Below are 70,860 nucleotides of genomic sequence, written 5' to 3'. Positions count from 1 at the left end.
CCTCACTGTCGATTGCAATGATATAGCGGCTCAATTAAGGCCAGACAATTTCGTCGATAAAAGGGAGCTTTTTTACCCTCAAAAAAGCCTGAAAATGGGTTTGCTGAGGGCATCTACAGTGTGCCAGATCAATATTGCAATGTGCAAAATGTAGGGCAGAATGTTTGTACCCCCAGGAAGAAACATGTTCTCTGCAGCATGGTGCCTGCTGACCTGGACACTGATGCCATGACCCGATCTGCCACGCATTTTATGTCTCCCTGAATCTAGTTACTGTCTCAGCCTGACTCATAGAGCTGATTCTATAACTATAGCTGTTTAAGTGGCTTTTAAGCCAGAGTTCAATTACCGAGGGGGGCACTACTGCACTTGCGAATCGCGCTTAATCCAAATTGACCCAGCAAATATCCAGCATGTAAAATTGTAAGATATGTTAGTCATTCTAGATAAGAGTGTCTGTTAAGCAAAATCATCATGTAGTGTTTCAGCTAACATGTTTCTTCCTTTGGCATGCTTTCAAGTGATGAAAACAGAAGAACAGAGAGCTTATTTGTAGGCTGACTCCAGTGGAAGGGGTCTGAAAATGTATTCTTTCAGGAAGTAAAGTAATCAAGACAAGAAGTGAGATGATTGGGTGGATGGCATAGTAATCATCAGGAGCTAAAATACTTTTGTAGATTGGTTTCCGTTTGGCTGACTTTTTCCCATTTTCTTTAACTCTCCTGAGTTCAGTTTAGTTCACTTAAAGTCAGTTCTGCCCAATTAAAATCAGTTCAATTGACAAATCAACACTGAGTTAATTTCCTTACCCTGAAGTTTAATTCACTCTGTAGCCGAGTTTTAAATGAAAGCAAATGAGAGCTCCACAGAATACATGAAGCCACTATAGTGAAATAAAAGACAGATTTATTTAGTGGCAGGATAAGATATACATGCCATTCATTTGCAGTTTTTAACACTAGTGTTACTAGAGGTCATGAGTTTACATGAAAAATGCACTAAACTGAATGAATGGAAAAATATAAAATACAAATGTAATGTTTGCTATAATGCTACTGAATGAAGGTACTCTGTCAACTATCAGAAATGAGGCATCTTGAATATTTGGTAGAGGGAATACTGTTTATCAATTAATACTCGTTTCATTTTTGGAGGGTGTACTTCTTATCTAGTGCAGTGAAACTGAGCTGATTTTGTTCAGTATTCTTTGTGAAAATTATTCAGGTTTTGCGTATGTTTGTGTTAAACTATTCTGCTTCATTTAATTTGACCTTTTGCGTTGAAGTGAGACAAGTAATGGACAGTGTCTTACCGGTTTCAGTAGAGGATCAATGAAAAGTGATGGTTCTCTCTTCTGTTGTCCTTTCACACAGCACAGCGAGCACGTCACATGCATTCTCCTACCAGCTTGAATTGCTGTTTTTCTCCCAGAGAACTATCTTAAGTGGGTTTTCTTTCTAAAATCTGAGCATCTTATCTTTAGATTTGTCTGTACAAACCTCACGGTGGGGCATCTCCTACAGAGAAATAAAGTAATTGACTGTTGTACCATTTACCTGCAGAGGTGGGGGATTACCCCCCCCAAAGAGAATGACTATTTTGGCATAGCATACGGCTTCTTGTGAGTGCCATACGAAAGAGAAGACACATATTAGCCATAGGGGGGCAGTATTGCACAGAAATGGATTTCAGAGCCTTTGCACTCTCTTGTTCAGCTTTAGCGTTACCAAAAAGGAAACGCTCTACATATGTATAGATTGTGACAAACCTGAAAAAGATTTATACTCATTTCTGTGTTTTTTTAGGTATCATTATGGCCATTCTAAGCAGTGTATAGATCCTATTAGCTCCTATTAGATCTATAACTTTGATGACAGTGAATGAATGGAATACATTAAAATGAACAGGGAGTCTACAAAGTCAGTATTGAAGTAATGTGCATGAGGAGACAGGGAGGTGGTGCAGATATTTGTTTTCTGAACATGGTGTCACCTCTGAAGAGTTCATTACTTTTCAGTTTCTTCTCACTGTATTGACACCATAGGTCGCAGAGGAAATTGGGACAGGAAATCAGAAACAACAGACCCGAGAATAAGTGAAACGTTTTTAACGATGCTGAAGGAGCCATGTCTTTTTATTAGAGATCCTTTTGAGTCGATACATGAAACACTAGTCACCGATCAAAGCATTTCACATCTTTATTAGGCTTTTTACAGAAATAATACAATTAATACAATTTTGATAATTATCAACATCACTCTGAAAAGTGATTATCAAGCGTGTTCACGGGTAATACAATGTTTTCTTTAAAATGGTTTTCATTAACAGCTATTCTGTGCTTTGCCCCATGATTTTCCATATACTGACTTAGGGTCCTGACACACACAGATAAAATATTTTATCATCTTTTGATGGTAATATTGTTAGGATTGAGCCTAAAAAAATAAATATCATCTTTCACATTTTATTAAATTAACACCTTAGTATAAAAGCATGTTGTGTTTATTTGTTCTCTCTGCCTACTGTTAATGACACACTGCAGTGGTCAAGGGCACAGCGTTTTTAATCTGTAGTTCATAAGCCTGGTTGTCATGATCATAAGACAGGATTGTCTGTGTGACGTTAGACGTGACTAGCTCACACAAACAGAGCAGGGTGAGCTCATTATTCAGGCCCTCTACACAGAGAGCTGTTGCTTCCAAGGAGAGCTACTTTCTGGAATCATCTGCATGAATCCGAGAACAATTTGCTGTTCACACGTTCATAGCCTGAAAGAGGACGTCAGATTAACATTTGTGAATCAAGTTGTTTTTTGTTTTTTAAATCGATGTATAACCAAACGTGGTAGCCTGTACCAAAAGCACATTTTTTTAAATGTCCATTTTCAGTCTTGCTGTCCAGTTTGTGCTGGATTTTCACCTTCCACCAAGAAACACACATACAGTTATTTCATCTGAATATCATCAGTCATGCTGCAAGTCTTTTTACTTCAAGCATATCTCACACATTCATACATACATATACTTACACTCTATATTTAGTGTACTTGCAAAGTATAGACAGAGAGAATGGAAAAACTGGAAAATAGTTTCCATGACTATAAGAGAAGCCTTCTCTTCCTGATACTGAGTAGACATAACTGCGTTCCCAAACAGACCCGGTTCTGAATTACTCAGAGAACCATGACTGCAGCTGGATACGAGGATGAGCAAATACTGCAGCTGAGGCGGACACTACAGCTGAACAACAAACTGCGCAGCTGAGGCATACACGACAGCTGAACAACAAACTGCGCAGCTGAGGCAGAAACTACAGCTGAACAGTATGCTGCACAGCTGAGGCAGGCACTGCAGCTGGACAGTATGCTGCGCAGCTGAGGCAGACACTACAGCTGAGGAGTAAGCTGTGCAGCTGAGGCAGGCACTGCAGCTGGACAGTATGCTGCGCAGCTGAGGCAGACACTACAACTGAGGAGTAAGCTGTGCAGCTGAGGCAGGCACTGCAGCTGGACAGTATGCTGCGTAGCTGAGGCAGACACTACAGCTGAGGAGTAAGCTGTGCAGCTCAGGCAGGTACTGCAGCTGGACAGTATGCTGCGCAGCTGAGGCAGACACTACAGCTGAAGAGTAAGCTGTGCAGCAGAGGCAGGCACTGGATAAAGGCCTTGACCAATGAGACCATTAACACCCTTCAGGTCAAACAGTGACATTCAATCATTTACAATTTTAGTAACTCCCAGCCTGAACAAATGCCAGACTCCGAAACAGTTTAAGATGAGCGGCAAGTTAGCATTTTCACGCCTACAATACAAGCAAAGCACCAGGTTTCCATTCCATTTACCCAAATTTAAAAATATCAGCTGCTTCCTTCTGACATTACATTTGTGTAATTTGCCTGTAAATGAAACAGCACATCTATACACTTCTGTTCCCTACAAAGCCAGGTGTATCCTCTCTCTACATAAAAGCGGGTCATAACTGAAGAGCAAACTTGTCCTGTGCTCAGTTTCCAGTTTTTCCACGTATGAGTGAATGCTGGGAACTGCGCCCACTCCAGTCACCTGACAGGCAACAGTCCAGAATATTCCGGCGGCCTTATCTGCTTAGGCTCAGCAGAAGCCCGGTGAAATTCGTCTGTGAGATTCGTTCGGTCCCCCTGTTTTCCTGTTCGCTGCAGGGGGGTGGTGGAGATCCTGGAGGCGGCAGCACGGGCGGGTCCGGACTTCCGCACACCGTGTGTAAGATGCGGCCCTGCTCTCCATGAGAGAATGCAGGGTTTGGAGACAATGAGGGCGGGGCCGCGGGAGTGAGGCACGTCGGTGATTCTGAAAGGGAGAAGGCAGCCTCTCCTTCAGGTGATGACGAAACACAGGGGTGTGGTCAGAATGGTGCTGTCAGCTGTCTCTGAGGGGACACATAAAACAGGTCTGCAGAAGAGACCAACACCCAAACCGGCGGTGTCAGTCTTTTTCACCGACCACCAAAAAAGCCACATACTTCTACCTCCGCACTCCAGATTCTCCAGGGTGCTGAGCAACGGGCCGAAGTTGTGTGTATTTCTAAATATCGGCGGCCAAGCTCTCATTCCGCATCCAAACGCGTAATACGGCCACGTCAGGGCCTGCGCAGTTATGCTGGTAGGATGCCCGTTTGGACCTCAGTCTGCGCAGCCAAATCAACAGTCAGGGTCTCTGCAGCCGAGCGAAAGCACTCGCAGCCAAACCGGTGTGCGCGGCGCTGAGCCAGGGTCCGTGGGGGGAGTCTGCGCGGCGCGTCACTCCAGGATGTCGGTCTCGAAGGGCACCAGGTGGTAGTAGGAGAGGTTGGTGAGGTACGCCTCCGCGTCCTCGTCGATGTTGTCGGGCTCGCCGGGCAGAAACTCCTCACTGTTCTCAAACCTGGATCAAAAGGAAGTACATGTGTGACATACGTTAAAATGTGGTCACGTTGAAACAACAGAGCAAATTATTATCTAATATTCACAACCCAATTAACAAATATCAAGTGAATAAACAATCTCAAGATCGACCTGTAATGACCTATAAATGGGATTTTTTTTTGAAAGAAGAATCCTCAACAAAAAGCTGTGCACGTCAAATATACTGCACAGGACAGCAAAATTTATAGTTGAAAAACCTGTGAAAACTCTGCAGTGCTTTTCATAATGTAATCATACACCCTCAGCTTTGAGCTCTTTACATGAATATTTTGTTTGTTGTCTTCCTATCTGACATTCTTGACATTTTTCTTGCACAACATCTGACATCAGAAATGACTATTCCAGCTCTCACTTCCCTCCCCACCTCACTCCCAGCTCATTCTCCGGGAAGGAAGTGCCGGAGCTAGCCACTTCCTGTGGGGAGGGACTCCAGAAGCTGCTCGCATTCTTGAATTCTAGTCCCAGTCTATGCTGCCTCTCCCTCTCCCTGTCTCTCTCTCTCTCTTTCTCTCTCTCTCACTTAGCACACCTCCCCCTTCCAGCTGTTTCTGTCTGTTGTGTAGGAATGAAGCTGACTCTTTTCTTACTGCGGTCATCATTAGGTCAGGTCAGTCTGCTCGACACATCCAGAGGAGGAAATATTACTTGTTGGCTTTTTTGCTCCTCTGCAATCTGTCACGTGTCAAGCTGAGAGTTTTGCGGGGCCCAGGGTTTGCGCAGTTTATCATGCGAGATCAATATTTTCACCCGGAGGAGGCAGCGGCCGTGCTTCCTGTGGTGTTCCGTCAGAATTCATCAATCCCACGCGGCCATTTGCTCTTATACCGTACCCTGAAGCACAGTCCATTACCCACACTGCATCAGTCAACACAAGGCCTGGATTCAGCCAACATTTGTCCTTTAAATTCAAGTGTTACTGGTTTTCAATAACGTTTTCGATTTAAGTCTCTCATAGCAGTATCAGACTGAGTATATTGATTAGCGCGTGAGTGACAGCTAGGAGCTAAGTGCTAAATGGGCACACCAATGACTGAATGATGAGATGACGCTAAAAGCTGCCAATGAAGGAATTAACACACGTTTGAGTGATGGGAGAGAATATGTTCACTCCTGAATAATTGAAATTGCTTTAAATGAAGTGAGTGACTGAAAGCAAACAGAGGAAACAGACACGCAGATCAATGAAATAGATCGAACAAACCAGTACAGAAAAGAGACTTCAAGGCAGGGAAACTCACGGGTGCTCGTTGGAGTCTGTGGACGGAGGTCTCTCTTTGCTGTGAGGGATGCTCTCATCATACACAATGGTCTCAGTATTCGCCAGACAGAACCCATTGGACCGCATGATTTCTGCGCAGCCAATCACAACCCCTTAGTCCACCCACAAAAATACAGCACAAATCTGCTCCCTCCTTTAACTTATCTACCACTGTGAGTTCTGACAAAGTGGAAATAAATTTTGGGTCATGGTTCGAAAAATCAAAATGTCCCTATATAAGGTATATACACAGACATACATTTGTAAGTGTATTTTGTGCAGTTAAAATTTGCTCTTCGCTCCTCAACAAAAATTTTCTCAACTCAGCTTTTTCAAGAAAACTTTATGAACTTCAAGTTGATTGAAATTTCAAGTCTCAACTACCAATACATGTGAAATTAACAATCATATTGGTTGTAGTTATGTACTGATTTTTTAACTACTGATTAACTACTGATTTTTATTTCAATAAGCAGCCAGGGTGTCCTTTTAAGTGGAAAAACCACAAAATATAGGTGGACACTTCATTTACCCCACTGGGAGTGTTGCCAAAGACTTGCCCCAGGGACTTACACCACATGAATCTGAGTTATATATGAGGGAAAACACACCTGATATCTTGACTGGACTCTGGAAACACGGCTGGATCTTGTGAACGTTGTCATTTTTTAACACCTGGTCTAAGGGCGATCTCTCGAAGAACGTCAGCACCACCTCAGACCTGGAATACTGCACACCACACATTATTCGCATTGGTCTGTAAATGGAATTGAGGTGTCTTTCCTGAACATGTCTGGGTGGGAATAACATATGGCATAAAACCCAAGTCTACTGCACACATGCCAATGTCCGTATTTGTGTGTGTATGACCATGTCTGTGCATGCGCATGTGTGTGTCTAGATGCACATGTCTGAATGTGTGAGTGTGTTTGTATGTATGTGTGTGTGCATTTGTGTGTGCGTGTGTGTGTATGTGTGTGTGTGTGAGAGAGAGAGAGAGAGAGAAAGAGAGACCTACCTTCCTTGGCATATTGATAGCATTCTTCAGTAGTCTTTCCACCTCGTTCAGTCTGGCCTCAATGTCGCGGGCCTCTTTTATCTTCACGAGTCCTGGTGAACAACACACACACACACATAGCATGAGCATCATATTCTACAGTGCTGCGTTTCACAGACCAGGAATATCCTGAGTTTGAGCTGAGCTCAACTCAAAACGCCCACCAACTGAACCCAGGCCTGTGACATTTTTACAAGTTGGAGGTCTGCTGAGTTTAAAGGGAACTAATAATATTTAACCTTTAGGTATCTACTCTTATGGGTTACGCCTTTAATTATCTACTAGGTATCTACTAGTATTAAAGTTGGCTTGTGAACTCCCTATTGATTCTTCTGTGGCCAGAACTTTTGAAGTATCCACCTGACTTTTTCCTTGAATGAGACAGCATCTTAATACAACAATCTTTTGTTATTCATTTTCAAAGTTTTAATAGCTCTGAGAAAGCCTTCACACTGTAAATCATGTCTCTGCTGTTTGTGACTGTGACCTCTTGATAAGCCAGTCCATCAGAGGGGAGCTCGAGACGGCTGACTTTTTCGTACAGGGCACTTTTTATCTGCCCCGCTCCGTGACCTTTGTCTTTGTCCAAGATAAGACGAAGGTTATCGCAGGAGTCTGAAAATGAACTCTGCAAATGGGCGAGGATTCCGGGAAAGAAATACAAGATGTAATTGCTGGAAAAGGGCGGTTCATTAGTCAACGAAGCAACCCTTCTATTGTCAGCGTGCCCTGACCTTTAGGCTGCGTTTGTTAAAATATGTAAAGGCTGCAGGTTGCACTCGGTCACCCAGAGGTGCACGCAACAGGCGTTCCCAGTTAGCACAGAGAATTTTTGCAGCTGGAGAAGTGCATGCTGGGGGGAGCTGCTTTTCTCAGGCAGAGTCAGATTTGCCTCATGTGGAGGACTCTGTGGAGAAGAACATTCAGCTGTTCCCCAAAAAACTTGATTGTTAATTAATTTGTTAAATATGTGTTTAAATATGTGTCTAGACGTGTGTCTCTCCAATTGCTACTCTGTCAATAACTGAGCTCATGTCAACCAATTGCAACCAAACAGGTTAATTGCTTCATTAATTGTCATTGCCAAAGACTAGCCATTGATTGACCAGCCTCACCTGCCCTAATGTGATTACTGGCCAGCTTCTCTGCATGCTGCCTACTCTATCTGAGAGGCCAGTGGGCTTAATGTGATGTGGCACAGAAGTCAAGATGAACTTGTAACCAGCAGATTTCACGTTCTACTCCCAGAATGTTGCTGTACACTTAAAGAAGGGCAGTGCTTCAGCAGCAAACATCCCGCTGTGTAAATGAATAAAAGTCACCACAGGGGTGCCTTGTACTCTAGTTTATGACACATGCTTGACCCAGGGTGTTATAAGTGTATAAACAGCCTTAATTGAATTGGTAAAACACAGCTGCCATATTTGCCTTGGCACACAAGGCCTCATGGTATTTCAGATGGCAGCTTTAATTCAAGGCTCAAGTTGGACCAGAACTGAGCCATAACCACAACTTATCATGCTGGCTTTGGTCCTATCAGCCAAACAAATGAACGAAAAAAGACAAAAAGACGGCCAGACGCTTGGTCCTCTCTTTCCTGTGTTCTTCCCCACAGCCACGGTGATGTTTGATTCATGCCTTCCTGGCTGCTCCTCTCTCCGTTTCCTGTGCGCTGTGAGTTCTTCCTGCATGCCGCTATCCAGACTCACTGCAGGCGACCCCCCACCAAAATACCAGGATGTAAACAGCACTCGGCCCACCAAGCATCAATGCATACAGCAGAGTCAACAGCAGACCCAGCACAGCTTGACTGTTTATCAGCCCCATGGAATCAAAGGCTATTGTACTATTCAGAACAGCAGATTATATCTGTCAGTGAGTGACATCATGCTAACATGATAAACCAGGGTCCCAACTGACAAGGCCTCTGCATTATATTATAGTGCTGACTTGCAGAGTGATATCTCCATGTTATCGTCAACTTACATTCAAATTTAAAAGTTGGACACTAAGTCACCAAAGCGTATGTCTGTGAAACTCTGGCGGGGTATTTTTGTGATGAAGCAGTGGTGATGTTTGCTCCTGCAAGACTCCACTGTGGGTGGACTGCTTCCTGTGGGTTTGGAGCCTCATTGGGAAATCCTAGACACTGAGACAGCTCTGAATGCTCTCAGCGTTACCAGGCGCTATATTCTGGGTGTGTGCAGCTCGTGAGCCTGGTTTTAAAATTGTGTGGCTCCTAAAACTTTTTGGGATGACAACTGCACTCTAAACCAATTACCAATAGCTGGACCTCTCGTTCATTTTACGTTATATCATTGCAGTCCAATCAGAACTCCCTCATGTGTAACTGCTGTAACTAGCCATTAGTTTATGGCTAATGTTATCTCCAGCTTGCTGATGCCAAATTAATGCCATAAACCAACACAGGTGCTGAAAACATTCAATATAGACACAGAACAGACCGCCAAGCACTGATTCAGAATCAGCCAACCTGATGACAATTCCCCCACTGACCATTTTATACCTGAAACTGACCCAAGGCACTATTTATCTATGTTACTGGAAACAGATGTGTGTGGCTATGAGTATAAAGGGATGATGTAACTTCTGTAGCCTTCTCATGATTCAAAAGCACTATTCCCATCTAAATATAATGCTGGATTATAAATGCTAAATGCTAAATGACAGTAATGTAATAAGTAAGCGCTGAGAATTGTATCCCTACCACTACAGATGCACAATCTCACACGTACCTACTGTATAACTCAGTAAGCTTATGCAGTTGCTCCAAACCTACTGTAAATGGCTTGAAGATGTGCCAACAAAGTCATGCCTGCCACACAATGGCTTGGACGAAGGCAGGAGTCAGGAGGAAGCGGGGGAGCACCGTGTCATTCCTGCGACGTTACTTTAACGTTTGCCAAACGTTATTCCCTGAGACTGCCCTGTGACAGCACACACAGGAAGACTGCGCCCTTGGCTAAAGAGGGGTGTACGCTGACTCCCATCTCACCTCTTACAGCCTGTTTCCTCCTGTGTGACACATCGGAAATGCGAGGGATGGAAGGAGATGTGTGTTGAGTAACACCTAAAAATTCAACCATGGATGGTGAACTCACAGGAAAGAAGGCACTTTTTGCCTTTACGTTGCTTGCCTATGATCAGCAGAGAGCTGAAAATCATTAGAGTATCACAGTTACCATACCTGGATATTGTCCCTCTAAATATGAATCACTGATAAATGTTTGGGTTGATGAGCCAGGGCAGCACTTATGCTATAAGCATAGCAATTTCCAGTTTGAATGCTTGGACTCTGCTGTGTAGCAGCCTGCTCCTGCTACTGTCTATGCCATCAGTCCCAGTCTTTTGAATGGTTGATATTAACAAGCGGTGTGTATGAAACAGCTCCTCACCCTCCTTTCCTTATGAAACATGGTAATAAGGCCTGCACATCACCACCTATCATCAGACATATACACAGCACCAGACAAGCACAGAACTCATTTATAAACTTGAAATAATGCCAAAATTATGAATTTGTGTGGCTGTTTTGGATACTTTCCCAGCAGGCCAAGAAAAAAACACTCCGTCAAACCATTAGGCATGGAGATAGGCAGCAAAAAGCCTGAGCTTGACATTTGTCGTAACACACAATGCAAATCTGGCAAGCTTTCCAACTCTGAAGCTCTCTTTGCTGAATGATATATGGTCCATCTCTGTGTCACTGTTCAAAGATTCTCTTCCTATTGCTCATACTGTTGGAACACCATTCCAAAAGATGAGGATGACAGTCAGGAAAAAAAACATTCATCTAAAGATTGTGTTACACACATCAGGAACAACTGTCATGTTGTTTTAGCCGAAAAAAAAGCCCATTCATCGGAAGAGTGTGTTACGCATGCCAGACACAACTGCAATGTTGTTTCAACAGAAAAAAAGCCCATTCATCTAAACAGTGTGTTATGCACACCAGACACAGCTGGTATGTAGGGATGGACTGAGATGCAAATGAACTTGCACATATACACGATACAGGTTGCAAAAATTCCGCTAAAAATTCAAGTAAAAACTGACACAACCTGTCCGAGTTTTTCGTTTTTTCATTATTGTTACCATTCTGCATTATTAAGCCCTTATCAAGGGTAACTGCCATAGCCTCCTTTGACACAAGACGAATCTACCCTACAGAATCTGTGTGATTTTAAAATGGGGTATGACACCACCAGGCCACCAGGTTGCAAGTCCACTCTCCCAACCATCAAGCCACATTGCAACACATTATAATCACAATCAAAGGCAACCATCACCCCTGACTGATAACCAAAGATCTCTCACACTCTGTGTCAGTCTGACAGAGTTTGAGGATATAATGCTGTCCATAGGAATGGTGGGGTCCCAGCTACACCCTGTGGACCAGATCATGCAGTTCTGGTCCAGTGAGGATCAGTATAGTGTTGACCACAGCCAGAATGCAGGACTGTTGGACCAGGCGTTCGCTCCATACACCAATCCGCAATGATACCCATCCGTCCTGGCATGCAGGGCACTGCAGAGCCCCACTCTCCTCATGTGCAGGCTGCAGGATCTGTGACCTTTGAGGAAACGACGCAATCCATTACATCACCCTGCTGCGCGGAACAATGCCGCCACTGTACATGGGAATGTTAGTGTAAACGTTGCGCTCCGTGTCCGAGACGCAGAGAGCACAGAGGGAGCCTTTACTCATCACATGGGAGTGACACCGTGGGATCGGCCGGAGGACCGTCGACGCCCAGCGGTCTCCATGGCAACCACCGCAAGCTATCACTCTGCCTAATGCCCAGGTCACACCAATTTTAATTACGCGAAGCTTCACCACCAGCGATGAAGAAATTCGTGGCTTGGCAGAACCCGAACATGTAAATCACAGATGTAGCTAGCCAGCAACGGTCGTGGTAGCAGTGGGATTTTCAGTGTTTACTGTAGTTCATCGTGTTATCCGAAGAACAGAAGAAGCTCTTGCCAGTGGCTCTGGTCATTCGGTGAAACTAAGGGGTCACACGCGCCCGTCCACTCATGTCCTACTGAACAAAGCCATGGGTACTCACACAATTTCAAAGGTCAAAGTCCACCAAAGTTGAACTCAGGGCGAATGGATGGAAATACAACTGGACGAATTCTCTTCACTAATGGAAATGAATGGGATTATTAGCCATTCGGACATTTTTGAATGGGAGTGAATAAAATGCGAATGTTTTCTTCGCACCAGTGTGACCGTCACAAGTGTGGCTCTCTCCTCTCCTTAATGTTGGTGTTATGCTATGATTTGGAGAGAAAGGACCTTTACACTGCTCTGCACACCATTCAAGCCCAGAGGTCCCAAATGGAATCCACTACTCTAACCGCTACATCCTCACAACTCCTTCTCCAACTTCCTGAAGGCAGAGTTCACTCCATTAAAGCACAGCTCTGCAGATCCAAACGCCAAAAGCAATTTATCTAATGTGCCAGACAAGGCATCCAACTTCCAGATTGCATCTTTTGTGACTATTCAGCAACTTAAAGACCACTTAAGCTGTTGTAGAAAATACATATCAGTTGTTTACCCCACCTGCTACCATTTATTAGCAAAATCAAAATGGGGCATGGTGGAAGCAGTCAATGAGTCTCCCAAAATGACCCCCAGGGAAAGTGTGAACAGAACACACTCACCACACATAATGAGCCAGCAGCCCAAACCAGGCTGACTTATTAAGCTTGCCACTTCCAGCAAAACGCTTCTCCTGGGTGTCATTTTTCATAGACTCCCGTTAGGTTCCTTTAAAGGGCAGCCTGTACCCTGTCAGTATGTTCTTGGCTTACAGGTGGCATGGATCAAGTAGCGAGGAGACAGGCAGCAGTGAAGAGCAGAGGTCACTCATTTGGCCAGCCATGTCATCCTCTGATGATGGCTTCAGCACCCCCCCCCCCCCATCCTGCATGTTGGCCCAGCCTGCCCCATTCCATAGCAAAGTACAGGAAGAGAAGCCACGCTGCCGTGACGGCAGTGAAACGAGAAAACTTTCGGCCCATTTTTTAATCTGGGCTGCAATCGGATCACGACTCAAATTAAATATCGACCCCAGGTGGGAAGGCAATAGGAGCAGGACTAATCTACTTCCCACGATTCCACCCTGACACGATCAAATCCACCGGCTCAATTGGGCTGCATATTAAATTTGTGCTTCAGCTTATCCCTGAAGGTACCATCACTTACTCTTGGCCCACTGAGGCCCACTGCTCACAAGAAATTAGAGTGGGAGGCCACCAGTGTGGTATCACTCTTATGAGATCTCATCAAATTTAGCTACCGTGGCAATATAACATAATTTAGTTTGACTTGAATTTTATGACATAAAATTGATGCAATGTGTTTCTGAATATATCATTGTATTTTAGGAAAATATTAACAGATATTTATGTCAACTGACTGCACAGGTGACAATGTGTGTGAATTTGCACAGATTATCTGGGGGCAGGCATTGATGGGCTGTGGGAAACTGAAAGGGACTGAAAGGGGTGAAGTGTGTCCCTGTTTGCAGGTCACCTCAAAGTGTTTGGTGAGTCCAAGACCTTGAGGCATGGAAGAAGTTAGGTGAAAAACATGACCAATAACAGCCTTTTTACCATTTTTGTGAAAATAAATAGACCAAACAGAAAAGGTTTGGTACCAGGGTCACCTAACATACTTTTCCACCTTCATTTCTTTCATTTCTTTCCACCTAGAGAAGTCCAAGCTCAGATTGATCCATTTTTTCCATGTTGTAAGCCCAGTGTGAGCGTGACAGAGAGTGACTCAGTGGGTAGTCCAGAATAAACAATGGTAGCACAATGTCCATACTTCCAAAAACATCCTGCTTGGGATTCCACAGAGAGGCTGTGCTACAGTGTTCCCTGTACGATTCCTGCTATAAGAGACTGTCTAAGGAAACCTTCCTAAATGCATTTCACATTCGCTGGCTGAGAAGTGCCACAATGGCAGAGAAACGCATTCACACACGTGATAGACCCAAAGATCACTGTATGCCTGCAGTCAGTTTAATTGAACTAGGTTAAAAAAAATTCTAGGTAAAAAAAATCACAAACAATTAGGCTTTCTATCGAGCTCTGGTGCTGAGGGCTGGGCCAGTCTCATTGAGGGATCAGAGACTCAATTAGCAAGTTAGTCATCTCAAGTGGAGACTAAGCACAGGCTCAACGCCAGTTTATCATCAGCCAGGAGTAGAGGTCACAGCAGTAGAAAAATTTGGCTTTACTCCACCAAAGTCGGGGAGGGAAACGTTGGCCAGGGTTTCCATGTCTGACCACTCTTAGGCACACTCAGATCCATAGGACGCCTGCAAGATACTCAGATGACATCAGTGAAGTAGCACCGATCCTCCACTTGGTGCCTACTCCACTGTGGGGCACTGTGTGACTCGTGGTGCGAAAGACAGGCATGGGATGTGAGAGTGTATCAGAGGATATTGCATCCATCTCACTTCAGGGTTGCAGTACAACTGCTGGGGTTGCCAGTTTGAGACAGCCTAATTTACAAAGGGTGAGTCCAAACAGGAGTCAATAAATATATAAAGGGAAGCATCACATTAAAAGAAGGAGCAAGGATAATCTGTACTGCCAGGAGGGGCAGGGGCGTCCATTGCTACACTCCCCACTGAAAAACATCCCACTCAAGTTGTCCATCTCAGCGTCCCATTAAACCAACAAGCAGATCACTGCACATACCCCTGTCCTGCAAAGGAACGCTGTAACTAAAAGTATCTGTGACTGTAGCCTCTTTCCGCTCTTTGCGTTGGACACAAACGATGCCTTTAGTGTTCACTGCAATGGAGAATGGTGTCACATTAACACTACTGTCAAGTGGTTTGGGCTTTTCTGTCATCCTCTTTGTGTCATTTAGTGGCAATTTCTAAAAGAGTCAGTGCGTTGATTTTATCTAAATGTAAGGGTTGTGGAGTTTGAAAATAGTGCACCTATAACTGGCTGGTGGTGGCAGTGTAGCATGACAATTAGGTACATGGAGGTAACCAATAGCTCAAAGCCCAACTGAAGCACTCCTATTGTATTTTCAACCTCTGAAATGCTTCATTAAATACATTCAAATCAGGGTGGCTCAGGGTGGCTGTGTAACGTGGTAGGCCTAATTGTAGATATAAGTATGCACATTCAGTAAGTACCAAGGACTAGCTTTTTCCTTCCTTGACAAATATCTTGTCTGTCTGATGATGATGATAATGATGATGGCACATCCCAAATTAATTTAGTTTGCACGCTTTGGGGCAATACGACGACGTTACATGGTGTGATTTCTACATTGCTGAGCACGCGTGAATGAGCATTATCGTTTAAAATTATTAAGATTGAAAAATGTCGTATTAAACGGTCCTGAAAAAGTTATTGTTTTGATTCTGAGTTCACAAGCACCACTCAGTAGTTACAGGAAAATGCGGCAGAGGGCGACATTCGATCTTGTACATTGGCACGAAAAGCAGTTATCTACAATGGAAATCCTCCGTAACTCTAGAAGTAACGCTAGAGATTGACGAGGATAGTGTCAAATGTTGTCTAGTGCCTGCAGTGAGAAAGTAGTCTAGTGGGGTATTTAATCGGTTAGCCCAAAAGGGCAGCTGGAATGTCTGGTTTCGTGTACCACTCTAAACTACATTATTAAACGACTTGCCTTTAGATTGATTACACATACAAACAGACTGGAAGGGAGTGCAATGTAGATGCAATGATGATTTCATCTGCCTCCTTTAAAACTCCTTTACAATAATACTTTAGCAAGTAACGTGGAAGTTATTTCTGGGCGTGCTGGCGTGTTGATATCCTTGTAACGATCAAAGTCTGACTTAAATAATGTATCCATTTTAACTTGGCTTAGTTTGAGTGCTCTGCTGTATTTCGCTTCAACGTGCATTAGTTATCGATGGAAGAGTAATAGTTCCGCATTTTCTGAGTTGACCATGTGCAACCCTTCAATAGCAGATCAATTTCTCTCTGAAGAAAACCTTGAACTTGAACCAAATTATGACAGAAGTAAAATTCACACAGAGATAGGTACACAACAACCAAGTTATTAATGGAAAAAATATCAAGGCATCCACTTGTACGCATGGGCCACTGATCTGCGTGAATATACTGAGTTAACATTACAAGACACAGATACCAACCGTCTATGAGTGGCGACTGCGCCAGATCACCTCTGTCCTCGGGAAAGGATTCCACGAGTCTCTTGAACAACCTTCCCAAATCAGAATAACTCCGATGTAGGTAGAGGATGTTCCTGTCCGACCACTCAGTCCGGATCTCGAAGAACTCTTCTTCCTCGCCCTTTTGGCTAATTATCAGCCGCCGGATTCCGTTCACCCAACAATCTTTGACGTACATGTTCACAAGCGACGTGCCCTCGAAAACCGCAGATGCCATGCCCCTGTATTCAATCCAGCATTGTGGATTTAGGAGCTAATGCGCCCCCAGTCCACAGCGAACCACGCGTGCCCACCCCTGGATAGAAATGCCCTTAGCGTAGTTCAGCAGATGACCTAGAAGAGGGACGGTCCCTTTTACTTGATTATGCAGCGGTCATCCTTATCTAACTTCCTCCGTGGCAGATGTTTTGAAACGCAAGGGCAGAAGTTGTCCATCGACGCGAGCGCAGACGCACATTCAAACGTGGCACTAAGAAGCATAAACCGAGAATGGGGCAGGGTCAAGGAAAATCAAAAGAAAACTTAACTGCCAACCCCGTTTAGACGAAATGTCATAGGATGGTGCTGCTTTTAACTTTTTAAGAAAAAAACTTTAAGAAGAGAAGTAGCATTCGAATGAGTTTATTTTTCACGCACCCAGATGGATTTTATATGCAGTCTGAAAGCGAAAAGGAACTGAAACGAAGATGCAGTCACCGGCCAAAATTCCCATAGCGGTTTTGCTTCATATTTTATGCAGCCTAATTTTTCTCAACTCGTCCCATGACGTTATTTAATACGCCCCCGTCTCCTCGGGAATACAGTTTCAGTTTACAATTTCAGTTTCAGAAAGTCAAATCCAAAATGTGGTTCTTCTCAGGAGCCTGTTGAAAAGTGTCCTCCTTCCTCTGGTCGAGTTGTAAGTTCGTGAGCCCTGGTGCCGTCCGAGGGAACATCCAACGGCTTATTCTGTATGCAGAAGTTGTCCGCTCTCCCTCCTTCTCTTTTCTCTGTCCCTCCCTCAACGCCGCTAGTTGCGATGCGAGGAATGCAACTCCCCCTGGGAGGGCCAGGCAAAAACTGCTGTCTGCACTTTCCCGAAGGGGCTATTCAAGCAGTCATCGAAACGCATCAGATAGGCTGTGTCCTAATAAAACTGCATAATGCTGCGACAGTACAAACATGTTAACAGCACAAATAAACAAATCAAACCAGTACTGCCGATGAAACAGTTTGCCATCTCGAGTAAGTCGATAAATCTCTATGAAGATTTTATCAGTTTAACCATGACCACTTTTAAAATATTCAACAGCTGCATAATACACGTAGAAAAAAAACTGCTATTTTATACGTATGTGTAAAAATCTATCTCCCCCCTTTTCCAGGGGAGGACGCGTAATAAGCGGGTCTTTCTTGCCGGTTGATATTTCTCACTATCCCTAGCGTGCCATTCTTATGCACGCTAGCATCTGTTGGACAGTAACCACTTCTCTTGACATTATCTAAGGTCCTGGCGACGAGGAAAAAAAACGCCCGACATATTATCTGTCTACCTATCTATCTCTATCTATAGGAACACTGTATGTCTTTTGTGTCTGTATCCATCTCATCCGTCTGGTTCTATTTGTGTAATTAATGTATAGGTTGGTTGTGTGGTTTGTATTCAATGTTTACATTTACATTTATTCATTTGGCAGACGCTTTTATCCAAAGCGACTTACATAGGTTATAGTTCAATGTGTATTCAATTATTAAGTGTGCTGTTGAATTAAAACGAAATATATATGCTGTACATAAGACGATCTCCAGAAAATGGTTCAACCAGCCATAATCATTCATCAATCATTTCTTTTTATGTAGACTTGTTAAAGAGCCTTTTTTAAATGGCCATTTATCCCACATCGGTGGTTGGCTATCATGAGCTGATGAGTCAAATGCAACGGAACTTTTAAAGAACACCCACAGAGCCAGCTGATCGCAGTTCTCTGAATTGCTTAAAATCGTTCGACGCAAACGGACCACGCCGCGCTTGAACCGGGGCCACGGTTTTGCCTACAATGCATAAACAATTAGACGAGGCTGTGGCAAAGCTCGTAATCCCGGTTCGGAGGAAGTGAGTTTGCTTTGGCAGGCACATGGCCTCGGACAGCGCTAATAATAACTATGAGGAAGTGTCGCGTCAGCACGTCCGAGCGCCGCGCTCCCTCTCCTCTCGCGTTTGTGTTACAGCACCGAGGCGTGGGCCCCTGTCAATGAAAGCCGGTCACTGTAATTGCCTGCGTTTTTCAACTACCTCGTATAGGAATTTGTATTTAAAAAAAAAAACTTGACGCCTGGTCTGGCGTAATCCAATCACCGAAGACCTGCGTGGTGTCCGGTTGTCATGCCAAGCGCCGTAGATCTCCTACTAATTTAATTTGCGTCAAACCCACGAAGTGTTAATCCGCTAATCAGCTCCTGTTTAGACTTCCAACGCCCAATGATGTCTATGTTGTTCCATTTTACATTACTTTTGACTAAGTAAATTTTTATGACAGGACAAAGAAAACATGTAGTCTCTCCACATCTCTTCTGAGCTTCACATGACAATACTGTATTTACACATTCAGTAAACATTACGTCAGTTGCCATGATGTCACCCCACTGGGCTGTACCTGCCAATAACACCCCCTCTGTCTGTGACCCCCTGAGGCATCACGGGTTTGACTTCATTTCGGCTACTGACAATGACGTCATCAATGTGCAAAGTTCAGCTGTGCATCACCGTGGTGTCTGGGTGTTAACACCGCATGACCAGTGTGACACAGCACCACAAAAGAGTACAAAAGAGGGCTTCCACGAAATCCATGGCATCATCACTTCCCAGGATCCTGAAGCCTGTTATCAATCAATGTGCATGAGACTTGAAATGAAACAGAGCTTTTTTCGACCCTTATTTCCAGCCACAAAACTCAAGTGGGTGAACAATGGTGAGCATTTACAAGTCTGTATAACCCAGCTTTAGTCACCAGCAGAGCAGGCACCACTGCAAATCTGCTGTAAAGCAAATGTTTTGTTCTTTTTATTCCATCAATTAAATTTAGAGGCACTCAGCAGCTGGAGGTATACACACTCTATCCGCTTCCTGGAAGTTAACTGGTCTGATTGCTCAGAGTTGTTGTATTTAGTTTTTCCTGTTTGCATTTTCATTAATTTTTTTTCTGGGAATGAAATCCGCACCTGCTTCTATTCAGAGACCACAAACATCAGAAAATTTTGTTTCAAACAGAACCACCAGTTCACACTGAATTGGTCAATCCCGATAAAATTGTCAGTCAATTCAGAGTCAATCTGATCACTTACTCGTATTATATATTTGAAATGAATATCTTTAGGTTAAGTAAAATCCACACAAAAGAATTCTACCAGTGTGGTCAAGATTGAGCTCCAGATTCAGTCTAACCACAATAAGCATAAAACAGAACAATTACAGTTTTTAATTTCTAACGGCCTTTTTCTTCAGTTTAAGTGAGTGTAGAACTTGTAATGTCCTGTACAAAAGACATAGCCAGTTACAGCCAGGCTGAGTTGGTGTACAGTGGATACACATGGTAATTAATTTTTGTAAATAATTTAAAAGCAATAATCTCAATTAATCAATAATATCTCCTTTATCATCATGAATAAATCAGCACTCATTTTATATGTTTGAAGTTAAGGAGCACTGCAGTAAGCTTCACTCAAAGAGGAAGCGGCTTGTTTCATCATAAAAATCCAGTTGAGAATTCACATACAGGAACCCACAAAATGCTGTCGGACACTGACTGACTTGTATCACATGATGTCATGATGGTGAGAAACAAAAATGAAAGTTTCACTTTGGACAGCTTGTAATTCCGTATAGGCTCACGGCCACAGAGCCATATTTACACCTTGAACATCCCAGTTCACGATTAATGGATGACAGCACCTTTTCTTTCTGGAGAATAGGACAGTCATGATGAGAAAGTCTTAAGAAAAGCGAGATTCCGCTTAGCTGATGGTTAGAGTGGGAGGCAACCTCCCAGCCATATAAGCTGCTACTGGAGTCTCAAAGAAGTGGTATAGAACAAAGAAAAGGTTATGTGTTACTGGAAGAGACATGTGGTTGAAAGTCAAAGTTTATGACCAGGCAGCAGAGTAAGAGGCATATTAGCATGTCTGCAAGATGTCTCCATGCAGTGGAGACGCCCGCCGGCTGCGAAATGGCCAAGCCGCGCAGACGTTCGCATTATCGGGCTCCCGTTGATGGCTCCGCGTAAAAGCAGGTGACGCTTATATTGAGCCGGAGAGGACAGGGGCACTGCCATTCTCCGGGTAATGACCCGTCAGCAATTACTGCCCAGTAATGTCGTGCCAATGGCTTTATCCATGCTTTCATCATACTGTAGCAAGGTCTGGGCTGATGGGTTTATGGGAAAGCTCTAACCTCTTGAAGAGATAATATACCAGATTGAGCTGCAATGGTCCATAACTCTCATTTGTCCAACAGAGAAGGAAATAATTGCTTTTAAATAGCACTCTCTGGTTAATAAATTCCTCTGTTCTTTGTCTTCTAGTGCTCCTAAAAGGAAATCATAAAGGTAGCATGTAAAACAGTTCAAAAACAAATTCAGATGGGATGATTTTGATGATTTTGTTGTATAAAAGGAAAGTTGCATCTTACTTTGTTTTTTGGGCCATTGATTTTAATTAATGTTACATTAATGATGTTAATTAATGATTTTACATGTTATTTGAAATCCTGTTCAAATCTGACCAATCTGGTGAGGAAATCCTGTTTCATGAACTTTTGATCAGATCACTTAACTCATTGGATTTGCAAGAGCTATCTATCAAAATGTGATATCCAGCAAATGTGTAAACTTGTATTTCCTGTCTAAAGAATCAAGTCCCATCCAATTCAAACAGAAAGGAATCCAGTCATAAAAATATCCTCAGGATCATTACATTCTACTGTAACTGTTGGCTCCAATGCAAACTGTGGTAATTGTCATTGCCATTGTCACCAGTGGCACTGGTGACATTTATATTGGCATATAAAAAGAAAGTCCAGGAGCCCTGATGGTCACATCAAGGTCTTGTTGGGAATTAGTATTCGAACCGCTGCCTGTGCTGGGTGATGGGGTCCACTGTCGCTGTGCTGCTACCATGCTGCTCTTGCAGACCCTCCACAGCAGCTCCTCCGGAACAATGCCTCCCTTTGAGAAAGGAGGCTGCACCCCCACCGAGAAACCCACCCAAACTGCTCCTTGGAGGAGCACGCCTGATTAAAGGCAATATTTACAACTGGGTCATGTGACTTTTTGCAAGGCAGGCTGCAGTACAGTAAGCCAGTCCTGATAGGATGGGACCCACCACCCACTCCATTTTGAGGCCACTTTTCTCTCCCAGGTAAGAAGGGGTCTGCGAGTAGTCTGTGGCTCTTACAGTGTGGTGGGGTGGACATGGCTTACTAGCGTGAACGGAGTGCATGTAAACCACAAGTGCATTCACGGTGCACAAGGACGTTTTTTTTTATTTTTTTTTTAATGTAAACTCAAAATACATATCGATGAACAGAGTACAAGTAGTTGGTTATCCAACCGTTTTAATTGCGTAGTTGGACTGCTTCGCCTTTTTTTCATGCGAAATGATTCTTTGATTATACACCAACAAGACTGGAGTCCATGCCAGGGGTATGGTGTGCAGATGCTGTTGGGTGTTGTTCCAGCTGAACCCTTAGCAACTTCGTTGGATCGATTATTGGACTGGATGAGCACAAAGAATCAGATTCTTTAAGAACTAAACCGCTCAGAAGGATGGAGAAAAACTGCTGGAATGTGACGCTCCAGAGATAAGGCACAAGTCACAAGAAGATATATGCAGAGAAGGTGGGGTGAAAAAGCTCACCTGCATTCAGTTTACACAAGAGAGTGGGGATTCAGTGTAGTAAAGATATTCAACAGATTGATATCATGGTGGCATAGACTAGAATCTATCCTTGCAATGATGTTTATTTTATTGGAGCAATTACGGATCCAGGGTGCCTATTACAGCACCAAGTGATGTATTGACACATCTTTGTTTGATGTTATTACACGCCCTTGCGTGCCTTGGCTTCATAGGTCGCTCTGGGTAGGATTGTCTGCTGAGTGAGTAAATGTAACGTAAATGTGATGGTGGAGCAATGGGAGGGGCCACAGTGAGGTAATGGAAAAGTGAACCTAAGAGATGGGGCTGGAAGAGCACAGTGAACCATGGGAAATTTGACAAAGAGAAGTGCATTGAGGAAGACAAGTTGCCCAGACGCATTACTCACTTGTGAAGTTTTGTCCATTCGTGGGTCTCAGAAATTGTTGCTAAAGACTGGAGGCACAGTGTTCCCAACTCTTGTCCCCCCCCCCCCCCCCCCCCAATGACTTAGGAGCAGTGCTGTGGTCGTTGGGTCCCTGTCGTTTCCATGGATACGGAGGCACAGGGGACCAGGGAATGGGTCCACTGGGGTGCCTGTAATGTGCCTGTGCACAGACTGTAACAGATAAAACCCCCAGCTTTAATAACCTTGCCTCTCGGAGGAGCGAGAGGGAGCCTTCTCAACATATGGCTTCTTTAAATCTAACTTATCAAACGGCTCGGCTGCATTACTTTCATAGATGCGCTGTGCATATTTAATGATGGTTATTTTCATTTTTATATTTTCGTTTTATGGTTTAGATTTAATAAAAAAAACGGTTTACTGTTCCTGCTGCCTTCTGTCTACGCAACAGAAGACAGCCGTGTGCATGCAAAGGATTGTGGGTTTATTAGTATTCAGTGAATGCACAGTAATGTTGCTAGTCTAAATTGTATATTTGAACTTTGATAGGGGCTTGTCAACCACATTAATCATTAGTGCTATGTATAATAATTGGAGCTATTATCAAATAGATGAATCAGGCTGGCTTGCCCAGAGAGGACAGCATGTGTGCACCATAGTTTCTTGTCAAATGTTCTTTGAAGTAGACCTGATACATTCCGGCACCTTTGTTGACCTCAAAGATATGGAGTATTGGAATGCCTATAACAACTCCTTGTAACAACAAACTGCTTTTGTATATTTGTTTCTGAATTGTCCCCAAATGTCCCCAAATATATGAAAACAGGCTGAAGCAGTTTTTTCCAGTTCAGCAAACCACTCTCCTGCATCTGAAACGTCAGGGAACATTCTGTGACCGTATTACTGGGGCTGCCTACCATTGCACTCTCAAATGCAGGCAACATATCTGAGAGCTAGCAAAAGCTTTTTTCATCAATGTGATATTCTCAGCATCCTGCTGTTAATGGCTCACGTGTCATACTTTTGAATTGTATGACGTGTATTGTTTGGATAATTTAATTACCCACAGTTCCTTTCATTGTTGATTATGAGGGCTTTCTCCATGCAGTTTATTCCCTGTCCCCTGTTATCTCACCATAATGGTAACTTATCATTGAACATCACATAGAACATGGTGAATGTTTTTCCCAGAAATATTTAATGCATTGGCATGTGAATATAAAAGTCCATTCACTTTTTCTCTATGCGGGGATATTTGTGGTTGCTTGTGCCAAATGCGTGTCTTGAATTCAGAAAAAGTGAATGCAGCTGGTCTAAAACTTCTGTGAATACATGTCCCCTCTTGCTGCCTGTCAGTTTGCACTGACCGTCATTTCTCCATTACAAATATTGGGGTTACCACCTGCTGATCTCAGAATGTGGGCGAAGGCACTTGCCCCATGCGAGCTGCTATTTATGCGCCCCGCCCACCCTCCCACATTCGCACGACAGTGGCCCGTCTGTTCCAGAATGCTGACTCACACGCAACCCCTCCGTCTCTCGGAATGTGCCGCCTCATCCTCTCTCTGTGTCACAGTACGGGACGGGCCACTCCTCCTCTCGCCTGCTGGGTCTTCCTCCCTCCATCCCTCCTTGTCTTGGTCACTCTACTTCTGTGATATGGGTTTTGCAGGAATCAGCGCTGATGAAGTTACTTACGAAACGTCAGCTGTTTTCATTAATAAGTAACAAAGTTAGGACTGTGACTAATACTGATATTATTATCATCATTAGTATTATAATTTTTCAGTTCCGTTAAAACATGAATACAGAGAATACAGCAGAATCCTTATCATGATGGATTATATGAGATTGAACGCAGAGTTATTGCTTATCGAATCAGCTATCATTCCCATTCACAACTTACCAGTCCTAACTTTGTTACTTAGTAATGTTAACACAGTGCTGTAATGATAGGCAATCTGTGGTTTCACAAGGCAAATCCTTTCAAACTCACAAAAGGTCAAACCTTAATAAAGTCAAAAAATATATAAGCATTTGAATTTGAATAAGTCTCTACACTGCAGTAAATGTGATTCTATTACAGGTATGTTTTCAACAAGCTTTGAATAAAGAGCATGACTCTTTATGAACCTCACAAACTGAAAAAGACTGAATTCTGTAATGACATAAACACGCTGATCATTGATAGCATTTCCTAATGGCTCAGTCTGCCTAACTGCACTAGATGGAACTATTAAAATGTGTTAAGAGACATTCTGCTGGGAGTGCCTTCAATTGAACAAAATCCAAGATGTAGAAAATGTGAACAGCTCTTCCTCCGAGGCAAATCCAACTGAGGTGGCTTTGACAAACTCGCAGAAAGGTGTTGGGAAACACGGGTTGCGTGCAGCGCACCCACAGGTGATAGGCCTCGAAAAAGCCCCTGTGAGAACTCATCAATCTTTCCCCCACTCTTGTTAAGAGAGGAACACATTTAGGTCGCAGGTTTGACCCTACAGAGCTGTAATAATAACAATCTGACTTTCCCCATAAGATGGGTTAACCATTTACATATGTCTCTGAGCCAAAAGATGTGTTAGAAATCACTGAGGAGCACAGGAAATTGTGCATAAAGAAGGTGCAGTAAAAGCACCATGACCTGAAATTCCACAGCTTGCTCTCTCACATTTTATTAACACTGTGCTTCATTCTTGATGAATACTAAAGCGCACGATCAGGGATTATTTCTCACAAGTATCAATGTGGAAAGAAAAATAAATTGTAAAACTGACTGAGGTGGTTGAAGTGTATCTGATTTGAGCCATGGAATGGCTGTAACAGATGCTCATTTTCATTCACTAATAACCAGGCAATGCCTCATTAGTCACATAAGGCACAGAATGAAGAAGGCAGTCACCTATTCTGTATTTATTCTCGAATTTTACCTAGTGCACCATTTTTGAGCTTTTTTTCTGACTTAACCCTACTAGCACTGCATTGAGTTCTATGAAAGCTTCTGGAATTATACAGAGGCTTTTGAGTGTGCAATGCTTTTCGAATGCTATTAAAGCTTAAAATATAACATTTGTAAGAATTTTAGACAAAAAAACCCAACACATTAATTGTTTTCTGTTGTATCAGTTTTGTTCCGAGGTAATAACGAGGTATGAAGAATTCAGAGGACACTATCAAAGACTTCATTATACTGTAGATTACAGCTAAAGGTTTGAAGTGAATTGGAGTGGGTGTTGTTTCTGAATTTGTCATTACAAGGGGCAGTTTAAATCCATTACTGGTGTGCAAAATATGTCTTTTTTAACAAACAGGATGATATTTTTCCTTATATTTGAAAGCAATTTGAATACGAGCCACCAGTCATTCGTGTTTTTGTTTCACAGCAAGATTTGTTTTCAGAGGCCTAGAATGGATTGGGTTGTATGTCAGCTACAAAAGGTAAGCTGGAATTTATGTGCCACTGATTGGGAAGTGTGCTAGTGTGCTACTTTAAGCTGGATCGAGAGTTTTATGGTGGATGTGGAAGTATTGTACTTGAATAGAAACTGCTGCCACAATCTGGTCCATGACAACAGTGGTTTTAACACCTGTCTCCTATAACTGTACTCCACAAATAAACAGAACAGGTTCGCCAGTTGTTTTCATTACAGGAAGCAATTTCTCTACATGAAACCCCTTGCTTGAATTATGGTTTCAAGATTATCATACAAACACAAATCAAAACCTTTATTTGCTTCCCCTCCCTTTTAAGCACCCCTCTTTGTTTTTTTGAGATTGCCAGTTGGACACATGTAGGAGAACAAGTCGTGGTGAATGCAATCTTCCAACACACTTACACACCAACGCAACTATTTACCACAGCGTTAGCCGCCCAGCACACTACAGTGAGCTAAGAGCTATTTGGAGGATGGGCGCGGCTTCACTGACATCATCTGTGCAGCCTCCATGTGCCTGGTGAGTGTCTGAGAGTGGCGAAATGAGCACCCCCTGCTGACATACCCCTATCCTTACTGGAATCAAGCCTGTTTTTTCCTCTGCCCTGGGCACCCAGTCGTTATAGGCTAATGACTTGGCTGGGATCAAACCTTGACCAGAGAGCTCAGCTTGCACTCAGAGTGCCTCACCACCAAACTACTTGCGAACCAAAAATATTTGTGCTTTTCTCTCCTCAGGGAATTTCAAAAAATATTATGGAATTTAAAAATATCTGACCAATACTCTGTTCAAAATGTTAAAACCATTGTGGGCTCCATGGCAGATGTTTGTTAAAGCTGTAGTAGGGATACATTTTCACTTTGTTGCAGAGTAAGTTAAAATTGTGAGTGGTTTCTCTTACAAATACCACTAAATGTGTATATATGACTGGAATTGAATTTCTAGTCTTCTAGAAAGTATCTCAAAATGAACCGCAGGCAAAGTATTTAGTATTTAGTTGGACATACCAAGGTCAGACAAGCCAAAGGCCCTCTCCCCTGTATGTGCAAAGAAAACATTTTTTGCCAGTTTGGTTATCTCTAACTTGAGTTCCCTCTAAAGTGCACATAAATGGTATGTGCTTCAATCAGGAGCTATTAAACACTACAAAACACGCCTTTCTTGTGAAAGGCTAGAAGCTCGTAACGATTTAGTCCCCTTGAATTTCCTTGATATTTTTGAGCTGGGGGTTAGAAAAGTGCCTGATGGCCGTTCCATTGAGCCCTAATGGCATACAGTTGCAGTGAAAGGGCTCAGGGCACTTTGTGGGCTGTGTTGCTTTTCCTTCTACTGCTCACCAGAATATGTTTACCGGGTTGTCCTCTGACAACCCAGAATCAGAAAAACAGTGGTGTTACACAGATTATACACAGAAAGCCACCACTAATACTACAGCATTAACAGGGCTCTCACTACTTTGTTATGATGTTATCTGTTTTACAGATCTGACATAAAGCAACTTGGTGTCTAGACACAGATCCACCCATCTAGTAAGTAGTTACTGCCCTGTAACTACACTTTGTGACTCTGTAATGTTGTAAATCCATGTCCCTGTGCACCCACACATAGTCTAAGGTTCTCTAATGGTCCCCAGCATTTTAATTGTGTTTTGGAGATTTCCATCACCCATTATCAGGCCACTTTGTACCATGGTACAAATATAACATACTCAGCAAAAAAATAAGCTTCTCTTTTATTTTTTTCTTTTTCCCTCTCTTTCTCTCTCTGCAAAGAATTCTAAAAAAAATTGAACACAAAATAAGACACCACAATTTGAATGCCATGGTTATTTTCATTTCGTCAGCACATTTGTCTCTCATTACTCGGGGCCTGGAGCCAGATGTGTGTGGGAGAGAGGGCGAGTGGCACAAGCAAAAAGGGGAGATATTTACATATGCCAAAATGTGGGGTGGTGGGGTCCCAAGCATTTCACCCAAATACCGCTTAACGACCCTTGAACACAACCAAGGCCTGAGAGGCCCACCAGTCGTAAGAGAAGCAACACCCAGGTGGTCATGAGATCGAGACGCCTACGCACAGAAATACCCCGATTTACCACAACGGCTGCATCCCAGAAAATTAGCGTCAGCGTTTCTCTTGTGGTTTTCATATCCACAGCAGCCATCAAAATAATGGGGGAGGACATGAGCTCTCAGCCCATTTTGTAACATAAACCCAACATGTTTAACTCGCTACTTTAAATTTCCATGGTTTAAATCAGCGAGCGTCATCAATCCGGTGATCAGTACTTTCACATGTAATTATAATTTAACATATCATGTCAGAAATTGAGATGTAGTTCCCTGGGGAAAGTCAAAAGGTTTTTGAAGATGACCCATGAGGAATGTGTTTGGTTGGGGGTGATTGTAATGCTCTACCAAACCAAACACACTTGGTTGTCCTATGAATGCTGACCATGCATGGCACTGATCTATACACTATTACACATGGTCTTCATAAAGTAAGAATGAGAATTACGCTAGTTATGTCATAAATAATATTAGTAATAAATCTAATTACATCTGATACCAGCAGACCCATAGAAGGAGTGGCTGGAAGAAAAAGGAATCCTAGACTGGGTGCATTTATGTGTATTCAGCCAGAAGACTTTCTGGAGAGAAAAAATGCATTGATTGATGAGAGACTAAATTGCTCTGTAGTAAAATCCTTGAGGAAATATAATTTTCCCAAAGAAAATTGAATTAAAATGTTTTCACAGTTTGCCATCCTCTTGCAGACTCATTCAATGAGGGCAGGAGGAACCAGACCAGAGGCGGATTTAAGAGACATTTTCACAACATTAGGATCTGTCTGGAGTGATCGGCTGGCAGCGGTCCAAAGGGATAAAGCTAAGCTCATGCTCAGTTTTGCCCTCCTCCCGACATATCATTGATTGACACAGGCATTCTTTTTCCATTTCTATTCAGTGGCGGAGGGGTGGATGGTGGCAATAGGCAGCCTTTTAGAAGCAACCAACTGCTATGGCAACAGTACGTATCAACGGTGAAACAACATGCTATGCTTCCATTCCTGTTTTTCCTCAAACAGACCCAAGGTGCATTGGTCTTGGGTTTGTTTCATGAACTCAACACTCAAGGCACGCCGACACCTACCTGAGTGTCCTGTCTCATTCACGGGCTGTCTAAGTCTTTCTAACCTTCGCTACCGGCTTGTTTGTGTGTTCATGACTGAGCTGCCAGAAACCTCACAGGCCTAAATGGTGGACTCAGCTGAGAGGATATTCTATTTGCTGGCAATGTGCAGCAAGCCGTACAAAAAAAAATAGAATAATGCACTTTGACATGTCATTTTTACAAGACCGATAAAATCTCTGGCCTTTATATTGCACAGTAAAACAGGGAAAGTGATGGTGTCTGAAACACATTCTCCCAGTCTCACCTGCTGACCTCTATAACTGCCATACAAGACGGAAAGCTGGGATTTATGTCTGTAGCCGGTTTGTGGATTTTCCACACAAATAAGTCCAACACACATACCTCAGTCCTTTACCAGTTTAACCTGTGGGAGAACAGTCACCAATAACTAGTGATGGGTGAAGCTTTTCAAACCCCTCAATGTCACTGACTGCAACTGATCAAAAGAACTGAACTGAAAGTAAAATGTAAAATGAACTGATCAAAAGTCTTTGTTTGCTTTAGTAGAATACTGTGATTGCTTTACACAAGTCCATGAAAGCATTTTTGGGGTTCATGAAGCCTCTCTCTTCTATCACTACTACTACTATTACTACTACTACTACTAATAATAATAATAATAATAACAATGAAAATAGTTAACAGAGCATTAGACTGTAAGATCTCTGTGTTCATTCTCTCAATGTATGTATGCATACATTGTAGAGAACATTGCTCTGGTATTGCAGTTCATGTGTTTTAAACAGTGGAAGCTCCTTTCAATATGCATTACAAGCTGAATAAGTCTACTTAGCATCCCTTGGTAGTATACGAAAGGTAAAGATGCACCCTGTCTCTAAGAAGACAGGCCATATCATAAAATCGGAGGGTTAGCCAGCAATTAAATAACAATTTATTTAATAATTCAGTGAATAAATCAATAAAGGCCTCCCTGCTCTATCCCTCTGTGGTGGTGAGATATACCCCTTTTAATGTCCTTTACAGTAAACGCTATTTTACAGCTTCCTCTGTTGGGACACCGTCTGCCTGGGCTTGGTCTCCTTTAGTAAGAGACTGCCGTGGCAATTTGACGCTACCCACTCCGTCTCATGTGTGGCACTGCTTGCTTTCTGGGCCCGCACCCTCATACTGTACTGCAAGATGCCTCCACACCTTTAAGCCAACAGCATGGAGCAGCGCTAAAGGCTTTAGATTGGCAGGGGCAGTGGTTTCCAATCCAGGATAAGAAAAGACTGCAAACACCACACAGGGGAGTTGTATAAATCCCAAACTCTTTCCCTGGCTTTCCATTTCCTTGGAGGGCCACTGCAGATGCCTTTAAGGCAGCAGCACCGCTGTGAGGTAATGATTAGGGGAACTGGCTGCTAATAGAGAGGCTGGGAGCTTCAGTCCCAGGTGGGGTGTAGTACCAGAGTGCACTTTTAATGAAGGTGCTTTGACCGAATTTATAGAGAAAAAACCTACTGCCTTACATTCATTCATCTGACAGACTCTCTTATCCAGTAGGTACCAATATGTATCCAATATGTGCTCACTGCCTATATGTAGCCATATAAGTACTGACTCATTAGTGCCATACAATAAGCAACAATAAGTGTTATCATAAGGTACATAAACATTCTGTATAGGGATATTTCCATGTTCAACTGCCAATCTTCTGTCACCACAAAGTTTTAACTACCATTTTGACCACTACATTAACTGGGACAGGAATGTATAAGACACAAGCAGCACAAGTAGTAATTTTGTTACACCAATTATGCAGTGATATTTGTGCCAATGTACTCAGAAGACATAAAATATCTACAGATCATCAGTATTCATGCAACAACTGTTAATGCATTGACAATCACATACTATAAACTAAAGCTGACTGGATCACACTGAGAGGTTGATTTTGTCTGGTTACAGTATTGTGATTCAGTTGGTGGTTCAGAGAGACATTCGGCATTGTTATCTGTTACAGGAGGATTTCAGAATGCCTGCCTTTGTCACATGCTGTGCAGAATTCAGTGGCACCAATACAACATCATGACTCAATTTCCAAGACTAAATCTGTATGCGAAGTATTTATGGCAAGTATGGAGTATGAGTAATGTCGAAAATTGCATTAGCATTTGAGGAAAACACTTTACTCTTACACTGATGTTAAACTGCATTACCAAATTATTGTTACCACATGGCACTGCTCTAATGATTTACAATAAAACACTTTCAGTTGCATCAGTAAAGCAATTTACAGTAAAGTAGTCATTAAATACCAGACAGTCTCTGTGTCATATTGTAAGTGATTTGAACTTTGTTGTCTACATCAGCCTGTTTATCAGGGGAAGTGAACTGTATAGGGCACTAATCTCAAGCAAATTTTATTTGATCCACAGTCTGTGATTGTTGGAAGTCCTTCACAAAAAGTTTTGAAGTGCAAATGGTTAACCCGCAATGACTATGTATTCTGGATCACTCCAAAAACACTCCTTCACTTTGCTTGCGGGTGTTGTGCCCATGTCAGAGATCAGCAAGAAAACTTGAGAAGAGTTCTACCACAGCTCTGTCTTTCCCTGCCTTGTGTTTGTATTTGCTGGTATTTCCACTTCAAAAAAATTCCCTTGAATCTCGGCTCCAGGTTAACTGAAACCATCCAATTTAAATACTTGCAGCTCCCAGGACCTCCCCGTTTGAAACAGGACCCACTCCAGGACCACTGACATTCTCCTAGTGGCTAACCAGCTCCTTGTGTGTGTGCGCATGCCAACTCAAACAGACAGCACAGTCCTGGTGCATTTCTACGGCGAGGAGCACAGCAGTCAGGATGGAGTGATTAAGAAAAACCGCAGGAACTATTTCCTGCCGTCCTGCATTTCCTGTCCCGAATGTGCATCCCTCACCACAACCGTTCGCCCTCTCTGACTCGACTGACCAGCTTCTGTGTGGACAAAGGCGGTCTTTATCCAGAGGTATTCTTGCGAGTGAAAATGAATTGTTGCCATTACATTGTAATTTGAATGAACCCAAGAGGAAACTATGGTAACACTTTAGAACATGGCACAGTTATTAGTGCTTAATAAAAACATCGATAACTGTATTATACATCATTAACAAATATACTGTTGATGTTTAGTTTAACATTAATAGCTGATAGTAAATATGTTTTTTGCAAGCACTATACATATCAAGTTAAGATAAAGTTTCGATACATTATCACATTCTGGGTACCCTATATTCCTTTCATCGTATGTGAAACAGGTCTTAATATTTTATTAAGCATTTATATATTGCCACGATATTAAAGAGCATCTGAAATACGGTATATTCAATATACCAAGGAAACTCCGATGTCAATGACTCTTTCAAAATTGAATGAAAAAAGCTTCGTTGTCCAACCAAACAATAAGACTGTCCTTCTCACAGAACTATTTTACCAGCAGTGTCAGCATTAGCAGCAAATCAGCATTCCATTCATTTTCTGCTTATTTCCCTTCACTATCATCTTCCTCCTCCTCTCCTGTCAGTATACAGGTAGCTAAATCAGCAAGCAGCTGTCTTTGAGTTCTACACCGGAGACTGCTTTGCTAAGGTATTTCAGCAAGGGAACTGACATGGGCCTGCTTGAAGGCTACGTTCCCATCACCTACCACAAGGGACAAACATGTCTCTGTGACAGCTCTTCTCCACATGTCTCCCTGATGGCACGTCTTAAGATGGGCCCAAGCTCAACTGCAACTGCCTTTTCTCCAGACTAAAGGCCAGTGATTTATCAGACATAGGGAGAGAGAGGGGCCTGTGTTAATGGGATATCTGATACCAGAGCAGCTGAGGCTGTAACTCCAAATAAGCGATGCTGCCTGTGCATTTATGAATCAGGGATAGAGTGCATGGGGGGGGCTTGTAGCCATAAGTTACATTCCACAGTGAGAGGAAGAAGAAGAGAAAGAGAAAACAAAGACAGAGAGAGTGTTAAACAGAGACAGAGAAAGAGAGAGAGAGAGAGAGAGAGAGATGTGCAGTACCACACTGGGCTAAGCAGGAGGAAAAGACAGCAGTTGCTCAGGGGAGAAGGACTTGGTCATAGATCAACCCAGCATCCCTCTGGCCTCACAGAGGGAAAGATTGAGTAGATCAAAGTAAAATGTGAAGAAAAGCTCGGAGGAAGCAGCTTCTTATTACCGCGGTGATGAAACGTGCAATAAATCCCGTCTTTTCTAATCACTTATGGTACAGCTCCAGAGGGAGTCACTTCATGTACCTGCCAGCCCATAAGGTTTCCTCTCCACTGGCTGTGGGCTGGAAAGCAGTTCAAAGGTAGATTATGAAACACCATGAGGAAATGGGATGTAGAAGCAACTAGATTTTAGTCTTCAGTTTAAAAAGGCAGGATAGTGCTTTGCACTTCAACGCGAAGCAATATACAGTATATATAAACACACACACACATAGACACACACACAGGCACACTCAACACACACATAATCATGTCATTTTCATTTTTCCTTACTGACATGCTCATAGAGAAGTTTTGTAATGAATTCATTTTGTGCATTGTTGGCTAACTATAACTATGTAAACCTAACAACTACCAAAAGAGAAGAAAATGATACGATTGTATGAAATGGGAGCCATAAGAAATGCAAAAGTTTACAGCTCTTACTGCCATTTGCTCTGCCGGTTTCTATTTAAGCATAAGCAGCACTTTAAGGATAGGCTCCCTCTCTCTCTCTCCGGCGCGTGCTGTTAAGAGTTGCGGGCTTGTTGCCGTGGCGTCCTTGCGCGTAGCCGTCTGTGTCGGCTCTGCGTGTCAGTACCTCTCACGCACCCCTTCAGGGAAGCGATTTATGGCGAGCTCGAAAACCCGCCAAGCGCCTAGATGAAGTTCACAAATCACTTCTGTATCCTGGGCTCACTCCTGCTCAGCATCTAAACGCTGTCACCGCCGAAAATATGCTTTTCGTTCCATCACGACGCTCACAAATTCTGGCAGTGTAATACTGGTGGTTTGTAGTTTTACAAATAATCCAACAGTATGAGGCGAAATGACTGTCTTTTTATGTTCGGCTCCATGTCAGCCAACAAAAGCTCTGCAGCTTGAAGCTCCAAGCCACTTCCACAAACCACTGTTCCACAGTATGTTATAAAACAGTCTAATAATAATGAATGCTTGTAGTGTACCTTCTAATTTTCCCCTTCTGTTGAAATTCCTTAAGAAAGAGAACATCTGCCCCTATTCCTCCCACTCATAGTTATTGCGGTCCAATGGCTGCATGCATTAATGTTTGAATAAATGCATGGACTGTGTTTATATAGTGCCTTTCATTCCTTTCAAGGATCTGAAAGCATCCTACAGCGAGAGGGGGAGTGGGAGGAGGGGCGACTACAAACCACCTGGTCCGGCCAGCAAGTAGTCCCACCGATCTGACCGTCCCCTCCTCCTCTTGAATTTTTTTTCTAGAAAATTCCCCTAATTCAACTGCCTGCTGCTGGAAGGAGACAGATGGGTACCCCCCTTTGAGTCAGGCTCTGCTCAAGGTTTCTTCCTTCCAACAAGGGAGTTCTTGCTTGCCGCTCTCGCTGTAGCCTTGTTCTTGGGAGGGCCAGGCCCAGGATCTCCGCAAAGCTGCTTTGTGACAAACTCCCTTTGTGAAAAAAAAGCGCTACACAAATAAAATTGTCGCCGCAGCCTTTTGAGCGCCTCTGAGCCAGGCAAGTGGCGAGGTTCTCAGAAGCCGGGGAGATTTACTGCCAGGTTCCCGCAGAGTTCCAGGAAAGAGCTCGCAGCCTTTCAGTGCAGGAGACAATGGCTCTGGGAATCAACACCGGGTCTGGGCTACGTCTGCGAATCTGCGACGTGACCTTCGGGAACATCTTTTCCTCAGCCATTTCTGCAGAATGTACCATCAGGGAGCATAAGTACAACCGGGGTTGCATTCTATAATAGATTGTAATGCATTTTTGATGAGCAGCAGGAAAGGTAGTTGTGGTCCAAGGTATTGTGGTGCGCTTCTTAATGATTCATGCACAACCCTTTAATGTCTGCAGGATACACTTATCCCTATTTGGATTGGATGCAACCTGATGAAAGTCCAAAAGTATTGCGTACACCAGGCCTCCAAATGGGAGCAAAACACACTACTAGAAAGGATCCTCTTTACAGGCTGGTGCAGTTTCAGGCCATCAGACAGGAGAGCCTTTCTGTACCAATAGCTGGCCGCTCCATTATGGGCTGTGATGGAGCCACAGATTTCCCAGACCTAAGAGCAATGCGCAAGAGCTGCTCTGAAACGCTAGAAGTCAATGTCCACACTGCTTCGGGATGAGCTAATGCAACTGTGATATTTTACCACCCATTTCAAGCAAAAATATGGAACTGTTCCAGGGCTGGTGGAGGTGGGGAGGGGGTATAATACGAGTGAGGTGGGGGTTTAGGCATGTTTGTACCTCTACAAATAGGGAATGCACCGCAGGCTCCTCTGCCCTTCACTCCAACTCACTTCAGTTCTCAGACTCAGGACACACACAGTACACAACAGGCAGGCTAGTCAGTTTTCCTGGTGCTGTCAACTCCCAGGCACTGCTTTTGAGCCATGGACGCAAAGTGATAAAGCATGCCTGTTACGTCACTTTGGCTCCAGTCCAGATCGTATAAGCATGGCCTTCCTGTAGTCCTTACAGTCAGCCTTGTTGCCCAGTTTGGTATCCACAGTTTTGACTCCGTCCTAAGTTGCCGGGTGCCTATGACTTTTCCCTCGAAAGGGCCCAGTCATTTTTCATCTGGCCAGCTGCCAGGGAACGCAAACTACTTTGACATCACTGATGGTTTTGGGCCGCGGAGCCTGAGAGAGAAACACACGTGTGACGTATGCTGAACGTTGCAGACTCGCCCTCGGTCCAGCACAAACACTCTCTCTGGCCTAAGATGGCCTGTCTTTAGACAGGCATCCAAGGACAGGCAGCCAACCCCAACAGAGCATTTTCTGACCTACATGCTGCACTCACTGCTCCTCTATTACATGCACAAATCTGTCCTTTCTTTACACAGGGATAGAGCACTAACGGCAGGAAGCTGCAGTAAACCTGTGTGTGTGTGTGTGTGTGTGCCTGCACAAACTGTGTTTTACTTCATACAGTCATACCTCTAGGGCAGCAAAGCTGTGATTAGCATACTCCACAGACAAGACTTATTTAATCCCTGACTAAAACCACACAAATCCAAAAGCTTTATCTTTTACCATATTTCTCTGCCTGTCAGATGCCCCAGCTGTGGTCAGTTTACAATTTCACAGCAATACGTACCCAACATCACACCGACGCCACATGATGACAGATTGATTTTATAACCAGCCTTTCGCCTCACTCATGAAGACAGAGTTTCCGCCTCATTTCTTTCCCCCAGCCCTGACGAGCAGCTTTGGACACGCAGTAATGAGAGGTGTTATAGGCTAATTAATTTCTGCCTGAGCGAGGCCGCCTATCTCAGCTGCCCAGCTGTAAACTTCATAGGGCTAGTAAAACTGGCTGTGGCGAGGCGCAGAGGGAAGTTAACGTGCTGACAGTTCGAGCCGTGCATGAATTGTGGGGTTCAGACCACAGACCATCAAAGTAGGTTTCTGTAGTGTTAAATACGGTGTTTTGGGCTTAATGAAGGACAAATAGCTCCAATCATTATTTTAGCATTACCACACTTAGGAAAGATAATTGGTTATTTTTCAACCTTCCACATTTCTGGTCAGCCAATTTTCCAGTGGCATAATCATTCAATCATTCTTTTATTACACTCATATACTTCAAAATTTATTCAGATCTCAATATGGTTCAGAGCTAAAATGTTTCTTAAGCTGTCAGCACACCTAAATCAACCATAAATATTTCTTCACAAAAATGGTCTAACCAATAAAGTAATTAAAATCTTAGACTAGCAAATTTCTTTCTGGGTGAGGCTGAGTACGCTGGAGTACCAGCACGTTAGAGCATGATATTGAGTGATTTAAAGCACTAAATATCTCAACAAAAGGAGGGAGTTTGTTTTAGAAATATCTGCTATCTGTGTAAAATTCCCATAGCAATTTTGATAAATGGCACATTAATGATAAGACACTTGGGAAATTCTTCTCTGTTAACTTCCTATGTGTGTTTCAATACGTAGTTTATCATCCTGTTACAGTTCCCGACTCAAGGTTGTGTGTACTCTCACACATCACTGACGATGGCTCTATATTTGATTTCATACATGGAAGAGTCATCTTTGTATAAATTTGTCTCATGTGGCTGGCCCAAAATAGAACTTTCATTTGACTCAACTCAGCCAGGAAACAGACATACTTTGAATTTGCATAAAAATCCCTGCTGTATATGGAAGCTCTACTCACTATTCTCCCTTGGCAGTTTTGCTGGAAACCTTTTCAGAAACAAAAGGTTCCTCTACCAAACTGTTCAAGGAATACAATAAAAGAGGAATTCACATGTGTATTTCGGTCGTTTGTGATTTTTTTAATCAGTTTCTAAAGCTTACACACTGAGTATAAAAGGTCCAGTATTTCTTATTAACAAGAACATTGTTCCTAACAACACTGACTCCATTTTGGAACAGAGGAGTGGTAATGCTTACAAGCACACTCAAAACTTACAGCTTGGTGCCTCAGTTGTTCCAGTAATAGTCCAGTTGAACCAATTAGTCACAGATCATACATCGCTGTAAGCAATCTAAGCTGTCCTGAGTATAGCAAATATGTAAGAGGAAACATAATGCTGTTATTTTTCCTGTCAGACAGGGAGTTTCACAGAGTTGTGCAGAACTGAGGGTAATCTTCGAGGAAGGAGTCCACCGGCCAACACCATCAGACAGGGAGGAGATCTGAGTAGTGACAGTCCTGCTGGCCGTGATGTATGGGTTCCTATCTGCGTGTGTGTCTGTGTGTGAATGCTTAAACAATGGGAGACTGAGGCAGAAGAAAGACAGAAACCGCCTTCTCCCTGCAGCTATAATGAGGTTCCCTGAGGTCACATCAGTTTCATAGCTGGAGTCTTGCTGTGCGTAATGTGCATAATGGTAGGTTTGGGTAACCGGGTTTTGGAGTGAGAGGGAGGGAGGCAGAGAGCTAGGGAGAGACCGGGGAACGGAGAGCGCTGCAGGGGTGGAATATGCACAGGCTGAGTAAAGAGCAAGGGGGGTGATCTTGGAGGAACTGCGGTAACGCAGCCTAAGTGGCCTGAATAGGGGGGAGACAGAGCCTTGCTTAGGGGACAGAGAGACAGGACGGGGCCTGCGTCAGGAGCTCGGGGACTCTGAGTGACGCAGGGGCGACAGTCTGAGGGACAGGACGGCGGCGGCGGGCTCGGCGGGGAAAGGGCCGTGGGGGCGGGGCTTGCGGGCCGACGGGAGGGGCGGGCCGGCGGGGTGGTGCTTGCGCAGGTGGCGGAGCAGGAGCTGGCGGTCGGGGGTGGTGTAGCGGCACAGGTGGCAGGGGAAGGACTCGCCCGTGTGGTGCCGGCGCACATGCAGGTCCAGGCTCTTCTTCTGGATGCTGGGGGGGGGGGGGGGGTAAGAGAGAAAAGGGGGAAGGACAGGGAGTCACATGACCCCGGGAGTAACACGCACCTGGCCCAGGGACAGGACAAGAAAAAACACTTACATGCACCTGCTGAAAGATGGGACACTGTGGGCAGCCAAAGTATGTGTGACAGGCATATTACCTGTGGACAGGTGAGCTAATTGTAACGGGAATAACACAGGTATATTGTTTCTGCCCCCAAGAACCACCAAAGGATCACTGTGTTTTTTAATATTCGCTGAGGTTATGATCAGAACAGGGCAAACCGCTGCTAAGGTCACTCGTTCCAGGGCATGAAAGGTATTTAGCTCGAGCGCAGGTGGCAGGGGGGGGTGCAATGTGGAAAGAGTTAATTCTGTGAGGCACAGCAGTTTAATTCCCAGGTGGGACACTGCTGCTGCTACCTTGAGTATGGTACTTAACCTGAATTCTTCAGTTCATACAAAGCTGTGCGGTGTATGCTTATGTGCAGTGGACAATGTGTAAAATGCTATCCAAGTCTCACACTCGACTTATCATAAGTAAATAATGATAAGTGTGTTATCTGCTGTAGGGAGAGAGACAGTGATTTGCTGAGGTGTGCTACCTATAGTACAATGTTGTAACACATATTTACTCAGATAGGTTCTTGCTGACTCATATGAATTACCTGCTGTAGTCACCCTAGATAAGAGCATCTGCTAAGCAAATAAAAATAAGTATGTCATCTACTGTAGGGACAGAGAAGGCCAATGTGTGTTTTCAGCTGTAGGGAGAAAGATGGTGATTGGGTTGGGCATGCTACCTACTGTAGGGAAAGAGGGCAATTTGGTCAGTCGTATTACCTACTATAGAGAGAAAGAAGGTGATTACCTACTGCAGGGAGAGGGACAGTGATTGGCTGAGGTGTGTTACCTGCTGCAGGGAGAGGGACGGTGATTGGCTGAGGTATGTTACCTGCTGTAGGAGCAGAGCTGGCAGCAGTGAGGTTTCTCCTGGGTGTGTGTGCGGGCGTGCCTGCGTAGGGAGCTGCTGTCTATGGAGGCGTACGGACACTGGCTGCACTTGAAGGGCTTCTCTCCTGTAGAGGGACAACACGGCGCTATGGGTGAGCAGGCAGGGGTCAAAGGTCAGAAATGATTCTTACAAAATTCACCCACATAAAAAAACCAAACAATCCCCTCTTGGGCATATGTTGGGATGTTACATGTTGACAGATACAGAATAAAACATCAATCAGGTTGCACACTTGCACAGCCCTACAAGCAAAAGGACAAAAACGTCAAATAAGAACCCATTTTAACTTACGGGGAGCTGTGCAACACTGAGAACAGCTGCCTTCTCTATAATGTTGCTCCTGTTCAACGCTACAAAAGGTTCCCCTGTCTACCCATGGGTCTCTGTGCAAAAAACTGCAGGACTGACTCCAAACTACGCACATAAATGATCTACTTTGCACACCATAAATAGGCTGCAAACAGTGAATGGGCACTGCTACACTGTCACAGCAGTGTTATGAGAACGTTATCTGTTAGCTGGGACTGGCTCTGAGAGGGCCAGAATCCAATATGCTACATCATACATCAACATTCCGGCAGGCCGTAACCCAGCACCGAAACGAGCGGGCTTCCCTGGATCCGGCGCGCCGATATACGGAGTAATGGGGGAGAACTTTAATGAACGTCATTAAATAAAACTCCCAGGAACACTGCCTTGGTCTTCAGCAACGCATGATGTCACCCCCCCTGCCGTTGCCATGGACACAGCCCTATTACATTCACTCCACAGTGTGTGAGAATTCTGTCTCTGAGCCCCCCCCTACCCCCCCCCCCCCCCCCCCCACCACCCGACACCCCCCCATGCTGAAATCCTTCACTTTGTGAAAGAGGAACAAACAGTCTTTGCCTGTCGGAGGGCCTCCTCAGTCTCTGAAATTAACAGCCCTGTCACTTGCACGGCCAGTGTTTTTCTCCTCCTCTTCGTGCTTTGGCTCTCCGGTGCGGATTTCCTTAGTGAAGCGTCTGAGGATATCTGGACTGCCTTTTTATTGCACTCCTGAACTTCGTCTTCATCGATGTGCTATTGCCCTGCGGTGTTCTGGTGGAGCCTTTTCGCGTTATGAGGTGGACAGCATCAGAATAAAGCTTTTTAGCCCTTCTTGGGGTTAGACGCCATCTGCCGTGTTACTGGTTGGCAGAGAACACACCATACCGACATTTGCTTTTTGTCATTGAGCAGAGGCTTTTATCCAGAGTGAATTACACAGCGCTAATACAAAGTGTGTCTCATAAAATAGCATGAAACACTATACAAACAAGACACATCTAGCCATGTTCAAACCTGTTTCAGTGTGTCAAACCCAGTACTGAGATCACCAGTGCACACTTGGGTCAACACGTATGGGTGCAATCTGTTGTACACAAACAACAACATACCACATAAAGAGCATACTGTGTAACAAAACTACACATAACAATACCTATATACGGCACTGGTTTCTGAGAGGTATAACCACAGTGAGTCATTTATTACAAACATGATATGTGCCACCTAACCTCACTGGAAAAAAACAGAATTTGGAAACTGTCAAATGGCCACACAATAAATGCCCAAATTAACAGCATTTTCACTTTCTTCCTTATCTTCTTCTCCATTTAGTTAACTGCCACATCTGCTCACTATAGCCTACTGCGAGTCACTTCCTGCCTTTGGCAGAAAACAGTTTGTGGCCATTTTGGTTGTGCATGAATGCTAGCAAGCTAGCTAACTAAGCTTCCAGAGGAAGAATAATTATTGTTAATATAGCAATACCCTCAGAAGGCCACAAAATATTTCTATATTACTTTATCATATCCGATTTAACAGCACCAGCTTTTATGTTAACTCACAACATGTAGTAAGGTCAACGACCTAGCCAATGAGTCAGCTAACAGCCCCCTGGCTGAAAAGAGAACTAGCTAGCTAGATCGCAATCCAGGTGACTCACCATTTAAGCCTTTATGTTCTCTTCAGATGGTAAAATGAAAAAAAAGAAATGAGGACCAAGTTTCACTAAGAATTATGGAAGCACTGAGTAGGTTTTGCTTGGAACCATGCAGTCTGTGTGCAGTGGCCCAGGTTGTTAATGTAACTCGGTATCATTTTATATTAATAATTTTAATAGCAGACGAATCTTTAAAAGTGTTTCTACTGATTTAGAATAAGTGCTTTAGTGATTTAGAATAATGGGTAAGTAGCTTGCCATTTTTGTACACTGAAGGCCTTTTTTGTGTTGATCATATAGAACAGCAACACACAGATTACTTCTGTTCTGCCAATTGCCTGTGTTCCTTTAAACTACTTATGCTCTCCTAATGGGCAGTGCGTTGCATAGCCCTTGGAGCAGTAGACTCCAACGGGTCATGGCACCAGTCCCCAGGGCAATACTGCTGTTGTGCAACTAAGACAACTCTACTGCGATCGTACCAGTGCAATGCTGTGCTTTGACAGCAGTATGTGTGGATAAGGGTGTGTGCTACGCAAATAAACAATAACCAATAACAGTGGTTTGTTTGGTTCAGCCAAGATGGCACGCTTAAACTGATGGTTAAGGGTCTGTTGGCAATTCAAAGCTGCTGACACTGCACTGCTGTAATACCTTGGAGCTTAAGTTAAAGCTACTGTTGGATGTAGTTTTGGGTTACCTGTGACAACAGAGGTCAATGCTTTAAGAGAGGTGTCATCTATAGAATGGGACTTTAAGTGCGTTACCTCCCTGCAGCAGCCTCTAAGAGATACAGGGGAATTACCCATGTAGCTATAATGGGGTAGAATTACCTGAAAGCATATGCCTCTGGATACCTTTGCATGGCACTTTGGGTCACTTTACCTGTGTGCAATTACCTGGGAGGGCTGGGGTTATGTGGGGATTACCTGGAAGGGGAAACCTGTACAGAGTTGTCAGCTGTATGCACACTGACTGCCTGCAAGTGCAGCCGTGAGAGAGGGCAGTCTGAGGATATGTTTGGGCACAGACACGCCCGAGTGAGTACATGAGTGTGAGGTGAATCTGCATGGAGATCACCTGCCAGATTCCAGCTGCCAAGGCAGTCACCCAACCTAGTCCAGTATGTTACGCCCCAACCAATCACAGAGGACAAAGGCTTGGGTGTGTGGGGAGTAATTGGTCTCAGGGGAGGGGCCGGTGCAGCTCTATTTTGGAGTTGCCAGTTGGATGTTATGCTCGTCTCACCATGACAGCCACTGTACTCACACAGGAGTGCCAGGGCGTAGCGAATGCAATCATCTGACACACTCACGCGCCAACTGCAGGTCATCTGATGTTGAGGACCCCCCCCGCTCAAAATGTGTCAGGACTTGTGTGTAGTAACAGGTATGTGAAGTAGAAGATGGACATAACCAGGTATGTGTTTGAAACCTGTAATAAGAGATGTGGATGACACACCTGAACGGGTATCACCTGTACAGAATGTTCTAGCACTGGCAGAGCTGCAGTGGACTACCTGTTTAACACACACATATTGATACTGCTTCTCTAGCACAGCACCCATGTATTTATTACCCGTGTGAACCTGGAGGTGCTGTGTCACACCTGTATGGATTCCCCATGTGGCACTCCTCTAAGGACAATACCTGTCTAGTGTAACACAACTGTATGGATTATCTGCGTGACACACCTGTATGGATATCACCTGATTAGCGTAGCCCACCTTTACTGTATGGCTTACTTGCGAGAAATGCCTGTACGGCTATTACCTGGTTAGCGTAGCCCACCTTTACTGTGCGGATTACCTGTGTGAACCCGGAGGTGCTGCACCAATGAAGCCTTCAGGCGGGTACTGTAGTGGCAGTGTGGGCACAGGTAAGGCTTGTCCCCCTGGTGGATGCCCATGTGTCTGCGCATGGTCAGCTTTGTGGAGAACTTCCTGTTGGGAACGAAAGAGACTCTGAAACACCAGCTGACCATAAATGACCCCATTAATCTGACGCTGGTGTACAGTTCCAGATCTGCAAAGCCACATTTCATCTGAACGTTAATGAAAAAGAAAGTGATTTACAAGGAATGAAACAATGACAGACCATTAAGAAACAGGAAGGAGGACGCTGCAGCAGTGCTCTCCGAGTGCTGGTTCTGTTTCCCTAGATGGCAGCTTGCATTGAGCCTCTTAGCTTAATTACTCCTCCAGCATTACAGCACAGCCAGCTCGCTTGCTCACTGTCCATTTACCAAGGGAAAGCCAGCCTGGGACAGCAGTCACTTCGCAGCGATGACAGGTCAGCGCAGACCTGGGGACACAAAGGGTGCCGCTTCACGCAGTCTAGACGCTGCCCTTTGTATAAAGTGTAAACTAACCCCACTCCTCCTCTGTAACCCTTCACCTTTCTCAGGTAGCCGCGGTGGTGGCACGGATGGATGGACTCCTTCAGGTCATATTTCCACCACCCCACGGAGCTGTAGCATCACTCTAAAGGTTCCAGAACTGACATTTGCGCTGTGTATAGCGTTTGTGTAATATCAGACCTATCTATGCTGCGTTATGCTTAAAACTGTGTAGTAACATAGCGTAAAGGTAACATTCAATATAGAAATTGAGAATTACTATAACTGCTTCCTCGGAACTGACACTTGCAGTTTGCTTCAAATGGAACCGTCCGCATCGTTACACAATCAAAAAATGAAGGCCTGTCCCTTACAACCGCGCAGACTCGTTTCAGTCTCGTGCTGTTTTTAATGAGCTGTCCGCCGCCGACACGGAGCTGTAGGAGGGCGCAGGTAACGGAGCACTGTTAATCAGGGATTAGCGATTAGCATACCTCACCTGTCTGTCATTACAAATTATCATCTGCACCATTAATGGTCAGCTGCAGTTTCCTGCTGCGCAAGGGCAAACCCTGCCCAGAGTCCAGCCGGTACGTAATGTACATCAGATTGCAGCCATTCAGAGCCATCCTTCTTTTCGCTCTCCTCCTGATGAGGGACTCTCAGCTGCTGCATTTGCATACAGATGGCTAACATGATGAACTCGGGTGTGATTGTTCAGAATCCCTTAATCTACTTGTAAATAAACACAGCAAATGGAAAGGCCCACGCGACTGTTTCCCCTCTGGCTTTCTAGCCATTTACCAATCGCAGGTGAATTGACCGACGACGGCCGCCCAATCAGAGCTCAACGAGGGCGTCGGTCATTATGTCAGCTGCACGAGGCATTTGCAACCCATTCAAAAGCAACGGCCGCTGCGCGTTCACCCAAGGTCGTTAGACGTAGGAATGGTAACCCCCCTTTTGATAATGGGGTGTTGCCCATTATCCCAGACTGGACCACACGGCAGACGCCCGATTGGACCAGAGGAAGCACAGGGAGTGCGGTTGTGAGGACTGCGCGGGAAGCTGTTGTTACAACCCCCCGGGAGAGAACTTTACCCAAACTGCTCCGGCACAAATGCAGCTGGATAAACAGACTGGAGAATCTGTGCAATCACTGCAAAATTCCCTGGATAGGGAATCCACGTTGCGCAATAAATGGTGGCCCACAAAACAGGCTTCTGTTTATTTACTCCACTTTCAGCGAGCCCGTGTCTTGGCCCCCTAGGACCTGACCTCTGGCTCCGTTGATAGTGGCATGCAATTACATAACTGTACTGCTAACCTGGCCAAGCTGATATAATTAGATCTGAAGCACCCAATTAAAATGAGGGTGTGTATGTGTGTCTGTCAGTGGGCTTCCCGCAATAGGTCTTCCGATGAAACTACCATTTGCTCCTTATGAGAAGCTGATAAGAGTATTCCAGGGACCCGGGTTCAACTCTGCCTTCTTTCAACACAAATAAATTTAGCGAGGGGTTAATCCAACTTTTACAAAGGAAGTGTGACATCATCGCTGTGGAACTTGGAATGTTTTGGAAAGGCATCAACTCTGCCTCGCGTTTTTGCCCCCTCCATGGCCCCTGAACATCAGCCTACTTCTGACCTCTAATGGCAGAAAACAAAATTGCATGCTAGTCTCTCAGCCCAATAAAGGCTGTTCAGAGGTTGCATTTATATTTACATTTATTCATTGGGCAGATGCTTTTATCCAAAGTGACTTACAAGTGAGGTAGAGTACCACACAAGCAAAAAAAAAAAAACACTGCACTATTAATGGAACTTGACCTCTACACACCAAAATCATACATTGCTTTGTATGTCAGGTGATTATGAGCTAAAATATATGTAAAATACTTTTATCCTCTTCCCTTTTAGCCATCTCCCTACTGCTTTTAATGCAATTCCTTTTGACACTGAAATAATAAAAAAATAATATTTTGTTTAGAATTGGACGAGCGTTTACAATTCTGCATAGAATTGGACGAATGTGAAACGTGTTGAGAGTAATTCGTTTCATAACCAGTGTTAAATTACTTAACCTACCCAGCAAGTTTACTTTGAGAGAAACCATGTAACAAAAAAACCTGCCGTGATGGTGGGCAGTCCATCGCTGAGGATGAATTAATAAAGCAATGATTAGGGATAAATGGTAACCAGTGACTGACGTACCTGTCACACAAGGAGCAGCAGAACTCCTTTCGGCCCCGGGTCCTCCCTGTGCCGCGGGGCTCCTCCCCCTCCGTGCATCTCCCTCCGGCTCCTCCCTGCAGGCCTCCCCTCATCTTCCTCCTCGCCCTTCTCTTCCTGTGGCCCCGCCTATCCTCCGCACCTGTCTCCGTGGCCTGGATGTGGAGGGGGTCGGACAGCGCCTCTGTGCGAGACTTCCTGTGTGAGGGAGAGTGAGGGGTGGAGTTTTCGAAGGCGACTTTTTTGGAGGGCAGTGGCCTCCACGCTTTGGTCAGGTCGACTCACATCAATGCAGTGTGCCCAAGTTGTCCTCGACCACAAGCTCAACGGAAAATGCTCCTGCAGCACCCTGATCCCCTCTACAACCTCTGGACCTGATTCAATCCAACCCTTCATCTACGCCCACGGGTTAATCACTACTGGCAACTAACTGGCAGTTTATCCCCCATAAATACATCACTACAAATCCTGGAGATCTACCACTGACATTTAACCACCTCAACCACACACCATCTTCATAACCACTGAAAATCTGTGGAATTCTCTAGACTGGAAAATCAGCTGGGCAGCGGTATAGCATTTGCTCCAGCTGCAGAACAGAGATGCATACATGTTGCAGGGCTTGTGCTGGTCCAAATGGGCTTGCTGGTCATCTGTATGTTTGTGCTGGGAGATCATGTGCTTGTGGACCTCATCCCAGGACTCGTCTGCAGGAGAAGAGAGAGAAAAAGAGCATAGCTGAGCTTAATGCTCCCATGATTAAAAATGTAGGATCATAGGGACAGCAACACAATTATACAGCCACGAAAGCTCTGTCATATAATGTATGTTTAGCAGACAGCAAAGGCAGTAACAGAGCCTGCACACTGCTTTAGTGTTCATAAACTGTCATTTGGGTTCATTTAAAAGAGCCTTCACACTCCTGAGAAATGTACTGCCTACCGCCAAGTGTGTATATAGCCACTAAAAGTCCTAAAGGATTAAAGTCTGCCAACTCTTATTACTTGTAAATTTCACATTTATTGCTTTGTGAAGTACAGGTCCTCATCATCCCAACAGTTCTGATGAAAATCCATTCTTAACAAAAGCAGTCTCCAAAGTAAACATTAGTATGGTCTTCAGTGTTTTTCTAGTACTGTGTCAATTCTATGCTGTGCATATAAAAAGCCTTGATTGTAGATTGATGACCGAGTTGTTAAAGTGGGCTAAATGAAAAGACTGAGTGTGAATAAAGAGAAGCAGACCAGTGAATTTCTGTGAGAGCAACAGTAAATTGAGAAGCACAGAGCATGTGTGTTGAACTCAAAGCAATGACAATGTCATTTCTTCTAAGGGAGACTGCCCACGTCACATGACCATGATGACAGGTCATGCGACAGAGGCGCCGCACCTGTGAAGCCGCAGTGGAGGCACTTAAAGCCCCCCTGGACGTGGCAGCGGGTGTGCAGTTCCCTCTCCTGCTCTGACTGGCACCAGTCCGGGCTGGAGGCACACCGTGTCTCCGCCTCGCCACGCCTGGCGTGCCGCTGCTGGTGGGCATCACGGGTGCTGGCGCTCCGGAACGTCCGGGGGCACTCCTGGCACCGATGGGGCCTGCCACCGCGCCTCTTCCCGTGACCCCTCCAGTGACGCTCCATCTCCGGCCAGGCCTCCACCGCCCAGCCGCAGCGGGGGCACCTGAACCGCCGCTCGCCGTCGTGACACTTCAGGTGCACCTCCAGGAGGCTCCGGGAGGCCAGGTCCACATGGCACAGGATGCAGGACAGCGCCTTGGCGCCGGACGGCTTTTGCACATCCGCGAGAGCCGGGCGGGGCAATTTCTCTTCCAGGGGGGCGTCCTCCTGCCCCCGGGGTGCAGAGGCAGGCCTGGGCTCCAGGGTCCTGGCCCGGGGGAGGCACTTGATGCTGGAGATCCTGCATAGCCCCAGCGACATGAGGTGGGCCGACTGGGCCATCTCGTCGTCTTGGGTCTCAGAGCCGACCGACTCCATGGGACAGGAGAGGGGGCCGGGCAGCTCGACCGGACTGGTGTCCTCCAATCGGAACTCGGCTGCCTCCTCTCCTGTTCCGCCCTCCCCCTCTTCTTCAAACAGGGTGCTTACCTGGAGGGGGACAAATGAGTCAGTGCTGTTCCCTTCAGGCCTTGCCAACTGCTGCGCTTTCCAGAGAAACCCGAACTTACCTCACAGGTGTGCGCAACGCTGAGGCCGGCATCAGAGTTGGAGCCCAGGCCCATGTCACATGACTGGGGGCTGATGTTGTGCAGCATGCCGTACATGGGCAGCAGGAAGGACATGCGCTCCAGGCCCATGTGGTCTTCGCTGTCCTTCACAGCTGAGCGCAGGTCATCCTCCAGGTCGTAGGGGGAGCTGTTGCCATCCAGCTCCTCCTCCACAACTCCCACCTCCACATCCAGGCTCTCCTCCACGTCCTTCCCCAGACAGGACAGCGCACGGCAGGCATGTCCCAGGTCATGTCTTTCTGCCACATGCGTGCTGATCCTGGCCTTCAGGCTGCTGGTGAACTGGCACACACGACAGCGGTACACTTCCACCAGAAAGGCCTCGACCAGGGTGGACACCCGTGCCTCTATGCCCTCTGCAGTGCTGCAGTACAGCCTGGAGGTGGCGCTCTCCTCCGAGAGACGCAGTGTCACGGGTTGGATGTCCTGGTAAGCATCCTTCAGGGGGCTCATCCTAAATCTGAGGGGAGGTAAAAACATATGGGTAGTGCAGTACCTGGGGTAACTTCACTGAGCCGGTGAAGAGGAATATTGCCAGTGGTACCAACTGAATGTGAAGTTTGGCTAGAAGTTGTGGAATACTTCAGTACTTGCTCTTGATGCTGTCCCTGTTTGGCTCCTGGAGTGTTCACAACCACAAACAGAGAATGTGAACACTCACTTGGTCATGGTTTAAATGGAACTGGTTTACCCTATGGGTTTTTTATGCCATGCATGCAGGATTAGAGCTCACAAGAAAGGGGGCACTGCTGGAACTTCACCCATGTCACTCTTGGTCCCCCTGAGGAGGACTAGTTAAAGCTCCCTTGTATATTAAATGCTTTTGGATGCAATATAATGAAAACATGGCACTGAATCATACCCAGGACTGGGCACTATCCAATTACACTGCCATAAAAGTTTTCAGCTTTACATGGTAGGGGCCAACCACCACTGGTCACTCTTCACATTACTTGACATCATGGTAACAGGAAGATACAAGAAAAGCACTGTCATGCACATGTGTGTGGAATATATATATATAGTGGATGTGTAAGTATGTCCGTCACATTGAAGCTTTACTAACATTTAATATTGATCACATCGTTGTTAAATTGTTTGTGTCTGTCCTACCAAAAAAGCATCATTGAATGTAAGAGAGAGAGAGAGATAAAACAGTGAGATTACGCCAGTTAGCAAACTATCCTACCTGCACTTAGGTAGTCAGCTGCATCTCATAGTTAGCGAAAGCAAAGGCAGTATGAGCATTGTCCGTTGCTTTTAGCTAATCAGTATCATGAACTTACCTATTGCACAAAGCATACAAGCAAACGTTTCTGCCTAGCGAGGTACCCGTATATTAAATGTACAAAGCACGTCTGCTTCATCCAGCCTCTTCTGTTTCATCCCACTGCGCACTTTCAGGAAGCTGAAAGAAAACAGTTTGTGTTGAATAAAAATTTCTGGCTGCATTTACATGCTGACTTTAGGGACCGCTTATACTTTTCAAACCGTCCGGTCAAGTGTTCCACCGGGTTTCGAATAATTTGATTTTTTTCTCTCTCTCTCTTTGAATATACAACTCGGGGATATTTTACAAATACATCCACCTCAGATTAATCATCGGAATGATCAGAAACAAGCATCGACATTTCTGAAAAAAATCAAACAGCAATACCAACCATAATGGCCGTCACACTAACTCTCAAATCTCCTGCACGTTCGGCGTATTTCAGAGGATGGTTTGTCTGCGTGTCTTATAAAAGTTCGCACAATTCTGACTGTCCCTGCTTCGTGGTGCGCCTTCCTTTTTTCTTAGACTGTACAGACTGCGCATGTTCATCACTAACGGCGAGACGGTGAAAATGGCCGATACGGAGATGGAGGTTGACGGGAAAAGCTTGGACAGTGGGAAAGAACGAGAGTAAGAAACATCACATCATTGCTGTTTATTCCGAGCGGTTTCACACTTTGTCCTAACAATTCGTACCGTTATGCCGAGCGATTGGCTGGGTTTTCTGCCCAGGATGGTTTTTGCAGTAAAATGGGTGACTAGACCTAGTAGCATGCGAGTTTTAGCTAGCAGCTGTTAGCTAACGTTAACCTCTGAGCACATCGAGCGGTCTAGCTAGCTGCCTAGCTAAGTAGCCATCTGCTAACGTGTCTGTTTCATGAGACCTGGGGATGACTGTTGCGCCTTATTGTAGCGGCATCGTTAGCTGATAGCAATTCAGCACTACAGTAGTTGGTCGGTATCAAACAGCGCTCTACGGGTGGAGGGGACAGGTGGCTAGCTAACGCAGCATTGTCTTCGTTCGTTGCCTGGTCCATATTGCTAAGGCCGAGCGCTGCAGTCATAACAAACACCGTGGCTATCGTTAGCCAATTCATAGTTAGCTAAGTTGGACAAAGTCGACAGGCTCAGTTTTTAGCAGCTAGCTGGCTAACGTGTTTTATTTCGCAACCAAGTACAGCTGCGTGTGTTAAACAATTTCATTTGGTTCGGGTGCTGTCTAATTGAACATTATTCGAATTCGAAAACGTCTGGTTTAGCATTTAGCCGGGCTGTGATGCTAGCGATCTTATTGTTCCGTCACATGGACCGGGGGCATGTTAGTAGCTAGCCGGTTGGCTAGCCAGTGTTTTGAACGTGTGAATCATTTCACGTGTCTTGATGCATATAGTAACTTGCAACCTTCGTGAAAAATCAAAGCTAAGTACTTACCTTGTCAAAGAGAGTTGTTGATGTGGCCAGTTAATTGTCATGTTGTTTTAGCATTGTAAGACTAGCTGATAAACATAACATTATGTAACGCGCAGTTTCACGCCTAATTGACTGCGCAGCCTTTCGATTGTTTTCAGGTCTTTTTGAACGCAATTCTTACCTCTAGCTAGCCAGCTAGATCAAATTGTTTTGGAAGCTCACGCCGATATTTTGTGAAGAATAGCAGCCGGAGATCAGTGTAGGGTATCAAGGCAGCAGCAACAGGTACTTTTAAACCCTTGACATATTCGACAGCCAATAACCGGCGAATATAATTACCTTAGGTGGTAAAATATGAGAGATTTGTCCAAGCAAGTGATGGGATGGGATGTACTTGTGCGCAGCATCCACGCAGTAACTCCGTCTGGAGAAACTCGTGGGCACGACTTGATACGTTGCACATAAGCGAGAGATGAAATGATTTTGTAGCAAACCCAGAGGACCAGCTGAACTTCTCTCTGTGATGGCACTCTTATCCACAGAATAATAACTCGAATTTGTCTTCAGGAAATAGAAGGGGATATATTGTCTTGCATTGTAAATATAAATGGTGTGTCAGTAACTAATGGAAACTGCATAGCCGCGGATATAGAAGTGTCTGTAGGGGAAAAGCAGTATGTGGAATCAAAATACCTTGTCTTTGGTTAACTGCTCTTCAGTTGGGCTGACTTCTTTCCTTGTCTTTTCAGGGCAGAAGATGCAGAGAGCTCAGAGAAGAGCGGGAACGAGGAGGAGAACGGGGACATTTCCGGAGAGGAGGAGGAGGACGACGAAGACGACGAAGGGGCCGCGAAGCCCGAGGGCGATACCAAGCGCAGCAGCGGCAACGGCAAACACAAGAAGAAGAAACACAAGCACCGCAGCAAACACAAGAAACACAAGCACTCGTCCCCCGACGAGAAGGAGCGGCGGCACAAGCACCGGCACAAGCACAAGAAACACAAGCGCAAGGAGAGCACCTCCTCGGCCGCCATCGCCGCCAACAGCTCCGCCGCAGGCAAGGACGGCGCGTCGCCCTCGGCCAAGAGGCCCAAGCTCGACGACATGGCCGTGCTGGAGGACCTGGAGAAGCAGCGGGCGCTGATCAAGGCCGAGCTGGACAACGAGCTGATGGAGGGCAAGGTGCAGTCAGGCATGGGTCTCATCCTGCAGGGCTACAACTCGGGCTCGGAGGAGGAGGGCGAGATCCAGGACAGGGCGCGGAACGGGGAGCAGCAGAGAGGGGCGGTGGGGAAGACCCTCACCCCCAAGGGGCAGGGGAGCGCGCCGGCCGGCAAGGAGGCCAAAGCCAGGCGGGAGTCCACCGACGGCAGGAAGGAAGGGTCCAAGCGCCGCAGCCGGAGCAAGTCCAAGGACCGAGGTGGGAAGTCGCAGAAGTCTGAGAAGAAGAGGAGCCGGAGCGATGCGGAGGCGGGAGCCAAGGAGAGGGCGAAAGGCCGGAGCCGGTCCAAAGAGAGGAGGCGGTCCCGGAGCCCGGACCGGTCCAGAGACAGGGCCAGGAAATCCAAATCCCCCCCCGGCAGGAGGCGCTCATCTGCCGAAAGGAACCGCCGCTCGCTGTCTCCGTCGGGCGAGGCTGAGCAGAGGGGCCGGGCCGGCAAGAGGGCGACGCCCCCGGCGGTGGCGGCGCAGGCCGGAGAGAGCCGCAACCGCGAGCGCAGCGGCCGCAAGTCCAAATCCCCTGAGAGGAGGAGCCGGTCGCGGGACCGCCGGTCGCGGTCCAAGGACAGGAGGGCCAAGCGGCCAGAGGCAGAGCGGGAAAAAGACAGGGAGCGGGAAAAGGACAGGGACAGAGACCGGGATAGGGACAGGGACAAGAAGCCGGCCAAATCGCCCTCCAAGGACACGTCGTCGGGTAAGGAGAACCGCTCCCCGAGCCGCAAGCGCGGCCCCAGCCCCCAGCAGAGGCGCAGCTCCTCGCCCCGACGGCGGGACCGCCGCTCCCCACCGCCCTCGTCCAACGCCCAGTCCGCCGACCGGCGGTCCAAGCAGAGCCGCTCCCCGTCCCGAAACCGGTCTCCCGCCAGAAGGGGGCGCAGCCGCTCCGCGGAGCGCAGGCGGCGGGAGGCAGAGCGTCAGCGACTCTCGCCTGTCAGGTGAGGGCTGCTCTTACTGCAGGGGGCCCTGTCTGTGGTCAGCCTCTTCTCTTACACACCTCATTGTTCTCTGCCTGTCGCTAACCTGCTTGTCCTCGTTCATTCCCTCAGTGTCGGGTGTCCGGTAGTGGAGTTAAAAGAATTCCCTAGTTGCTGTCTTGATGGACACTCTTAGCTTATTGATTTTCAATACCTGCGGACACGCTTGTCAAGGTGTCAGAATAATATAGCAGGTAGTGTTATTGTTTCACCTGAAACGAGTCTGGGTGGTTTCATCAGCAGTTTCAGATATAAGCCATCAGAGGCTGACAGGTCGATGCAACTGCTTATATCCATAACTGTAAGATGGTTGTATCAGTTGAATTCCTGACCTTTATATATGAACTCCCGCAGTACATGGACCATCGCTTGTTGAAGAACAAACACCCTCCAAATCTGAGGAGCTCTCGTTATGCATAAATGGCAAATATTATATTCACATCAAATTATGTCAGGAGTTACAGGCCTTCCTATTAGGGGGCAGCAACGCATCAGGCTCGAAGATACAGCAGTGGCATTTCCTTATTTGATTAAATAAATAATCCGCATTAATATTACATTGAGCGGATAATCTTTCGGCCATAAGGTTTGTACTGTCAGAGTGACAGGGGGGGCGATAAAACGGACTCATAAGGGTGCAGAGGAACCGTGTGTTCTGCGAGTTGGACAGCTGCAGACAGCTGTCGGCCCCCTCCTCACGCTCCGCTGGGACAGAAATGGGGTCAGAGGGTGTCCGGATTAAGAGCACCAAGGCGTCATTTCCGTCAATCAACACCTCCGCAGCTGCGGTCATGTTCGTAGCCCGCTGTTGCTAAGGAAATGCTGTTTTCTGTCTGAGCTGCGGGACTTCTCGATCCAAACTAAGTGCTTCGGGTTTTTTCTCTTGGTCTGCGGTGTTCTTTCGAGTTCTGTATGTGAACAGCTGTCATAAATGCGCTCTGTTCTGTCTGACCCGGTTGTTAATTGCCAGTCATTTATGGTCACATTCTGGGATGTTATTTTTTTTTTTTGTTTAGCAAAGCTGAAGTGAATGCAGTACTTTGCTGCCGGCTCCCCATGTCTCCCTCATGTCCTTGCTGCTCTCCATTCCTCCCGTTAAGCTGAAATAGACTGGCCGATGTGTTACATGTGTTGCACTCAGATAAGTGTTTTTTTTCTATCCTAATCACTGTATCCTCCCCGTCCCCCTTTCGGCCATGTTTTCCTTCCACAGGATGCGCTCACGGGACGACGTGGGGGCGCGGAGGGACTCGAGTCCGATTCGGAGGAGGGTCAGCCGCTCGCCCCTCAGACGCAGGTCCCGGTCCCCGCGGAGGCGCAGCCGGTCACCGCTCCGACGGAGGTGAGGGAGGCGGAGCCCTCGGAGTCCCCCCGTAACGCACCCGCCTTTAATCCCCGTTGGGATACTGTAAGAGAGCGGACAGGAGAGGTGTTCACTTTCACGGTGAATGCCACTGCCCTGGAAGCCTTCAGTAGAAAAGATTCCACACTGAATAGGTTCTGCATCTTGTTATGGAATTGGCTATGTACTCTGTGGTTTGTTGTTTATCCCAGAGTTTTTCAGTCAGTAGTTTACATCTCGGGAGTCTGGAGAATGTCTCTCTGAAATGTGTTTTCACTGTGAAGTTGCTGGACTCCAGCCCATCGCCTCCAGTCCCCTTCCAGCCAGCCTGGCTTTGGCTGGGGTAGCGGGGCAGGCCTTCACCCTCCCCTCTCTCTCTCTCTCTCGGCCCCCGCAGGTCCCCGGACCGGGACAGGCTGGCCCGCCGGCAGCGCCGGCGCTCGGGCTCGCGGGAGCGGCGGAGGAGGCGCAGCAGAGACAAGGAGGACAAGTTCAAGGGCAGCCTGTCGGAGGGCATGAAGGCCGACCAGGAGGAGTCCGACGACGAAGTGTGAGTGGGGAGGGGCGCCTCGTCCGTGCGGGGCCTCATGACCGGAACACCATCACGCTTCTCCTCTTGAGCTGAAACTCAAGACGACCCTCTAATGCCTTTTTTAATCTTCCGTAGCGTATGTTGTCCTGTGTACTAGCCTTGTTTTTCCTCGTGCTTCCTGTGCAGGCTGGAGGACTTCGACATTGACGAAGAGGACGAGGAGGCCCTTATCGAGCAGAGACGCCTTCAGCGGCTGGCCATCGTGCAGGTCAGTTCTGAGGGAGTGTTGTCTCCTTTTTTTCGGTGCACCCCTGTGCCTGTCCCACCGTGTGTGACCACCCCCCCCCCCCACCTGCAGAAGTACAAGGCGGTGAACGAGGACAGCAACATTTCGATGCCCTCGGAGCCGAGCAGCCCGCAGAGCACCCCCCGCAGCCGCTCCCCCTCCCCCGACGACATCCTGGAGCGCGCCGCCGCCGACGTCAAGGAGTACGAGCTGGAGAACGTGGACACCTTCGAGGCCAACGTCAAGGCCAAACACAACCTCATCGCCTTGGAGAAGGACGGTAGGCGGGCCGGGGAGGGTGGGTTCTGGTGTCGAGCGGCAGGTCTACCTCAGGGGGTTATTACAGACCGTCCACGAAAACTATGCGCAGTCTGTCTAGCATGAATATTAGTGTCAGTGTGGACACTAATATTCTGGCTAACATGTTTTTGAACGTTTTCATCCTTAAGTGGAAGTATCAGCCTTTGCCCAGGACGCAAGAATCCTGAAGCTTTAAACCTTTCCATCCTGTGGCATGTTTCGTTGTTGCAGTATTCAGATAAATATGTAATGTTTCAGGTCTCTATCGTAAGGCTTCATAAGAATGCCGAGTGTAGGCAGCCATGTACAGCTGAGTTCCCATTGCCCTCCCTTACTCCAGAACCCGTGGGTTAGTGCGGTGTCCTGGCATTGACTGGGCATATAGCAGAGCCGCTGTCCTGCTGTGCTCACCTGCGGCAGCACTGTGCCGTGGGGGGACATCGGAGAGCGGACAGCTCTTTAAAGTTAGCACAACTCCTGTGGCAAAACTCAGTGATCAACAACAGGGCACAGAAAGCCTGTGGCATTCATAACGATTGTAGCACTTGGGTATGGCAGTCAATATTTCATTTTATATTAAAATATGAAAAAATAATGTGCCAAAGATGATGAGATGTGGGCTGGCAAGCAGAACACATTAGGCATTTCACTAGGGTTTTTTATTTCTTTCTACAGCAAAGTGTACAAACATATGCTTTTCATGTTTTGGAGGGTCTGTTCCTTATATTTTAAGTCTGTTCCAGTAATACGCAATTTCTCGTGGCTGACTGTTTCCCATTCGCTTTTTTTTTTCCAGGATCTAATCCAAAGAAGCCATCCGCACCTGATATGTTTACAGAATCGGACGACATGTTCGCTGCTTACTTTGATGTGAGTATCCGAGAAGCCAAACTCAATTACACGGGATTTTGACCTTGTAGCAGCCGCGACTTGAATTACCCCGCTCCAGATGCGTAACCGGAGCCGGGGAACGTTAAGGTTGCGTGGCTCTGCGCGCTTGGCTCCCCGTCACTTCAGTCCGGGTTCTGTCCAAACGTTTCGCCGCCCTGGCCGCCTCCACAGCACTGATTGAGTTTCCTTCTCTGGTGTCGCGTTGTGCCCGTGCGATGTGGTCGGAACGGCAGGTAATTTGAGCTCATTGTTCTGGCCTTTCCCTGGGCGCTCCAGACACAACTGATCTGAGAGAACTGCTATTTTTGTTCTCTATGTTTAGGGTAAAAATCACTTTAGATAAGCAGAGGCGCAATTAGTGAAAGCTATATCAAAGGTTACCTACTCTTCCTTCTCCGGTTGTACCCAATTTGTTGCGCTCTATGCAATCAGTAACTCATCACCTTATGGAATTTCATGTAGGTTTAAGTAGTGCTTTAAGAATGCACGCAGAAGATTTCCTAATGTGTTTAATTCAAATACGTTAGTATTAACAACCACATTCGTAATCATTCTTAAACGTTCACAGCCTCTGTATCCACAGCCCTGAGAGCGTGCTGTGCACAACAAGGTATTATGCTCCCGCCCAGTACGTCAATTGCCTGACATGTTTCCGAACCGAAATGAAATGTAATGAATTCCATAAGCAGCGCTGTGAATTTTAATGAACTGCTTTGTTGTTACACGGTCGTGAGGAACCTGAGGCGTTGTGTGCATCAGCTTGTGTGGTGCTGAAGCGCATTTTATCCAAGGTCGCAGCTGCCGTTACTCTGTGCTGCGGTGCGAATTGGCAGCTGTGGGAAGGTAACTGGCCGCTGTTTGTGCTGCAGAGCGCGAGGCTGCGAGCCGCAGGCATAGGGAAGGACTTTAAGGAGAACCCCAATCTCAGGGACAACTGGACCGACGCGGAAGGCTATTACCGTAAGTACATTTACATTTACATTTATTCATTTGGCAGACGCTTTTATCCAAAGCGACTTAGATAGGTTACAGTTCTTTACAATGTTATCCATTTTAGAGAGCTGGATATTTACTGAGGCAACTGTAAGACCATCGCTGGTCAATATCGCGGGTTAAGTACCTTGCCCAAGGGTACAGCAGCAGTGTCGCAGCTGGGACTGAACCGGCAACCTTTCAGTTATGAGTCCTGCTCCTTAACCACTATGCTACACTGCCGCCCCAGACCAGCGCAAAACGTGTATGACGTTTATGTCTGTGTTGTTCTCGCTGACCTTATGAATGTGTAGCTTGTAGCCACAGCTCCTTCACCTGGGTAGTTATGAAGCTGTCCTCTCTGCCGCTTCCCCCCCCCCTGCAGGAGTGAATATCGGGGAGATGTTGGACAAGCGGTACGGAGTGTATGGCTACACGGGGCAGGGCGTGTTCAGCAACGTGATACGAGCCAGGGACATGGCCCGCGCCAGCCAGGAGGTAGCGGTAAAGATCATCCGCAACAATGAGCTCATGTGAGTGCAGCAGACGCCGAGTACAGTCCGTACAGTCTGTACATGTGCGCACGCACACACACACACACACAAATACCACAGAGTACACGTACCACACACACCCCATACCACGTACACTCTTACACATTCACACACACTCACTACAAATACCACAGAGTGCCCCTGCCACACACACCACACAGCATGCATAACACACACAATATGCTGAGACTGCTGGGAAGACTGTCTGGTGGCATAGTTTTACCTCTTACATGCATTGGATTCTGAAAGGTGTCTGGTATATTGTGGCTTCCTCCCAAGCTCTGTAGGGATCTAATTGCGTCTGCCTGTGAGCACGGGGTGTGTAGCAGTGAGGTGTGTTGGGGTATATAGGAGTGTGTGTGAGATGCTGGGGTGTATAGCAGTGTGTGTGAAGCGCGCAGGGGTGTATAGCGCTGTGTGTGAGTGTGAGTGTGAGTGTGTGTGTGTGTGAGGGGCACGCCGGGGTGTGTATCGGTCATTGCTGACGGAAGAGCTGCTGCCCACAGGCAGAAGACCGGACTGAAGGAGCTGGAGTTCCTGAAGAAGCTCAACGACGCCGACCCCGACGACAAGTTCCACTGCCTGCGGCTCTTCAGGCACTTCTACCACAAACAGCACCTCTGCCTGGTGTTCGAGCCTCTAAGGTACGGTCACATGTCCTTCCATCCTCCTCCGCTCCCGGCAGGTGTGTGGATTTCACCTGTAACTCAGACCTGAGGCTCTTCACTGATGGGAGTCCAGGGTACAGTATTCCCTGCTGGATTATATTACTCGTTTGTGTCGTAGAGGCTGTCGTTCAGAGCGATTGTAATTGATCTACTTTCCAAGTCCGTTTATGCAGATGGATATTTAATAAAGCAGTTCATGAAGAAAAAAAACCCTTTTCCCTCAATGCCAGTTGTAGATGTCCCACTGTCCTCTAAGTCGTGAATGTATGGTGTTTCCAGTTTGCTTGTCAGCATGTCGGTATTTAGCGTGAGCTCGTCGTTGGCTGTTCGGAAGGCCTCTGTCTGGCAGTGTTGCAGTGGTTCAGCATTAACGCGGCTGTTCCTCTGCTCTCAGCATGAACCTGCGGGAGGTGCTGAAGAAGTACGGTAAGGACGTGGGCCTGCACATCAAGGCGGTGCGCTCCTACAGCCAGCAGCTCTTCCTGGCCCTCAAGCTGCTCAAACGCTGCAACATCCTGCACGCCGACATCAAGCCGGACAACATCCTGGTGAGCCTTCCAGCGCCCCGGCTGCCTGACTTTACCCACCACCACAGCACAGCTCTCGCCAGAGTCGAACCCCTTCCTCACTTCCCTCCCTCCTCTCCTCCTCTCCCGCAGGTGAACGAGTCCAAAACCATCCTCAAGCTCTGCGATTTCGGATCGGCGTCTCACGTAGCGGACAACGACATCACCCCATACCTGGTCAGCAGGTTCTACAGAGCGCCCGAAATCAGTAAGCAGGTCTTCTGTCTGATTGGTCTAGGGCGTTTTCTGCTATTCAGCTGTCTGATCCGATTTAGCAGTTTTTTTTTCCAGAATATAACTAGTGGAAATCTGTTGTATTATTTATTAACTTGTTCACCTCTGTGATCCACTTGGGAGCCAAATTTTAATTTTCATTGATCTGACATAAAAGCTCCTGTAACGGGTGTGGGTCGGCGAGCGAGGGAGTTTTAAACCGAGGTTCTCACTGCTCGCTGCCAACCCCTTACAGCCAGCGTCGTTGCCAGTTGAGCTAAAGGCAAATTGCCGTTAGCCTGTCGGCAACAACACTACTTAACCAGGTCTCTCGGGGAGTGACGTAGCCGCTGAAACCGCTCGGCTACCTGCTACCCGCTACCTAAGGCTTTTTACGCAGGACACACACGAGCTAATCACTTCAGCTCTGCTACACTCCCAGCAGTGGGAAATGAACAGAGGAAGTGTGGTCAGGCAAGATCATCTTTTTCTCTGCTCAAAAAACTGTTAAAAATACTGTAAAATCACAGTTTAATTATAATGTATCGCACACAGCAAAATCGTATGAAGTTTATTGCAGAAAAGGGTCAACCACTTCAAAATGTTTTAATTAGAAAAGGGATCAACTCATCCATATTCTCAAGGGATTTTGTGCCTGGTTAATTGGGGTGTGAATAAATACGGAGGGCTTGCGTGCATGCGCTTTGTGAGGTATTCAGGACAATAACGGGTGCCTAATTCGGTGGGTGCGGTGGATCTGAGCCCATTCCTTCTCCCCGCAGTCATCGGGAAGCCCTACGACTACGGCATCGACATGTGGTCAGTGGGCTGCACGCTTTACGAGCTGTACACGGGGAAGATCCTCTTCCCCGGCAAGACCAACAACCACATGCTGAAGCTCGCCATGGACCTCAAGGGCAAGATGCCCAACAAGGTGAGGCCCGCTCTGCTCACTCACGCTTCATGTCCCTGCCCCGAGTCGTCTTCTCTCCGAGTCTCCGTTAAACCACAGACAGCAGGCGCGCGTTTGATTGAGGACACCTGTACAGCTGTCAGAGTGAGTCTGTTTCTGATTACAGATGATCCGAAAGGGCCTGTTCAAGGACCAGCACTTCGATCAGAACTTGAACTTCTTGTACATTGAAGTAGATAAAGTGACTGAAAGGGTATGTAATCTCTTCATTCTTTTGTACTGGTTCATCTTCTGTACCTGTACAGAAACCTGTGCCTGTATTTTTCTGTATGTGTGTTTTGTTTTTTTGGCAAAAAATTGTCATTGGCATCGTCTTTGTGGAAGGATTAACAAAGCTTGACTTTTAGTGGTATCTTGATTGTTGGTCTGTGACTTCCTTTCCCCACAGTGATTTCAGATTTTACTATTCAAACCTTCACAGACTCCGTCACTCCATTCCAGTTCATAAGCCAAAGTTTGACGCTTAAATGTCCAAGACACTTCATGACAAATTTGCATATACCCATATACTAATCAGAACTGTGCAAATCCCAATTCAGGTTTAAGTACAGAGAGAGAATTGGACCTTATTTGTAGAGTTTTGGAAGGCAGCCTAAAGTATTTCCCCATCTCTCCTGTATGCCCCCCCCCCCCCTTCTCCTTGCATCTGTGTCCTCCTCCACAGGAAAAAGTGACGGTGATGAGCACCATCAACCCAACCAAGGACCTGCTCACAGACATGATCGGCTGCCAGCGCCTCCCAGAGGACCAGCGCAAGAAGGTGGTCCAGCTCAAAGACCTGCTGGACCAGATCCTCATGCTGGACCCAGCCAAAAGGATCAGCATCAACCAGGCCTTGCAGCACCCCTACATCCAAGAGAAGATCTGACCAGCCCTCCCACTGCTTCTACAACCACTGCTACTAAGTACTATGGGTCTGGCAGGAAAAAAAAACCTTATTTAGTAACTGCAGAGACTTTGATTCAACATTACCTAGCAAAAGAAACATTTTTTAAAAAAGTAATGTTATGTTTTTTTTTTTTGTTTTTACTATCATTTCAAAGCACATATACACCTGTCTTTTTTTTATGACTTAATTACACAATCAGAGTAGGGGTCCAAGAAATTCATGTACATTTTTCCCCTTTTTCGGACGACTTTAAGGACACCCACAAATTGAAACAGGTCTGACGTCAGCCTGGCTTCGATGGGCAGGTTTGGCTTTTGCGTTTAAAAGCCATCCAAATAAATTTTTAGAAGTGGAAAATATTCCCTTTATCGTGCTAGGTGACATTTTTTTATTTTTTATTCTGATTTATGAAGCACTCATTTTTGAGCGCTCGGAAGAGACTGGTGTCAGATGATATAAATGCATATACTTTCGTTTTTGTAGTTCAGGTTCAGATTGTAGGGAAGGTTTATTGTCATTCAAAGCTTGCCAAGGCTGCACAGAGCAGGGCAAAACAAGAGGTTCTGATGATTGTACGCATCTTTTACTCTTTTTTTTTTTTTTTCTTTTTCTTTTTCGTTACTGTTGGTTTTTTCAGTTTGCAGACCACACATTGACCTCTGCACAGGTGTATATGTACGGTGTCTCTTGCTGACTTGGCAGCTGTTGCTGTGTGTGGCCCAGGCCAGCGTAAATGCTGTCTATATCCGCATCTCCCCCAGGTGTGAGTGCGCAGGCCCGGCCGCATGTCCGTGGTGCAGGTCTGCGCCAGAGGGGGTCTTGTGTCCAACTAGAGCCCGCCTGCGGGGACGGCCTGCCTCCTCTGTTAAAGCAGGTTGTGTACCACTTTCAGTACACTGAAGGTAAGCTCCCCAAAACCCATCAACTTCACTGGTGATCTCGCACATTCCAGCACACTGGCAAAAGCACTCGTACTCCCAACCCTGGTCCCGGCTTCTTGGGCTTTTTATTTTTTTTTTTTTTTATTTTCAATTATTTTTTTTTTGTTCTATATTTGCTCCTCTTGCATGTGTAAAACAGACACACACAAAATGAAGTCTCCCTCATTTATAAATCCCATGTGCTGATGGTTTGTTTTCAATTTGTGCTTTATAGATCCTGTCAATTATATTCTGTAAGTAAAACGATCACAAGTCTTTAAAAAAAAAAAAAGTATTTAAATAAACCAGCAAACCATTTAAGTGTGCAGACTCGGGGGGAGGTTGGAGGGAATCAGGGAAGCTCTGATGGTTGAAGGCACCTTCAGTGTACTGCTTCTTTTATTAATAAAATCTCATGAAACTTTGCAGAACTGTTTTGCAACTTGGTAAATTGTAGTCTATGCCATTTTCCCCCTTCCCCCTCTTCTCTCTTAAGTGATCTCAGAAACTGCATGTAAGGGCGTAAGAAGGCAGCCGACCGCGTGTCCTGTGTAACATTCTTTTAGTGTGCGCTTTTTTTGGTAAAAAAAAAAAAAAAACGCCATTTAAACTTTTCTGGTTTTGTCCCATATGATTTTCATGTTTGTGATCATGTTGTCTTTTGATACAGGGATATTCCTGCTCTGATCTTTGCTTCTGCTTGTTACAAGCGGTAATTGCTTCTTTACTATTTCCCTTGTATTGTACTGTCGAACCATCTCTGGGCATTCTAGGACAAAAAAAAAAGAAACAGAGCAAAACCAAAAGTGTAGTTTATGCAGTATTTTCTTTGTATCTTTGTCTTTTTCCTTCTTGTCATCTCAGAAGTCTTCCCTGCATGTTGACTGGACGGTGCATAAATATTGTAAATTCACAGTATGCCTCCAAAAGAGCGTAAAAATAAAGTTTTTGTGGAAAAAACGGACTAAACATGGTTGCAGACCCTCAGAAATTTCTGTGGTCTTTTTTTGTGCACTAACGTTTTTTTTTTTTCTCTTTCTGAAAAATTTAACCTCATACACATGTAGACTTCTGAACTCCATTTAGAGCCTAATCCAAGTAGTAATAAACAAAAAACTTTGCAAAATGTCGTATATGTACTCCTCCAGTGCCTCTTTCAGCTTTTGTGTGTGCACATTAGGCTGAGGTGTTATTAATGGCAGGAGAAAATGGATCCCATGTGTGCTCCGCCTGACACTAATTGCTGTTTGTGATGTTTTTCCCACTCTTCCCCGTGGTCGCTGAGAGAGGCAGAAGGCAAGTTAAGCCTCCGGGCCAGGAGGCTCTGTCCGCGGTCCACTTCTGCCTGGTTCTGCTTTGAAAGACAAGACCTCCAGCTACTTCACAAGGTCATTTCTGATGGCATGTGTAGATCAAAGATCAAATGCGAGATACACATACACAGATGCAGCTGAAAGTAATTCAGAATGCTCTCCATAGGTCCTCTCCTAGTCATGACGTTAAACTGTCTCACTACCACTCGTGGCCAAATGTACACACGGTCTCTATGCAAAGGGAGTACATTTTGTTCTGTCAGCTGCCGAAGTAGTATTTCGGACGCTGCTGGGTCCTGTCACTAGTTTTTCACAGATTTTTTTTTTTGCCTGGTGGTACATTCGGCCAACGAGACTGGGTTCAACTAATATGTGACGATCACACAAAACTGCATTTTTCAAAAAAGGTTGTCTTGGTTGGTTGGTTTTTGTCTCGGCAGAAGTGCTAAAGGTACATGTTTCTGTAATGTTTCTGGCATAGGTAACTGCCTCTTTGTCCTGGTTTGAGCACAAAGGGTACTCTTATCTCTTCAAGTCCCATATGGTGAACATAAAGGTTAAGTACGTAACCTGTCGTGCACTTTGTGCCCTCGATGGTGCTCTGGTCCATATGTTTGGGGCCCCTCTTGACATTGTATTTGATGTATGTATTCAAGGTGAAGAATGTTTAAAGTACCTGGCCATACAAAGCAGACCAGTACCAAAGTACTCATTTTCCCTCAAGCATCACGGTGCACTAGACCCATGTATTTTTTTTTGTTCAGTTATGGTTGTTAGGCGAATGCGTCCAGATGCTCCTTTATGTGTTTTCTGTATTCTAGGTGCAGTCCCTTAGAAGATCCTCACAGGGCACCACATCTGGACAAAGGTTTCTGTTCTAGAGCGTTCTGTTGAGCCTGTTGAGTGTGGAAGATGTCGTAGCTTGATTTTCTTTCATCTTTGTTCTGTGAACATGGTAGAGCCTAGCCCCTGCAGTTATCTTGCCAAAATGAGTTTACAATCAGTCGATGGCGTATTGTGCAATGAGTGTTAAATACTACCCCAGTTGAAAGTTTTTTGTTACATGTTAAAATCCAGATATGTAACTATGTTTCAGAAACTAACACAATTCATACAGTTTATGGAACAATTGTAAACATGTGAGTTGTAAATTGGCATCTATGCCAAACCGACCACGAACAATAAGGTAATACTTTCTTTTTTGTCAATTATATCCAAGTTATTTTTTGATCTCCTCCTTGACCAAAGGTTTTTGTTGTCTGTTTTTGTCTTGCAGGGTAAGGTGCAATTTTACTGACTCCCTTTGAAAGTATCAAAGACAAGACTCCAGCAGTTTGGATAATGAGAGGGGCACCCACTGAACCATTCAGCCTGAACATATACACTGCATTTTTTAGTATTGCATGTCATTTAATAACTGTTGTTCGAGAAATCATGCGTTCCCTTATAACCCAACATTGAAACGTATACATGTTTGTGGAGCAGGGGAAATAGAGCAGTCTTTATTTTAAACAGAAATATGAAATGTTTGTACAGAAGTAAAAACTGCAAGAAAAGAATCACTTGATAGCCATGTTTCCACAATAAATTTTTTTCTTGAAAGCAGTCCATGTGATGTCTTATTATTGCTGCTGGTCTCTGTACTTCAACACTGTTCTCCACTCTCTCAGCCTTTGGACTACTGCCATTTTTGGCCTTCATAGGGACTTTGCCTTTTCTCATAGTGCTTGTTTTTGATGCAGTTCTAGTCATTGCAAGCATGATATACTCAAACACTTGAGCAGCCTAAAATCTTAACAGGAAACGGAAGGCTCTCATTAAATGTGAACGCTAGCCTGCCATACTGTCCATTATGAATTCAGTGCCTTTGACATGCAGACAAGCCAGTGTACAGGATCATCCATAGATGGAACAGGATGTTTACGTTCAAATTTTACATTTTCGCACATGAAATTGTAAAACCTAAGAAGGCATGTTGGCAGTATATAAAAATGCACATTTACAAACCAGGGGGACTGTAGAGATCAGGCAGACAAGACTGTCCAGTTTCATTTTTTTTTTTTTGTCTTTCATTCATTACCAGCTATAATTGAGTTAGCTTTGTATGTGTATTAACATAATGGAATTTTTGACTTTTTACACATAATCAATGAAATGTGACCTTCAACAATTAAAACTGACAGGTGAAAGATGAATTACAGTCCATACAGTGGCATCCAATGTGTAGTAACTCAAATTGCATGCATAACAACACTGCAACCTGGCAAATCGTGACACTAGGGTTCTTCCGGCGGGCACGATAGGATTCAGCAAACTCCCAGAACCGATCCGATGGCAGCTTTTACTGAATTCTGGTCATGCACTAATGAACAAAAAACTGACACCCTTAATGACTTCTGCTACCTTACACCTTTCTGTCTGACCCGGCTGTCAGCTTCCTTGCTGAACAGGAAAGTTTTCTCTTTGACCTTGATGTCACTTTCTTGGGGCCTTTGGGCCTACTGACTTTGCAGGAGGGTGTGGCTTTGAGTAACAAGCCTTCCCGACTAGACTGGCCTGACAGAAAGCTTGAAGTCCTGTTCAGTTTGGTAGAGCTCAAACGGGGCTGTCTGGGCAGGGTGGGGTTGACGTTCGAACCCTTTATGCTGTGGCTCTGTTTTGAAGGGGCGCACGCTGTTGTTAACCGTCGCCTTGCCGTCAGGTTATGAGAGAGGGCAAGGTCTGCAAAACCAGACAGAGCCGAAGAGCACCCGACCGCCAGTTCTGTTTCCGTTACTGGGCTTTCTGGGTGGGATGCCAAGAAATCTGCTCTCCTGAGGCGGATGGCACTTCTCGTCATGGTAATGGCAGTGGCCGGTCGAGACCGACCAAATTTACTTCTCTCTTTCTGCACGGTAGCCACCTGCAGCCTCTCCATCTCTGCCAGGCGGCTGACGAAAGCAGCTAGGGAAGGATCCTGCAGGTGTAGACTCTGCCTCCACTCATCGTCTGCACTGTTGGACAGGTTGTGCGTCAGGTCCAGTAGCTTTAAAGGCGCCGGGAGAACCTCGGGATAGTGCTGGTCCTCCGCTGATTCTAAATATTTGGTTGAGTCAGGATCCCTGTCAAATGGCTCAGGCCTGAGGTTCAGCGCCACAGGAGTCGCCCACTCTCGGGCCATGGCACTCGCCTTCTCCTGGTCCGACAAGTCGCTGTCATCTGAGGGGGAGTCCATGAAGGCACTGCTGCTGTGGCCGGTTGAGGAGCCGCTGCTTGCTCCAGCTCTGAGTCCCTCAAAACTGGTGTCACCCAAGCAGAACGAGCTGGAAATGGTACTCTTGGTTCTCTGGCCATTCTCCTTTCCCCTGTCCCTCAGTCTGGTGCTCCTCGTGACCAATACGGGGGTAATTCTCAGAGCTGCCTGACTCTGGGCCATGTCACTGCCGTCTCTTTGACTGCCGTGAGGTATGCACCGATGCCAACGGGTAGAACGATGGAGCCAAGACCCAAGAGGCTTGCTGCTCTTCAGCCCTGGCTGATACCTCTGAGGTTGATCATATCTTAAAATCAACATAAACATGCAGTATTAGCCATGATAATTAGAGGAAACATTAAGTAAACATGAACTAAAAAAACATGTTTTCAGTTTCTGGACACATTCGGGGTTAGACAATGTTTCACTCAGTAGAGGGCAAGGTGAACAACTTACAGGTAGCTGTTTGGGTCCATTTAATGTTATGGTTCTTGGCAACAGCAAACAGTGTAAATGCCAAGTACTGTCAAGATTGGTATATAGATTTCCTAATTTATTCAATATGCATGGTTTCTGAAGGGTTCCAGATGAGCAGCCGGAAAGCTAATTACAGGTTCATTACTTAACGTTCCATTGTCCCCTCCACAAGCTGATTCTGATAAAGGACCTGTCACACACTCCTGCGGGCAAACGCTGAGGCTGATACATCCAAACACTCAAAAAAGCCACTGCAGCAAAATGGACACGCCTACCCCTTGCGGGGGAATGACAGCCGCAGAGCAGGTCTTGACCCTGATGCGAGTAAAATGAAACTGATATCGACTTACAATGATGTGGCTTCCAGATGGCTGCAACAGGTGGCTGGTTCAGGTCTTGGGTCTCGCTTTGAGTTCAGTGTGGGAGAAAATGTCTTGGGAATTGATGGTGGCAGCTTTTGTCCAAAATCAGGACACTTTTCCACTGTTTTCTTCAACTGGATAAAAACAATTTAAAAAAGCATTTAAATATACAAGAAAGTCATACAGTTAAATCACTCGGATTTCCCCTGAACTCCCCTGAATTGCCTGTCCGTATTCATAAATGTCAAGACTGAATAAGATGCTGCAAAAACCATGTTCTTCAGCACCCTTATAGTGGCTAACACTAATTCCCAGTCGCATCCTTAATCTGATGAACACTGACTGGACAATCCCTTGGCCATTTCTGCGCCGTGTGTACAAAGGCTTATACACTAGTCACCAGAATGAGGGAAGTCAGTATTGTGAAAAACCAGCTACTCACTGCCTTTGGCGTTTTCTCTCTTCTCATTACACTCAGTTCCTCTAGCTGCTGTATCAACTGAGAAAGACAGACTCCCTGAAATAGCAAAGAATTTGTATGTCAAGGAAGGGCTTTCTTCTATATCCAGACCCGTCAGTCTTAAACCTTTAAAGTGTTTAGTTAATGGTGGTAATGACCCCCGAGTTATTGATGGCAGACGAAAAATAACATACGGTATAGCTCCATTAAGACAAAACGACAAGCAGTAATTCCTCAAATATTACATATTATTTCAGCTGAAGATGCTTCAGTTTATATAATAAACTTTTGAACATGTGAAGAATATATGACCATTTGACGGGCTATTCTGCGCAACCATTTATTTTTCTTAAAATTCAGCTAATTGTGACAGCTACTAGCGCTGTTTACTGTAAACCTAAAAGAGCATAAGTATTGACTGTAGTCATGCTCGGAAATAAAAAAAAAAACGTTTTGAGCACAACTGGAGCTTCACAGACGTTGCAGAACTAAGAATTTGCGAAATGTATATTTAACGTAGGCCTGCTTTAGCTACCGGTTACACTCAAAATCTCATCAAGTGAAATGTGTTGGGACAAGGAAACAAAACAACGATCGCCAAGCCCTATCTCCACATACCAGCCTGATAATCAGTTAGAACGTATTTCCAAAGTTAAAAAAATATTAGTTTATATCCCTTACAACAGTGCGTTAAAGTGATATATGCCTTCGTCACTTGCAATCTAGGAACCGATCTAATAACTACCTACTGCTGCCAGTCATTGGCCTTTATTAAGAAGTGCGACCACTTACCCTATTTACTGGACGGAATACGGCATCTGTGTGCAGACAGGGAAACAGCAGTATAGGACATGAGTACCATGCGATGGCTAGGTTTATATGCAAGGTGATATTTACATTATGTACTAACATAACATTGTAGTAGTAAAACATAGCATAACGTAATATGTAGTCAAACAAAAATGGACTCTGCAGCGTCTTACCTCTCGAGGGGATATTGGATGTTGGCATTTGTTTCTCGCTTTGGCGTCCCCACTGCAAACAGTTTCTAACATTAGTTAGGAAAATACAGCTATCTTACAGACTGTCGGCTGGGCACTGTAAGTAAATTTAACAACGATCAGTTCTGAACTCGTAGGGTAAGTTAGCTTGACGTTGACGAGTTGGACGGTTTACTGCCGCGCCAGACCCTTGGCTATTTAAACGCTTCGCTCCATGGCTCGTTACGTCACGGCGGACACGTTCTTTCTTACCTCCCCGCTGACGTCTACGGGACCGTTCATTCCGAATCGCCAATTCCTCCATGCGGTTCCAGGAGTCAGCGACGCGCCGGCCGTCGGAACACTCCTTTCCATTCTGAGAGGGGCAGGAGACGTGCGAAGATTCCATGTGCAGAAAACCTAGACCATCAATGTAACGGTAGCTAGCATTTTGCTACTTTATGCCGAGATCGATCACAGACCCATTGTGCAAAATGGCACCGTGTGCACCCAGTTTTCCCATCATAACGAAACTAACTGGGGAATTCACAGCCCGGCGAGCCGCGGGCTGGTTATTCAACCCACCCTTCATTATCATGTCTCCAGGTAACAAATGGCCTCTCTCACGTAGCTAAGGAGGGTTAATAATAACATCAAACTTCTCAGGTTTCCCTGTTTTGTCCTTTCATATCCTTTCACGCCGATGCCATTTGTCAGTGACACAACGTTGTCAACGTCTAATTGAAAAAGCAATAACAGTTTAATTGCGCGATCCAGCTCTGAATACATGGCACTTTAAAAATTGAAAACTTAAATAGCGGCATCTTCTGCCAACAATCTTCGCAGACCAATAGGGGCAACTGCGTGAAACCAAGGAAACTCTAATCTTCGTGAAACTATGGCAACATTAATCCTCTTCTGGTAAAAGCACAGTAGAGAGGTCCCCCAGGTTTTAATTTTCGGACAAAATATGGAAACTTGCACTCCTGTTTCTTTGACACACTGGACAAAACAGAACCTGCAATATTAAACTTGCATAACCGCCAGCGAGGGGAAAGTATGGTAATGAGTCTCTTTTTTCCTCGTCTGATCATTCAGTGTAGAAGTTTTGGGTTGCTATTGATTTCACGTCGCGCTTGTTACCATGGCAAGGCGATTCTGAAAAACAGGAGTTACGCATGGAGCCTGCAGAGCAAATAAAGTGATCCTGCTGTCGCGACGAATTTGTATATCCCTCTCTACTATTAAACACTGAGACACCTACTATCCCATAGTCGTGTATTGTGGATACAGTCTGAGACTACAGGATCCTAACTAAATATATCTATGATAC

At 45.5% G+C, this 70,860-nt stretch overlaps 3 protein-coding genes and 1 non-coding gene across 5 annotated transcripts; 2 read left to right on the top strand and 2 right to left on the bottom strand.

Annotated features, from left to right (window-relative positions):
• Positions 1–3,356: 3,356 nt before the first annotated feature.
• Positions 3,357–17,424, bottom strand: LOC118771285 (PX domain-containing protein 1-like). The gene is made up of 5 exons (XM_036519234.1): positions 16,448–17,424; positions 7,215–7,306; positions 6,808–6,925; positions 6,177–6,288; positions 3,357–4,897 (listed from the first exon to the last, which is right to left on the bottom strand). The coding sequence occupies exons 1-5, from the start codon at positions 16,701–16,703 to the stop codon at positions 4,774–4,776; spliced, it is 702 nt and encodes a 233-aa protein (XP_036375127.1). The 5' UTR covers positions 16,704–17,424; the 3' UTR covers positions 3,357–4,773.
• A 20,448-nt stretch (positions 17,425–37,872) lies between these two features.
• si:dkey-154p10.3 (zinc finger protein 467) lies at positions 37,873–48,873 on the bottom strand. Its single transcript, XM_036519577.1, has 7 exons — positions 48,660–48,873; positions 47,868–48,579; positions 47,088–47,184; positions 46,460–46,675; positions 43,717–43,850; positions 39,883–40,006; positions 37,873–38,919 (listed from the first exon to the last, which is right to left on the bottom strand). The coding sequence occupies exons 1-7, from the start codon at positions 48,786–48,788 to the stop codon at positions 38,664–38,666; spliced, it is 1,668 nt and encodes a 555-aa protein (XP_036375470.1). The 5' UTR covers positions 48,789–48,873; the 3' UTR covers positions 37,873–38,663.
• Positions 48,874–50,555: 1,682 nt separating this feature from the next.
• On the top strand, positions 50,556–65,621 carry prpf4ba (pre-mRNA processing factor 4Ba). Of its 2 annotated transcripts, XR_005004591.1 has the most exons (16): positions 50,556–50,622; positions 52,152–53,558; positions 54,811–54,939; positions 55,337–55,489; positions 55,658–55,739; positions 55,830–56,037; positions 56,854–56,927; positions 57,818–57,908; positions 58,306–58,453; positions 58,981–59,118; positions 59,537–59,690; positions 59,802–59,916; positions 60,704–60,855; positions 61,001–61,087; positions 61,559–64,884; positions 65,293–65,621. XR_005004591.1 is itself a non-coding variant. In XM_036518810.1 (15 exons), the coding sequence occupies exons 1-15, from the start codon at positions 50,564–50,566 to the stop codon at positions 61,760–61,762; spliced, it is 3,201 nt and encodes a 1,066-aa protein (XP_036374703.1). In that variant the 5' UTR covers positions 50,556–50,563; the 3' UTR covers positions 61,763–65,621. The 2 variants fall into 2 exon arrangements, 1 of the variants encoding a protein (XP_036374703.1); XM_036518810.1 differs by having other exon boundaries at positions 61,559–65,621.
• On the top strand, positions 56,378–56,513 carry LOC118771600. The gene has a single exon (XR_005004615.1). It is a non-coding gene; the product is annotated as a small nucleolar RNA SNORA49 (small nucleolar RNA).
• Positions 65,622–70,860: the final 5,239 nt, after the last annotated feature.

The sequence above is a fragment of the Megalops cyprinoides genome, chromosome 24 (assembly GCF_013368585.1).
Source record: "Megalops cyprinoides isolate fMegCyp1 chromosome 24, fMegCyp1.pri, whole genome shotgun sequence".
NCBI classification, from domain to species: domain Eukaryota; kingdom Metazoa; phylum Chordata; class Actinopteri; order Elopiformes; family Megalopidae; genus Megalops; species Megalops cyprinoides.
This window is presented reverse-complemented; position numbering and strand designations above follow the sequence as displayed.

Coding starts and splice junctions, on each gene's coding strand:
- LOC118771285 (XM_036519234.1), bottom strand. CDS start 16,703: ATGGCATCTGCGGTTTTCGAGGGCACGTCGCTTGTGAACATGTACGTC. Junction 6,926..7,214: donor CTATCAATATGCCAAGGAAG/GTAGGTCTCTCT, acceptor TGTGGTGTGCAG/TATTCCAGGTCTGAGGTGGT. Junction 6,289..6,807: donor GAGTCCAGTCAAGATATCAG/GTGTGTTTTCCC, acceptor TTGGCTGCGCAG/AAATCATGCGGTCCAATGGG.
- si:dkey-154p10.3 (XM_036519577.1), bottom strand. CDS start 48,788: ATGGGCCTGGAGCGCATGTCCTTCCTGCTGCCCATGTACGGCATGCTG. Junction 48,580..48,659: donor GCGTTGCGCACACCTGTGAG/GTAAGTTCGGGT, acceptor GTCCCCCTCCAG/GTAAGCACCCTGTTTGAAGA. Junction 40,007..43,716: donor GCACCTCCGGGTTCACACAG/GTAATCCGCACA, acceptor GTCCCTCTACAG/GAGAGAAGCCCTTCAAGTGC.
- prpf4ba (XM_036518810.1), top strand. CDS start 50,564: ATGGCCGATACGGAGATGGAGGTTGACGGGAAAAGCTTGGACAGTGGG. Junction 53,559..54,810: donor CAGCGACTCTCGCCTGTCAG/GTGAGGGCTGCT, acceptor TTCCTTCCACAG/GATGCGCTCACGGGACGACG. Junction 58,454..58,980: donor ATCCGCAACAATGAGCTCAT/GTGAGTGCAGCA, acceptor TGCTGCCCACAG/GCAGAAGACCGGACTGAAGG.